This window comes from Schistocerca nitens, chromosome 1 (assembly GCF_023898315.1).
Source record: "Schistocerca nitens isolate TAMUIC-IGC-003100 chromosome 1, iqSchNite1.1, whole genome shotgun sequence".
Lineage (NCBI taxonomy): Eukaryota > Metazoa > Arthropoda > Insecta > Orthoptera > Acrididae > Schistocerca > Schistocerca nitens.
This window is the reverse complement of record NC_064614.1, coordinates 71,397,490-71,469,578: the sequence shown is the minus strand read 5'-3', so window position 1 is coordinate 71,469,578 and position 72,089 is coordinate 71,397,490.

The following is a 72,089-nucleotide window of genomic DNA, read 5'->3' as shown; positions in this document are numbered from 1 at the left end:
GTGCATTGGCGGAGCTGGCATTTCTACTCAGGTGAATCATGTGAAAAAGTTTCCGACGTGATCATGGGCGCACGACGGGAATCAAAAGATTTTGAACACTGAACGGTATTTGGAGCTAGACGCACCAGACGCTTCTTTCGCGAATTCGTTAAGGAATTCCGTACACCGTGATACAAATGGTTCAAATGGCTCTGAGCGCTACGGTATTTAACATCTGAGGTCATGACTCCTCTAGAACTTAGAACTACTTAAACCTAACTTACCTAAGGACATCACACACATCCATGCCCGAGGCAGGATTCGAACTTACGAACGTAGCAGTCGCACAGTTCCGCACTGAAGCTCCTAGAACCGCACGGCCACAACGGCCGGCCCGAGATTCACAGTGTCAAAAGTGTGAAGAGAATAACAGACTTCAGACATTACCTCTCACCACGGAGAACACAGTGACCGAAGGCCTTCACTTAACGACCCACAGCAGCGGTGTCAGCGTAGAATTGTCAGTGCTAACGAAGTAACACTGCTAGCAGCACCACATCGCCTGCCGTGCTTCTCCTGAGCTCATGACTGTATCGGTTGGACCCTAGTCTGCTGCAAAACCGTCGTCCGCTCCCCATTTCAGCTGATAAGAGCTGATGGTATGGTTCGAGTGTGGTGCAGACCCTATGAAGCTATAGACGCAAGTTGTCAACATGGCTCTGTGTAAGCTGGTGGTGGCTCCATAATGGCGTGGACTGTGTTTTCATGGGATGGACTGGGTCCTCTGGTACTGTTGAATCGTTCACTCTGTCGTCAGGCCACGAGTGGCCTACCGGGACCATCCGACCGCCGTGTCATCCTCAGAGGAGGATGCAGATAGGAGATGGCTCCATAATGGCGTGGACTGTGTTTTTATGGGATGGACTGGATCCTCTGGTACAGCTGAATCGTTCACTTCATCGTCAGGCCACGAGTGGCCTACCGGGACCATACGACCACCGTGTCATCCTCAGAGAACTATGCGCTCTCCCGGTCGTTATGATGGTATTCTTGACCGGAGCCGCTACTATTCGGTCGAGTAGCTCCTCAATTGGCATCACGAGGCTGAGTGCACCCCGAAAAATGGCAACAGCGCATGGTGGCCTAGATGGTCACCCATCCAAGTGCCGACCACGCCAGACAGTGCTGAGCTTCGGTGATCTCACGGGAACCGGTGCAACCACTGCGGCAAGGCCGTTGCTACAGCTGAATAGTTCATTGTATAAAAATTGTTATGTTCGACTACTTGGAGGCCATTTGCTGCCAAACATTGAGTTCATGCTCCCAAGCACAGGTGGAATTTCTATGGACGACAACGTGCCATGTCACCGGGGCAGAATTGATCGTAATTGGTTTGAAGAACATTCTGGATAATTTGGGCAAGTGATTTGAACTCCCAAATCACCCGACATGAATCCCAATGAACATAATCGAGAGATCAGGCAATATCTCCTCATTTGTGGACGGCTATAGAGACAGCAGCCCTCAGTATTTCTTCAGGGGATTTCGAACAATATGTTGAGACCATGACACGTCAAACTTGTAGCTCACCACTGGTTTCTTACTATTCATTGAGTGGCAGTGTACGGGGGGTTACTTACTTTCACTAGCAAGAGCTGCTTTTGATTATTATTATTCCTTTTGTTCCAGCCTGCTATGATAACATATCCTGTCCACATTCCTCTCCTATTTTTCTTTGGCGACGTAACCTTCTGGCTTCAAAAAATGGTTCAAATGGCTCTGAGCACTATGCGACTTAACTTCTGAGGTCATCAGTCGCCTAGAACTTAGAACTAATTAAACCTAACTAACCTAAGGACATCACACACATCCATGCCCGAGGCAGGATTCGAACGTAACCTTCTCTGAATAGTTTTGCCCGTTAGTTGAAATAGATTTAGGCCCATCTAAATTTTAGGGACAATTCCTTTACTGATTGAATTTATTAAGGTCGCAACGAATTACCCGCAATGGTATTCGATGGGGCAGTCAGAGAAAGCTACGTACCGTTAGCTAAACTTGAGCCAAGCACTTTGGATTTTAGGAGTGTAATCATCAATACTACAATATGTGACACTATTTTCAGATGTATTGAAAATAAGTTAACGATTACGAAAACAGCTTCAAATGATAAAATATTTATTTTTGACTAATATTTCGCATGTTAACAGTAATCTGTTTTTATTTAATAGATGGACAGAACATTCCTGGTACATTTATATACGATCCAATGGCTTTCTCATACGAGAATAACAAGCCACGTTGGCCTTAATCTGTAGAGTCCTGTGGGGTGGGAAAATGTGGGGAGCACGTGGTCACTGCTCAAGTTTGCAACACAGACATTCACATGCACTAATTCACACGGCAAACAAAATGTCGACAGCATTTATTAGTGGGAAGAACTGTATGCACCACGTGACAGGCATCGAGCAGGATTTTGGTGGCTGCATATCTTTGCGTGAAGTGCTTGGAGTCAATTCGATTCATCTTGACGAAGATACTCTCGGTACAGTTTTACTGATAATTTAAAGTGACCCGCAGAAATAAAATAAAATGGCAGATAGTAACTTTTAACGCTTGGGCTGCGCTTTGAATCGGTAGACCGCGTGGTCGCGCCCAACGGAAATCACACTATTATGACACTGATTAACCGAACCAAAAATTGTAGCCAGGACCTAAATGGTAATTCAAAAAACGGCTAGGAGAAGAAATTGTTCAGATTAACAAATTATTATTAACAGATTCAAATACCTTGTGTCTCTTGTTCGACACAGACGTTCTGAGGGAACGTCTTCAGAACAACTCAACCTGTAACCGTCGCGCGGAGCTCTCTTGAACCGCGCGAGGTTGTGGGGGAGGCCCATGACCAACCTCGGCTAGGAAAAAGTTTTCCTTTACTCATCTCTGCCCAAGCCCTCTTGTTCCTGCTCTCTGTCTTCCACTGACACCGTTTAGCTTAGTAGAAGATTAAGAAACCTACCACTTCTCTGTTTCGTCTGCTGCTGCATTCATATCATGCACACTTGACCACACACTTTCAGGAAGGGCGAAAAATGGAAACCAGAACACGGGATATGCACATAAGAATTAAAAAAAAAATCGAAATGTGTAGACCCATATTGCTTCTACAGGCATGCGGTTGTTGGGGCTGAGATTAAGTAGTTGCATCACTCATTTTCTTAGTCATATAACGACACCTACTGTGATGTTACAAACGGTTGCACTACGCCGGACAAATGTAGGTCCGACATATTGTTAGGAGGTATCCCACGACTTTTGTCTCCTTAGTGCGCATGAATTTTGTCACGTCATTCTAAACGGGGCACTGAAATGAAAACGATAGAGAGTAAGCGGACTGTTTACCATTTCAAATGTAATAGCGGTAACAGTTAACACATTTATTACATTTTGTGACTAGACGGTGGGCCCACATATTGCCGAGGGTGTTTCCATTACGCTGCAGAAGTGTCGCGACAAGCCCTTACACATCTTCCATATGGCCCCGATCTCTCACTATGAGATTTCTAATATATAAAGTCCTTAAGAAGAACTTTCTATTATTGATTTCTGACTCTGATTTTCCCTCGATTTCTAAAATGGATCCCAAATAACAAAAAGTGTTCATCTTTTTGATTTTCTTTACTTCTATGTATAGCTCATCTGAATCATTAGTCAAGAATTCTGTTTTTTGGTAATTAGTCTTCAAACTCCAAGTTTTGTATGCTACTGCTAGTTGATTGCACATATATTTAGCATCCTCCCCATCTTGTGCTACGACTACTTGATCATCAGCAAACAATAAATGATCCATCTCTTATTTCAAATCCCATACTATTACATTTACGAGACCATGTTCCAATGCTAATATCTATATAGATTTTAAATAATAATGGTGATATAGGACAGCCCTGTAAAAGGCCTTTGCTTGTCCTAAATTTCTGTGAAAGTTTATTACCAACTTTCACTTGGCAAATCTTATCTTTATACATCTGTTGTATTACTTTAATCAAAGAACGGTTTATGTTTGCCATGTGTATTGCTCTCCAAAGTAATTTCTTGGAACAGTATCATAAGCTTTTTCCACATCTATGAAAATTAATCGTATATTTTTTGATTTTTTCCTATGTTTCTCCTAAATCTGTCGTAATGTGAAAATATTGTCTACACATGATCTCCAAGCCGTGAATCCACGTAGTTCTTCTTGGGTTCTAAATTATTTTTCCAGTTTGTTTTTAATTACTTTCGCAAAAATTCTCATTAATATGTTTGTAACACAAATTCCTCGATAGTCTGAACAAATTTTGCGATCCCCTTTCTTAAATATTGTATTAATGTAACCTAGCTTCATCTCGTTGGGTATTCAATCTTAATGTATCATTTTGTTGAAGAGCTGTGTTATCAGTTTCACAATTTTGTCACCACCATATTTCAGACACTCCAGACTGATATTGCAAGGTCCCTGACGGAGGGTCATTGGGATGCTTAACTCAGTCTTATGGAGCAGGAATGTAATGAGCAGAACTAAAAAATTAATATACAAATTCATATTAGAGAGTGTGGTTCTGTATGGAACGGAGACCTGGACAATTAACATGAAGCACATTAAACAATTACAAGCTCTAGAGATGGACTTCTGGAGAAGATCGGCAAGAATCTCCAGGAAAGAAAAGTTAAGGAACACCGAAAAAATAAGGAGAATGGAAATAAAAGAAAGAATATGTGACGTAATGGATAGGAAGAAATTACAGTGGTACGGGCATGTACGACGAATGGAGAAAACCTGAATACCAAAATTGATACTGGAGTGGGAACCGGAGGGGAGAAGAAGAAGAGGACGACCTATGACCACCTGGCTCCAAAATGTACAGCACACAATGAGGAGATTGGGCGCAGAGGAAGAGGACACACAAGATCGAAACACCAGGATGAATATTTTGAAAATATAGTTTAAGAACGTTTATTGTTTATATTGTAATTTCCGAGTAAATTATTATGTTAGAGATAACATTCTGTAATGAGGAAAAGCTCCAAATAATAATAGTAATAGGACTTTCGTGGCAGTTGATCTGCTTCGGACTAATGGTGCACTCCGCGGCGCATTCACGGTTCTGTAATCACCGGGAAACATTTTTCTATGGAGACACTGACCTTGTCTCGCAGTGGGATAAATGTATTAACCGTTATGAAACAGTTATGACCCTCAGATTCGATAAAATGAATAATTAATTTACTTTTGTTTCATATTTTCCATTTTCAATTGACTGCCCCTTATTTTTGTTTAATTACAGAATTTGGCCAGTTGTTGAGCCTTGTTGACGTAGGAGTACGGTACATTAGTTTTTTTTTTATTTCGTCTTATCTTCTCAGAACTTCTACATGCATTGGCTGATGGCCTGCCTCTGTACATTTGACATTACTCTCCTGGGTTGTGGGTTTTGTTGTTGGATAGGAAATTTTATGATACTGATATGTAGCATAACATTTCTTCTGTAAAGTTGTTGTTGTTGTGGTCTTCAGTCCTGTGACTGGTTTGATGCAGCTTTCCATGCTACTCTATCCCATGCAAGGTTCTTCATCTCCCAGTACCTACTGCAACCTATATCCTTCTGAATCTGTTTAGTGTATTCATGTCTTGGTCTCTCTCTGCGATTTTTACCCTCCACGCTACCCTCCAATACTAAATTGGTGATCCCTTGATGCGTCAGAATATGCTCTACCTACCGATCCCTTCTTCTAGTCAAGTTGTGCCACAGATTTCTCTTCCCTCCAATTCTATTCAATACCTCCTCATCAGTTATGTGATCTACCCATCCAATCTTCAGCATTCTTCTGTAGCACCACATTTCGAAAGCTTCTATTCTCTTCTTGTGTAAACTATTTATCGTCCATGTGCCACTTCCATACATGGCTACACTCCATACAAATACTTTCAGAAATGACTTCCTGACTCTTAAATCTATACTCGATGCAGACAAATTTCTCTTCTTCAGAAATGCTTTCCTTGCCATTGCCAGTCTACATTTTATATCCTGTCTACTTCGACCGTCATCAGTTATTTTGGTCCCCAAATATCAATACTCATTTACTACTTTAAGCGTCTCATTTCATAATCTAATTCCCGCAGTATCAACCGATTTTATTCTACTACATTCCATTATTCTCGTTCCTCTTTTGTTGATGTTCATCTTATATCCTCCTTTCAAGACCATGTCCATTCCGTTCAGCTGCTCTTCCAGGTCCTTCGCTGTCTCTGACAGAACTACAATGTCATCGGCGAACCTGAAAATTTTTATAGACCCTGTAAAGTAAAGCTTTCTCAATTCTCTTCTTGTCTCTTTTCATTTGCTGATTAGATATTTAATTGTTTTTGTTAATTTGCCTTAACTCAGTTACACTCTACTACTATCCGCGACGTTCTGTCGTTTTCGTTGTCGCAGTCTTTGAGAAAGGTAAAAAGTTATTAGCGGTTACAGTTTGCCTGTCGCTCCAAACTGAGGACCAAAGTATAGTTTGTAGAATGAAGGCTTTCACGACCGGGTGACATGGCTGTTGATATACTTTCCGGGATATGAGGTCGTGGTCCAAAAACTTTTCTGCTCCTTACGTTTCGTCCAGGACTGCGGTGGACTTCTCAGAGGCGCTGCTCCGCTGAGGAAGTCCAGCGCAGTCCTGGACGAAACGTAAGGAGCAGAAAAGTTCTTGGACCACGACCTCACATCCCGGAAAGTATATCAACAGGCAAAGTATAGTTGTTACACGCTCTCCGTGGAACTCCGAAACTCTATGGTCTGGAGAACGGTTCCCCAGAAGCTAATGAGTTGCTCGTGACGCAGCGCTGTCTTTGTGTTTGTTTTCATAGTTCTCCGTAAAGGGAGGTATCATGTAGTTGATGCGATGAACCTGCAGGGTAAACAGTTCGAACTAATGACCGAACTCCTGCTCTAGTGTGTATCTAGTTCCGTCAGCCTGGTGTTGGCTTCCCGATAATTGGCAGCTGCGTCAGGAATAACATGGGGTGCGCGAGAAACGACGGTGCTAGGGCACGTAGAGCATAGTTTGACAGTTACAAAGAAGTTACTGGTTACAGTTTATAGAAATTATTGTTGTCATTACTGGGAATAACAGTTTTGTTGTAGATAACGAGCTTACGGGACAATTCCAATTTTTAACGATATTCTGAACACGATTGTACATCAGCAACGGTTCAGGAGTATTAGTTAATTTAGACAGGCAACCAGTTGCAATAAATAGCGGTTTGAAATTGTCGTTTACCTTGGTTTCAACTGATTTAAACCCGTCTTCCTCAGGACAAAAAACAAACTAGAGATGGCAAAAGTCGTTCATCCTTGGGAACTAGTTCACGGGTGATCGCTCTTTTTTGGGAACAGTTCATTTTTACTTGTTCACCGTTCATTGTGCTTGGAATATGGTTCTTATGAAAAACTGAAAATTAGTGACTTAAGATGCAAGGCGCCAAGAAGGGGACTTGCCTCCTCCCTGGAGTACAGAGTTTTATTTATAACAGAATTCTCACACACTTGTAATTTTCATGATTCTGCAAAACATCTCATTTAGCCAACTGTAGCGTTATCTGGCTGATCGCAGTGAAATAATATAACGTGGCGCACGAAAAACCGGCCTCGAGTACAGAGTGATCGCCAATTACACACGATTTGTTGACCGTTACGTGCTCAAGAGATAAACATGTAATAATTGAGCATTGAAGATATAAAAAGTAAGCTAATGCAAACAACTTCGAAACAATAGATGACGATTGGTAAGCGAAAATGAGCAGTCTAGTACTTGGGGCCGATTTTTCGTGCACCACACTGCTCCACTGAAGTAATACTGTTGGAGTTATCATATTCTCTTTACAAAATGGGACACCATGCACTCAATTACGAAGCGTGGGCTTCATTCGGTTGTAAGTCGGTCTACCTTCCATAAAAACTAACATGCTCTTTTACCATGGATCAAAAAATGACAGAAAATGGCCACTCGTGTTTGCCGTGCCGACGTCCTTTGGATGTGTAATAACAAAAAATCTTGCCTTTTTACAAGTATTTCTTCTGCTGTTTATCGAAATAGTGAAGTAAGCTGATACGCCGTTTTGTTACCTGAAAAGATGTATATTTTACATACCACGTAATTTTTATGTAGTTTACGTAATCACAAAATACATTTTAATTGCCGGTCGTGGACGCTGAATAGAATATGAAAAGAATCAGCAGTTCAGAGTTCAAAAAAGGTTTGAAACAGATCTAGAACTGGCGCGCGGAGCGAACGAAACGAACAACAACAACTCGATACTGAACTAACTATGAGCAGTCGGCAGTGGAATTGCGACGAGTGGCCATGCGAAGAAGGACGAGGAAGGCTGATAGAGCCTCAAGAATATTACCAAGGAAGGAGATTCTTCGAGAGATACCACAGTAAGAAATCAATATGATTCTATAAATTGTGACTCTGAGGAGACTATAGAAACTGACTATGGATAATCTCTCGTGTGTTTATAACACTATACTTTAACAGAACAAATATTCCTGCTAATGGAAAAGCCGCATATAACACTATCGGTTATTATTATATTAGTACTATTCCGATAATGTTACACCTGTGAAAAGAATTTCACTTTGTGAGAAGCTAACGAATGTCCTATCAAGGGGAACCACTTATAACGCTATTATACGGGGAATTGTGCATGTAGTACAATGTTAACCTTTTCACAGGACCTGCCCGTGATGTGTGATTAATGGATATGGAACTCAGATCGTTAGTTCCATTTCCTAAGAGTTTTCCGGGTGTTAGAAAGAAACGCAGTAAAAATGAAATAATACTGAATCTAAGACCTTTCTGTATAAAATTCATTAAGTGGTTTGTCTACTGGATTTAATGTCACCAGGTTATCTAGGCAAAGAATTGGCCAAGTTTCAGAAAAAGAGAAGAAGTAAATTTTCCTAATTTCCTGCTGTTCCATAATGCTACTTCGAACATAAATATAACTTTGAGGACATAGTTCTGAAAAAGACACAAAAACATTTTAGCCACAACACCCAAAATTTGGGAGTTGTGGCTAAAAGGTCCTTGTGTCTGTAAACATTTAGTTTTGATCTAGAAAAGCCACCAATTTTTAATCATTACTTCGTGCTAAAAAAACTTGTATAACCAAGTAATCAAATACTTAAGTAATCTAATATTATAATGCACACATTTAAATTTATTAAGACACTTCATTTATATCTTTCTCTTAATAAATGATATGTCAAAAGGCAAAGGTAGGGAGGGTGTGTTCACTCTTTACTGGCAGTCAGTGTTTTTATGCATCCCTATTTCAGTGTTACTGAGCCACATAAGCAATTTTTTTTTCATAATTCTTTGTACTTTACTGAATTTCATTTACAATGGAAACAATTTTATTTCTACTTTACTCGAAACTTACTTATTCACATTCACTTTTTAATTCAAAACAATTATTTTCAGACATTACATTTCAATGAAGAACATCAGTGCTCATAAGTACTGAATAAAGCACTTCCAATGTTTTTGTATGGGTATACTTGCAATAATCAGACACCAGGAAAGGGCTCTATATAGGTGAATGACCAGGAATAAATAACAGGACAAACGAAATTTTATGTTTCAACACAATAATTATTCAAAAAAGTGAATTAATCATTCACACTTGAACAATTCTAATAATACTGCTCGTAAACTGTTGGTTGTAGTCGTTGTGTCTGGTGAACAGTAATTGCGGCTACACTGCTCACAGTATGACATACAAGTTTCTTGAAGTATGGGCTGATTTACGTTTCACACAGTAACTTTCGTATAGTACAAGAATACTCCTTCTTTTATGTAATACATGTTCTACACATTGTTCCTAAGCGTGTACTATTTTATACAAATGACATTTTGCGCAAACATACAAAATTACACACACAAATGTTTTCATTTCATTATTCCATGAAGAAATGTAGTTTAGTAAATTATACATTTGGTTTTTTCTTTACATAAATTACAAATATACATTCTTAAAGCACTCTAACATCACATAAATCACACTTTGCAAATAATTTTTGCATATCACAGTTACATTGCGATAAAATTGAAAGACAAAAAGAAAAAAATATAAAGTTGATGAATGTTTATATAATAGAGTTATATGTTGGAATCCACCATTATATTTGCTTATTGATGTATTAATTTTGTATGCTATTTACCTGTTGTTTTTCATCTTGTAATATTAATTCCGCTTTCATTAGTTACATATCCTTGTTTTATAATAAATATGTATTGTACATGCTATATCACTCGTGATGTACCAAAAGAAATCTTCAAATCATGGCACAGTATATGAAATTTTTTTACACTAATACCTGTACTACAAAAGCAGGGTAGATAAGTATTTTTAATAAAATGTAAACAATAATACATAGGCACTACAATCTGTGACCACACAACACCTTACCATAAGCTATAAATATTTGATATTTGATAGTAATTCACATTATTATAAATATCCATGTAACTTTGGCTGTCATTTACTCAATTTTGTTGAGCAATTACGCGTAACACTTGTATTCTCAACCTCTCAGTTCCTTAGAACGCCCAATGTATTTCTATTGATCACTACGTTTTTTACTTCATTTTAAGCTTTCTTAACAAAATGTGACGATATTTGGTATTTATAGTCTGTAACGTTGCTTCTGATTCTTTTGTTGTGTGTAACAGTTGTACTAATACATTTTTATTTTTAAGAAGCTAAATTTTATTTTTTATGTTACACTATATGTGGCAGTGTGTTAGAGATTCATACATTACTTACATTTTCAGTGTTTGTTTCTTAAATAAAACGTTATTGTCATAGAATTATTATTAACTAATCATGCTTTTACCCTGTAACATATGAGAAGTTCCATGGAAGGAGGCATAATGTGTTCTCCCGGGCTACTACCAGCATGTGTCGTTCAGTTCTTCCCAAATTAGGAGAACTATGTGGTATATATCTAACTTCAGCGTCTTTGAGCAGCCAATACTTATGCCATACTAACCAGGTATGGCAGTCAAATGATGAATGAAAGGACACCAGCATTTTGTCGGAAATAACTGCTCATTCACAGCTAGGAATTCAAATGGGTTGCAGCATGCAGTGTAGTTATCTATTAATATTTACCATATATCAGGTGGCAAGCAAGGCATGTTTGCTTATTTACGTTTACTGGCTGGTAGCTGTGACATTCAAGCGAAAAGATTGCAAGATTTAAAAATGGTTACATGATTATAGATGCTTCCAGCTACACAAATTATCACCGAGTACACCAAGTGCTTCTGTTTCACTGCATTTTTTCACCAGGTGCAATATATTTTCACTTGTGAATTCGCTAATTGCACTAGATGGGTTTTCTTCCCTAAGAACATGGCCCCCCCCCCAGGGAGTGTCTTGAATAACATTTTGCTGACTCATCCTTCCTGCACAGTTTCAAATGGAATACTTACCCATACCGTTCCATTAGTCCCAAACTCAAGGCGACTACTCTCAGCTCTCCTTTATTTTGTACTGCAATATGTGCACCATTTAGATATTATGAAAAAAGCTATGAAACTAATATCAAATGAATTTTATATTTTACAATTAATTGTAACATTTTACTCATCTCTTCCTCTCCCTCTACCAAAACGGTACCAATAGTTGCAGGTGACAAACTAGTACCACATCTGTCTAAACACTCTACAGCAGCATTGTGATCTGTATATTAAGTTTATGTTTGTTGACTAACAAAAGGGACAAAAAATTTAAGGTGAACTGCATATCTGTGAGAAGTGGTCGAATTACCGCCATAGGGAGCCAAAGGTAAATGTGTAACCTTGTGACAAAATTTGCAGTAACAAAGAAAGTTATAAACCAAAAAAAACTAAAACTGTTAAAAGTCATGAAATCACTGGAATAGACCGTTAAAGACAAAGGTCCGAGTTTGAGTCTCGGTCCGGCGTACAGTTTTTATCCGCCATCAAGTTTCATATCAGCGCACACTCCGCTCCAGAGCGAAAATCTCATTCTGGGATTTAATAAAATATTTTTATTTAATTACTAAAACATGACCACTACCTAAATTTTATCTTTGAATGCAGTACTGGTCTTCTATTACGCTTCTGACCGATGATGAATGCAATGTATAATATAATGGTAAAAGTGATATAATCGTAATTACAGTTTAACAGTTTTCTGATGTTCTTATTTTACTTGTACTGTGAAATCTTGCTTCTTGGTAAATTTCATGATTCTACATCAACGGGAAGTACGCTACAGATTTTGATGAGTGAGTTTGCGAGTTTCAAAATATGTAACGTAAATGTCCGAATCATTTGATTCAACTGACTTACAAGCTTAAATGTTGTATACTGCCAAGGGCTAATAGAGTTTAGTATGTGGCATAAATCTGAACTTAATACGCCAACCTGTTCCAGAGAAAGGGGTGTTAACAGAGACAGAGAGATAGTTAAAATGATAAAGACACATTCTTTTCTTGTGGCATAATTACAAATTAGCAATATTAGGATTTTTTCATTTACTTGTGATAGGAAAATGTGCTTCTCGGCAAATTTCCTGATCCTTGGTCTACGAGAAATACCCTATAGGTTATGATGAGTGAATTTTCGAGTATCAAAATACTTGACAAAGTGGCTGTCTCTTATGATTAAATTAAACTAGAATCTTAGAATTTTCGCTGTGCCAAGGGACCATAGGCTCTAATATGTGACGTAATTCCAAATTTTCCTGTGAAAAGGGATTCTTAACAGACGGTTAAGAAAGCGATTATACAATTTTTACAGACAGACACGAAACAATAAAAATGATCGTCTTTCGGCGCTCTATCGACCCTCAGTGTTTGTCGGTGAGGTCCTGAAACACCCCGTATGGTATGACGATACCATTAGTAAATTAATCACATCTGAAGATGTCAATAGAGTGACGAAACCGTAATGTGAACACTGTAATCACAAGGCAGCCTTCATGTGATAAGTAAGTTTTATATACTGTTTCTTTGTCGATGCTTCGCACTTCTGTTACCAACACGCTGTTTTGAACGTAGAGGTGTATAACTGCAGTGGAAAGTTACGGCAGTGCCTCTTTGTCCACAGCGACACGATTCACTTTCCCTGATTACAGATCTGTTAGTTTTTTAATATCATGCCCCTGAACAGGAGCTGAGCACGTGTTACTTCATAGAAACATTTTGGGCATATGCAGATTGGGTAATATTGAGCAATCATTTCGTTAATGATTGCGTCTGTGAGTATTTTTGGCGCACACATTGAAGTTCTCCCCTACTCTTCATTAACTTCATGTTTTTTTTGTTTTTTGTTTTTTTTAACACAAAATTTTCGCTGTGGACAGAGATACATTTTTAATTAACGGTGGGTGGCGTGGCGGAGCCATCGGTCGCGTGGCACGGCCGGCCGACGCCCCCACAATGCCGCGCGCGGCTCGTGGTGGTTGAATAATTACCCGCTGATTGGTGATTGATGAAGGGCTCGAATCAAAGGCGCCGGGCGCCCGCTGCAAATTGAACGCGCCGAATTAAAGTAACAAATCAGTCGCGCTCCCGCGTATTTTTTAAGCCGCCTTTAGATCTCTCACCTGGTCCATCCTTCACTGAAGTAATAACGCTGTTTGCGGCGAAAGTGATTTGCACGGGCGTGGGACGCCTGTCATGGGCGATGGAATATTAAAAGGGAGAGAAATATGACTGACGACTGAGGTACGCCAGTCAGAATCCGGCGGGACGATTTAGACATTGATGATGTGGGTATTCGATCTTGCGGAGACGCCTGTGCTGTCGCTCTCGATACACGGTGGTGTTCTCATTGAAGTTGAACGAGGCTCCGAGTCCATGCTTCTCTCTTTTGGGATTGAATCGCTGAAAGGGCGTGTACCAGATACTTGCATATCTAGTACACGTGGGAAAGTCACCCTATCGATATAAACAGTGTTCAAGTCACTGTGTAGAATATGGTTGAGGGACTTTAGAGGTTCAGTTTGAAGTGTAAATTAGAAAACACCTTCAGCCATCTATATTTTGAATCTAATTTACTTATAAGACCAGTTTCGGTGATTTACTGCTCCCTGGTGCAAAGACAACAACGGTGATGACAATGTAAACTACATAATAACACAGCTGGTATAAAAATGTAAGAAAGCATTTGTATACGGTGGGCGTTTCTAGGCGCTACAGTCTGGAGCCCCGCGACCGCTACGGTCGCAGGTTCGAATCCTGCCTCGGGCATAGATGTGTGTGATGCCCTTAGGTTAGTTAGGTTTAAGTAGTTCTAAGTTCTAGGGGACTGATGACCTCAGAGGTTATGTCCCATAGTGCTCAGAGGAATTTGAAGCATTTGATTTTTAAGGAATAAAACGAGTAACAATTGCATACTGCGTTAGCTTCACCGTAGCTTACATTAAATAGATGGCACCTTACCAGTTCTGTGGCTGATACATTATTTTGACGTAACATGAAATTTTCGTTTTTATTAGTTTTAGTAGCGTATAGTACATGATGATACATGCAGTTAACGTGGGGGTGATTTACGATAAATGGTTCTACATTTTAGTCTTATATGACAACGTATAAATAAAAAATTTACCCTCATAGTGTGTTCATCAGTATACAGCTGTGATGGTTTTGGTTGGATTCATTAACTCGCCTTCACATCAGCGTTGCATACTAGATTTTTGTCAACATTTGACCCTGTAGTCATCTATGAATGACCTGTAATTTTAAACTCCGGTTAGAAGGATCACTTTATATATATTGTTCCCTAGTTCGTATTCTTAAAGTGAGCAACTGTACGCTCCTGTTATTCCTTAATTTATCATTTCTGATGTTACACTCTGTAGAGTTTGGTTATTGTTAAATGTTTGCTACATATTACCACTGTATTTAATTTATTTCTTTAATTTTACATCGCCGCTGTTATTATATAGTTTGCCCGTCATTATTACTGTTGTCTTTACACAAGGGCCTGCAAATGGTGTAATGAAATGCCGTAACTAGTGGCATAAATAGATTACATTGACGGCTGAAAGTATTTTTAATTTTACACTTTTTTAATAGGAAAAAGTGTGCGCTGCGGCAGTCTGCCCAGTGCAACTTAGAAAACGATTCACTGGGTGCCTCAAAAGGTATGGCACAAATTTAATGTGTATTGGCACCCGAACTAATTGAGATATTCACACCGGGTTTGGCTTATACGACACACTGTCTCAGAAAGTTGTTATGCGACTCAATCAATTTCATTATGTGCGCCTTACGTGGCACTTACATCAACATATCTGCATCAGCTATAGCAATGAAGAAGAGAATGGGCTCTTTAAATGACTGATGTTGTTGAGAGACGTTTGATAGCCTATACCTTTGACATATTCTCATAGAAAGAAACCCATATGTGTAGTGTATGGCGACCTAACTTGACCACACCTGTCAATCCAGCGATCTGGGAATACCAGGTCTAGAACATTAACGCTCCCTGTCTTCATAAAACTCCTGTAAAACCGGCATATCAAAGTACGCGAGGCTGGTTTATTCCTAAACCGTATTCGGAAGTTATTTAGGACCGTGTCCGATTTTATCCGAACAAAGTGTTCAACACACTCAGCACTTTCTTGAACCTCCGTCATTATATTTCACTCATGAGGACCTGAAACAAATACAAACAAAACTTTGATTGTCTGTCACATAAGCCAAACATGATGTGAATACCTAAATTAGTTTGTGTGCTATTACACAGTGGAGCTTTGGATGAATCTTGGATTGAATGTGGCATGAGATAAAGACAACATTCCAGCAAAATTTCTAAACCAACTGCGAGAAGTGGTAACAAAATGACTATTCACGTTAGTGATTAGAATGCATGAGACTGGCAATACATAATCAGACTTTCGAAAAATCATCATCCACAGAGTTCCGAAGATATCAAGAACAGACATGTGCGAGAAGCTGGACGATACCATGCATTATACCACCAAGATGTGATATCACAACAACCTAAGTTGTCAACCTATCCAGCAGAATGATTACTATAAGTCACATAAATTATCGCCTTCTAGAACAAACAATTCCCGAGATATCTAGTCGTAACTGAACACGTGCTCTTAGAAACTGTAGAAATTATTGTGCAGTATATTGGTAAAAGCAAATTGAAATTACTTACATGCATCCGAAATCAACGAAACGTAGCTAAAATTAAGAAGGAAACTCCAAGCAAGGGTTCTCCACAAAAAATATAAATCAGTATTTTGTACCCACACCGTCTTACGTAGTCCACTTAAAGATGGGTAACACCAAAATTCCGTTTAATTACTAATTGTTAAAAAGAACATATGCGAAGGATCCTGATGTACTGATTTATACCATCATGGTTACAATGTTTGTCTTTACAGACTGTCTGAATCTTCACATTGCGATGTCTTCAGACTTGAGCGATAGTAACCACCAATGATGTATCCAAGCTGCGACGGGCTAAAATTACGATAGAATATTAATCTCTTCCTGCGGCGGAATCACGAAATGTGCGAACCTAAGCACTGGGTAGTCTACGACATGCGGAAGTCTGGGTCGAGGCCTGGAGGGATGCTCGGACAGCCGAAATAGTTCAGGCAACCGCTCACAATAATCGGGAAATCCGGGATCGAGCCCGGGTCCAGCGCTAAGTTTCATTTGTCACAAACAGCTGACGTCTATGGGGATTCGCAAATGCGAATCCATTAGGAAGTACTGATTCATTTCGGTCTGGTAATTGCGTTCTCGAAGAAGATGAAATGGGATGGAAATGTTCCAGAAGTTAGACTACACTCCTGGAAATGGAAAAAAGAACACATTGACACCGGTGTGTCAGACCCACCATACTTGCTCCGGACACTGCAAGAGGGCTGCACAAGCAATGATCACACGCACGGCACAGCGGACGCACCAGGAACCGCGGTGTTGGCCGTCGAATGGCGCTAGCTGCGCAGCATTTGTGCACCGCCGCCGTCAGTGTCAGCCAGTTTGCCGTGGCATACGGAGCTCCATCGCAGTCTAACACTGGTAGCATGCCGCGACAGCGTGGACGTGAACCGTATGTGCATTTGACGGACTTTGAGCGAGGGCGTATAGTGGGCATGCGGGAGGCCGGGTGGACGTACCGCCGAATTGCTCAACACCTGGGGCGTGAGGTCTCCACAGTACATCGATGTTGTCGCCAGTGGTCGGCGGAAGGTGCACGTGCCCGTCGACCTGGGACCGGACCGCAGCGACGCACGGATGCACGCCAAGACCGTAGGATCCTACGCAGTGCCGTAGGGGACCGCACCGCCACTTCCCAGCAAATTAGGGACACTGTTGCTCCTGGGGTATCGGCGAGGACCATTCGCAACCGTCTCCATGAAGCTGGGCTACGGTCCCGCACACCGTTAGGCCGTATTCCGCTCACGCCCCAACATCGTGCAGCCCGCCTCCAGTGGTGTCGCGACAGGCGTGAATGGAGGGACGAATGGAGACGTGTCGTCTTCAGCGATGAGAGTTGCTTCTGCCTTGGTGCCAATGATGGTCGTATGCGTGTTTGGCGCCGTGCAGGTGAGCGCCACAATCAGGACTGCATACGACCGAGGCACACAGGGCCAACACCCGGCATCATGGTGTGGGGAGCGATCTCCTACACTGGCCGTACACCACTGGTGATCGTCGAGGGGACACTGAATAGTGCACGGTACATCCAAACCGTCATCGAACCCATCGTTCTACCATTCATAGACCGGCAAGGGAACTTGCTGTTCCAACAGGACAACGCACGTCCGCATGTATCCCGTGCCACCCAACGTGCTCTAGAAGGTGTAAGTCAACTACCCTGGCCAGCAAGATCTCCGGATCTGTCCCCCATTGAGCATGTTTGGGACTGGATGAAGCGTCGTCTCACGCGGTCTGCACGTCCAGCACGAACGCTGGTCCAACTGAGGCGCCAGGTGGAAATGGCATGGCAAGCCGTTCCACAGGACTACATCCAGCATCTCTACGATCGTCTCCATGGGAGAATAGCAGCCTGCATTGCTGCGAAAGGTGGATATACACTGTACTAGTGCCGACATTGTGCATGCTCTGTTGCCTGTGTCAATGTGCCTGTGGTTCTGTCAGTGTGATCATGTGATGTATCTGACCCCAGGAATGTGTCAATAAAGGTTCCCCTTCCTGGGACAATGAATTCACGGTGTTCTTATTTCAATCTCCAGGAGTGTATGTTATACTTCATAAATGCAGCCAAATATTTTATAGCTTCTAAGGTAATAACTTTTCTCTACATGCTGCTTTTTGTATCGTTGTACTAAAGTTTAATGTTGACAAAAAATGGTTCAAAGGGCTCTGGGCACTATGAGACTTAACTTCTTTGGTCATCAGTCCCCTAGAACTTAGAACTACTTAAACCTAACTAACCTAAAGACATCACACACATCCATGCCCGAGTAAGGATACGAACCTGCGACCATAGCGGCCGCGCGTAATGTTAACAACTAAACATACTGCACTAGAAGAAGTCTGCAAAAATCCAGAAAACAAACATTTTAAAGAAATAATATAATTTTTATGGCGCTGTCCGTCTAAACTGATAACTTATAATATTTACCTCATTTCTAAATCACGCGAATTCTATTTGATTTGCGTTAAATTGAAGGTTTTCGCCTTACTGTACGACAGAGACGTGGCCCATATTTGAGCCTTGTGGAAGGCTGTTGGCGATTTTTCCCAAGTTAAACATATTGTCAACGTATTTGAATTACGTAACACAGTGTTTTGATAGTAACACATTCGATACTGTGTGACCTTCTTACAATCTGAAACCTTACTGCCATTTAACCTCCATTTTTTAAAGGAAGGTAACTAGATTCCACTTAACTTGGAATTTTTTGAGGCTGAGACGACGTCTTCTTCAAAATAATGTGCACATTGTTATTTATTGCTGTTTTTAATGACAGTGTCCTGGTGTTGTGCCTTTTCACTGTAGCAAGGTTGCAGGTACTCATCTGTATAATAAACAGATATTTTCAGCAATGGGTATTACTTATTTAGCATATGGCTACTAAAGACATATCATAAAATTAAATTACATATACATATGTACATACTGACACACAAGAAACTTAAGTTTGTCTTTACAACTGACTATCCAGTCCTTCAATCCAACGCACTGCATCTGTAGTTGTTAGCAGGAAGTCCTGTTTAACGCCGTGATAGGCTCGAATCCCGCATTCACTGACAATGTGGTGAACAGTCTGGTATGGAGCCCAGCAGTCACAGGCTGGATTAGGCAGCTTCTTCCACTTAAAGAGAGCATCCCTGCATCGGCCATGGCCGGTACGGATTCTGGTTCAAATGGCTCTGAGCACCATGGGACTTAACATCTATGGTCATCAGTCCCCTAGAACTTAGAACTACTTAAACCTAACTAACCTAAGGACATCACACAACACCCAGTCATCACAAGGCAGAGAAAATCCGTGACCCCGCCTGGATTCTGTTGAGGGTAGTCCAGGTCTTGCGTGGTAGGTCGAATCTACTTGGAAGTTTAGCACCTGAGAAGATGTTATGCAGGCGCACATCTGTCACTTCTACCCAACCGACCCTTCCTTTCTTCGAGAGGTTTGAAAACCTTAGCAACCATGTGAGCAGCATCGCACAGAGTTGGATGGCGTGATTTCAGTCTCTTACGATTTAAAAGTGGCAGGTCGCTATGCACGGGTAGGCTAGAATTCCTGGAGATCTTGTGGAATTCTCTCATAAAGGCAGTACATCTGCGTAGATCAGGAGGCATTATATCGGTTAACAGTGGAAACCAATAAACTGAAGTAGATCTGATGGCTCCAGATATTACGGGCGTTCACCTGTGCGTCAACAAGCCTTGTATGATGACTGTTTCTCCAAACAGGTGCACAATACTCAGCACTTGAGTACACCAAGCCCAGAGCTCAAGATCGCAGAGTGGTTGCTGAAGATCCACAGGTAGTTCTGCATACCTTATGGAGGATGTTGTTTCGAGTCCTCAACTTTCGAGCTAAGTTAAGAAGGTGTTGTTTGAAGCATAGTGTACGGTCCAGGATGACACCAAGATAATTTGGGTCCCAATTATGACGAAGAATTCTGCCTCTGAAACTTAATTCCAGTTTTACGTTCGCCAACCGATTATTTAAATGGAAGCAACACATTCTGTTTTACTCACACTGGTTTGGAGGCCCCAGATTTTGAAGTAATTATCTACTGCAGACAGGTCGTTGGTTTGAATCTCTCCTGCTGTCTTCGTTTCCTGGTGTCGTACGGATAGAGCCAGGTCATCGGCATAGCAGTATTATCTGGACGAAGTGTCAAGTATATCAGATAGATATAGGTTGAACAGTAATGGTGAGAGAACTGATCCTTGAGGCAATCCGTTATTCAGCTTCCTCTCCTTACTTATGTTGCTTCCAGTGATTACCTGGAACTTCCGATCGCTTAGCATGCTGTTAATCGTCAGTACGGTAACGACAGTGGCACTCATATTTGTCCGGCTGGGTTCTTTGAACTCTAGGAAAACCAGCAATATTTGCCTACGAATTACAATAAACATTAAATACCATTACTAAATTGTCAGAGCACACAGAGCCACCAAACACTGTCGCACTCCACTTACAAACAATAGTAGCGAAACCAGACGACAAGCACCACGTAACGTTTTTGCTTGCCCAGTCAGGCAACGAGCATATTTGTTTGTCATTTCACGTCGCGCGAGAACGAAAAACAGAGCAGAGCGGAACGCCACGCGCTGTGCTGCGGAATACACCCAAATCGACAAACACTGTGCGGCCGCTGGGAGGTTTTCCAGGGCGGCGCATACAGAGGTCGGCTGTGCGCCTGTGAAAGGCCGCGCCACTGCAGCCGCAGGAGCACTCACGAGTTCCGCGGCGCACTTTGAACACCGGGCACCTAATATTCCCGGCCTTAACGCTCCTTCTCGGATTCCGTGAGGCTTGGTTTTCAATTACATAAGTTTACGAGGAAAATTAAATGGAGTTCGGGAACGTTCCACAGGCGAACGCAGCCAGGCGATCAAAGAGCTTAAACGAAACTGCAGCCGCGACTTCTGAGCCTCTCCCTAGAGGGCAAAGTCGAACTGCCTCATAGCAACGCGCCAGCACCCAGACGTTCCCCCTTTATGTACACTTAAACTTTATGTGGCTGACGCGGAAACTAGACTGTACTAAACTAGAAAATTATGCGACTATAAAGAGGCACAGCTCAATGGATAGTTAGAATACTCGGCGATTTCCATAAACCGAAAAACTGACACAAAATTCTCACCCTGTATTCAAGAAGAGGGCGCTGATGAAGGTAAATATAATGAACCTTTACGGTCGTGACTTACGTGTGAATTCTGTGCTTTCTTTTGAGCTGGCAGTTTCGTGTGCATACATAAATAAAGCAGATTCGCCCTGATACTGCTAAGTCTGTATTGAATGGATACAGATGTTGCATTTCAAACGTTGGTTGACAACAACGTCGTTAGAGAAGAAACACACCTGATCAAGAGAGAGAAATATAAAATTCCGCCTTAGACATAGTGATTTCCACCAATAATATTACCAGATTAACATCAACACAGAGTGCAATCAAAAAGGGAGTTATTCAAAGCTCTGGGGGCGTGCAGTATTTCTTGTGGCAGCTACCCTTAAAAATAGATAGACCAGACGGGAAGAAGTTTTTATGTAAGCTTTAGGGAGCATACTGCTATCTCCAGTACAAAGTAAGCTTTGAGTGCACACTTTCAGGAGAGGGGAAGATGGGACACAAAGTTTCTGATGTTGCCACCAGTCTTCAAATACTTCATCACGATAAAAAGTGTAATGTTCTAAACATTTGTGAAGAATCCGAGATTTTTTTGAGAACTGAAAAGAGCCCCAGAAAGTAACCTCAATTTCCAGACAGATTTACGTCGCAGAAACGACCTAGCCAATCTTGATTGTCTAAGTGTATGATGTTTTCGAGCTCCACCATTGTCTTTTATTTATTTAAAAGGTTTTTCAGTTGTGAAAAGACTTTTATTAATTCTAAGGAGACTACATTGGATAGTGCCGACATGTAGGACCATAGACATTTTCAGGAAGTCTTTCGAAATTACTTCTGCCTTATGCGACTCACAAACAGAGTGTATTACTCCTTTTTATTGCAGTTTGGTAATTTAAAATGTGCAGCTAGTCCCCAACATTTCAGTTAAGGTAACTGGTTACTTAATATTTGTGTCACTGCGCACCATCGGCTTTCCACGTAGGCCTCGCTAAAGATAGCGGTTAGTTGGCACCGACAACAGCAACGCTTCATCTCAAGGCTGTGTACAAGCGGAGGTAAAGTGTGCCACTAGTGACAGCTGTGTCTCTTTTAATGTTACAAACGCGGCGTTTTTGCTTAGTATTTTAATTATTTTTTATTATAAGTTACATTAATAGTTACTAGTTCGTACTTCGGTGTTATTACTGGGTTCTTTTGTAGGTATGCGATGGCCTTAGCCCCCAATACGTTTTATCATAGACGGCTGCACATTCGTGAGGCAGAAGTTTTAAATACCTGGATAAAATTGTTGGGAATGGCTTTATCCGGTTTAAGCGGAATCTTTAATATTTTAACTGTAAGTAGACGCAGACCTTATCGCTTTTAATTGTCCGTTTCTTGACGTGGCTAAATTTCTGATACGTTCTTTTATTCTTTTGTATACAGTGACGCACCTGAAGATGCAAATTTATTTCGCGAAACCGATCGTGTTCTCCAAAAAAGAATTCTAACGGTCGCAGCGGTCTTGTTTATTCAAATCATTAACATCAAGAGCCGATACAGCATCATTACAGCACAACATTTACCCCGGCTCACGTTAGAGTGTATGAAGACGGTTAATCCTCAGAAACTGGTATGACAGATAAAGAACACTGTGATAGAGATGTAATTATATTTACAAAGTTTAATAACTGACACTGACACGTTACCAGACGGATATGTTTATGAAAAATTTTCTACTGATAGCTAACATACTGTTCTCAAATCACACGAGGGAGAGATGTACTTGTACCACGGCGGGTGACGCTGAAGGATACCAACTGCATTACATTATGACCAGACAGATATTCCAGTATCAGATATTTCGTTGCAAGATGTACCCTGGAGCAGATTACATTTTGTTAATAACGAAGACTAGACTGAAAGTCAATATATTCGCTCCGAAGAATCTGTGTGAGAACAAACAGAGGCAATAAACGAGTACCACATTAGGCAGTACCGTTGAAGAGGAATGGACATCTCTCGAAAGGGCAGGTGGACAGAGAAACACAGCTGCATGAAAGGTAACGGCGAAGAAACCTTGGATAACGAAATGCTTCCACTGGTCGATGAAAGAAGAAAATGGTAAGGGAATGATAGGAATACAGAAATATACACTGTCGACCCCAAAAGGTACGAGACAGATATTGCTGCTGGTTGTAACCAATGTCAGCGCTGTGACTACGGTATCCGCTTGAACTAACAACAGTGAACAACAGATGTGAATTCGACTAGTCAGTTGTGAGCAGGCAGTGTTAAATAGTCGACGTATGACTCCGTGTCTCAACGTTGTTATACCACAAAGTCTCAAATCTCAATGCAGCAAAAGCTTCAAATCACATATTCAAGATATTGTCATCTATATTTGAAGAAGAGATAAGTGTGTGGGAAGTCTATCCTGCACGCCTTGACTCTCGAACAAAAACAACTATGTGCGAACACCAGCTGCGACTTGACTGAAATGCCGATGCCAAGCTGAACAACATCCCACAGAAGGAATTTTCGGTCGGTTATTCACGGATGTATTAACATATTTTGTCTTGTAGATCACCTGAAGCATTAAGACCGTCTTCTTTAATCTTTTTTTTTTCTTTTCTTTTTTTTTTTACTCGGTCTCGAAACTGGTTGGGGTGACGGGATAAGTCACTTAGAAACGACATAAACAGAAAAACCCAAGACAAAAAATGGCAGGGAAACGTGAAGAAATCTAAAAGAAATGGTTATCGTGAGAACTGATTCAGAATATCAATAAGTCATATAAAGTTCGGTGAAATTGAAACCAAAACATTATGAGCGAAATTTGAATTCGACGGTTAAACGCGAAAGCGACCGTGGATAGGTGGGAAGAGCAGGTTGAGCGTGTCTACGAGAGTCAAGACATGTCTGATGACATAAGAGTCGACATGGAAGACATAGGCCATCTAGTATTAGTCACAGTTACCAGAGCTGTGCAAGATTTGGGATTAAATAAAGCTGAAGAGATAGATAAAATTCCTTCGCAATTTTTTAAATAAATGGATAGCGGGGCAATCCAAACGACTTTAAATTTGATGTGTAGATTCTTTCAGACTGGAGACATTTCATCAGACTTTGGGAAAAATATTCTCTACAGAATCCAGAAGACAGAAAGGGCAGATTAATCAGCATAATCAGCATAACTTCTCATACACCCAAGCTGCTGATGAAAGTAACACAGAAGAGAGTGGAAAAGGGAACAGAAGATATGTTAAATGATGAGCAGTCTCCCTGTCGGAAAGTTAAAGGCACTAGAGAGAGAGTCCGGACATTGTACATGATAATGGAAACAAGAGTTAACGAAAATCAGGTCAAACTAAATAGGATAGGGAGAAATAGAAAAATCATTCGCCAGTAAAAAATAGTACAAGACGTTCAAAACTCTGAGAAAAATAGGAATAAGCTTTAGGTAAACATGGGTTATATAAAGTATGTAAAAGAATCAAGAGGGAACAGTAAGTATGGAAGACCAAGAACGAAGTGCTCGGATTAAAAAAGTGTAAGGCATGGATGCAGTCTTTCTCCCCTGCCGTTCAGTCTGTACATCGAAGAAGCGATGACGGAATCAATTGGAAGTTTTAAGAGTGGAATTAAAGATTAATGCGAAAGAATATCAACGATACAATTCCATGACGACATTGCTGTCCTTAGCTGAAGCGTAGAAAAATTTGCAGGACCTGTTGAATGGAATGAACACACTAGTTAGCCGGCCGCTGTGGTCGAGCAGTCCTAGGCCCTTCAGTCCGGAACCACGCTGCTGCTACGGTCGCAGGTTCGAATCCTGTCTCGGGCATGGATGTGTGTGATGTCCTTAGGTTAGTTAGGTTTAAGTAGTTCTAAGTCTAGGGGACTGATGACCTCAGATGTTAAGTCCCATAGTGCTTAGAGCTATTTGAATCATTTGAACAGACTAGTTATTACAAAATATGGATTGCGAGTAATCCGAATAGACGAAAGATATGCGTAATACTAGGAATGTGATTAGTAACAAACATTGAAAATTGCGTCCACGATGAAGATGAAATTAAGGAATTCTGCTGTCATGACAACACATGGTGCGCGAAACGAGGACATGAAAAGCAGACTAACACGGATATAGTGAACATTCCTGGCCAAAAGCAGTATACTACTATCCAACATTGGACTTAATTTGAGGAAGAAATACCGGAAAAAGCACGCTTTCGGTACAAGGTTTTACAGTAGTAAATCGTGGACGGTGGAAAGGGTGGAAAAGAAGAGAATCTAGGCGTTTCTGATGTGTTGTGGGGGATGTTGGAAATGGGATGGAATGCTACTGTAAGGAAAGAGGAGGTGAAGAAGGTAACATAATGGAAAACACTGACAACAAGAGCCGGCCGTTGGTGGCCGAGCGGTTCTGGCGCTACAGTCTGGAACCGCGCGACCGCTACGGTCACAGGTTCGAATCCTGCCTCGGACATGGATATGTGTGTTGTCCTTAGGTTAGTTAAGTTTAAGTAGTTCTAAGTTCTAGGGGACTTATGACCACAGCACTTGAGTCCCATAGTGCTCAGAGCCATTTGAACCATTTGACAACAAGAAGGAGCAGGATGGTAGGACATGTGTAAAACATCTGGGAATAACTTCCACGTTAGTAGGGGATAAAATCTAGCGGAAGATAGAGATTGGTATACATCCAACAAATCATTGAGTGTGTAGGGGCAAATGCTACCATGAAATGAAGAGGTTGGCACAGAGTTGCAGACCTCATGAAAGCTGTCAGAAGGCTGATGACTAACAATTAAACTAAATGACAATTTTGTGACCGGCTGTGAGTACTTTTAGTAATCACTTTCAAAATGTACCGCCAAAAACAGGATTAAATTGTTGAGTTGAAGAAGCAAGAGAATATATCAAGAACAGCGTTCTGTGAACCTTCAAGCACCAACATCCTTCAGTGGAATTAATAGAACTATAAAAATTCTAAAAACAGAAAGCTCATGTAATGGCGACGGAATTTCAGACATAATTTAGAAAAGTTGTTCTAAGCAAATAAGTGACATATATAATGGCACGCTGTTGGAAAAACTAAGTTTTATAGCATTGATGGTTTTATGCACAGCCGATTTGTGTCATATTCAACAAGCAGAATGGGAAAAGTTGTGCTGGGTGATTCAAACAATGTGGGAAGGGTAGAAAATTTAAGTGAATTGGGAGAAATCAGAAACGGAATCTCACAGGGTTCGACCTTGGCTTCATTCCTATTCCTTAAATATGTGAAAGACCTACCGCTTAAAATTTTATACGCAGAATTAGTACGATCTGCAGTGATACTAGTATCAAAATCCCGTTAGAAAGAAAGCAACAGAAGAGATTGCAAATTATGTTTTCTAAAGAATTATTATTAGCAAGTGGTTCTGAAACAGCAGAGATTGCAAATTACTTTCTCAAAATGGCTCTGAGCACTATGGGACTCAACTGCTGAGGTCATTAGTCCCCTAGAACTTAGAACTACTGAAACCTAACTAACCTAAGGACATCACAAACATCCATGCCCGAGGCAGGATTCGAACCTGCGACCGCAGCGGTCTTGCGGTTCCAGACTGCAGCGCCTTTAACCGCACGGCCACTTCGGCCGGCGTGACTTTCTCCAAAGAATCATTATTAGTAAGTGGTTCTCAGAAAATGGACTCTCCCTAAACTTTTTCGGTGTTCGTCTTGACGAAAACTTGAATTTGAATGTGTATGTTACTGCGGTTCTCAACCAATTAAGTTTAGCTACTTTTGCTGTTCGTGTAATTGATAATATTAGAAACAAAGGAATCAGCCTCCTGGTATATTTTCATATTTCCCCTCAATAATGTCTTACGGAAGAATGTTCTGCGGTAACTCATCAATTAGAAAGAAAATACTGATCGCAAAAAGGCGAGCAGTAAGAGTAACATGTAGGGTTCACCCACAGACGTTAGTTGGATGTTTCTTCAAGTAGATAGGCATTTAACTACGCCATCACAATATATAAATTCACAAATTAAATTCCTTGTAAGTAATAGCTCACAGTTTGAAAAGAACAGTGATGTCCACACCTACAACACTAGAGGGAGATGACCTTTACTATTCATTGTTAAAGCTGTCAGTGGTTCACAAAAGAGTTCAATACCTAGCAATCATTGCTAATTTGTGCAACAGCATAAAATGTCTAGTAGGTAGAAAAGCAAGTTCTAAATCAAAGTTAAATCCGTTTCTCCTGAACAACTCCTTCCATTCCATTGACGAATTTCTATTTAAAAGTAGTTGAATGTTGCATACATATATGCATCCTGCACACTGACTCGTTGAACAACATTTCAAGAATAGCATAATTCAGATGATCTACGTGCATGTGCCTAACTAACCAAAAAAAAGAAAAATAGAAAAAAAAGAAAAGAGGAGAACAAGTTACTTACTGGCTTTCACACACGAACTGCGAGATGCCAGTCAGCTAAACGTGCTCGTTGTCATACTGGTAACGGTACCGAAACTAGGACGAGCCTTGTTGCCACCTTACGAGGCTATCTAGGGGTCCAAAACAGAGCGTTAGTGAATCGACCAAACATAAAAGTCGTGTTTAATCAGGTGGATGAAAGTAGGCAGAGAAATAATTCAGCACAGCTCACACACGTTGAACTCGGAAGTAGCCGTAAGTAACTTCATTTAATCGCGAAAAATGTATTGCGAAGTAATGATCGAATGATAGCTTAGTGGTGAAAACTGTTTCTCCTGCTAAGCATCTATGCACTGTCTATCTTTGCAACTATACATCGGCAAGGAGGAGGACGCAATTCAGATTCAGGTTGACTTCTCTGATATCTTTGCAGTTAAACCTCATGGCTTTAGCATGTTGATCTTTGGTTTTATTAACACAGTTATTCTATTAACCGCTCTATCAATTAATCTGCTCAAGAGCATTTCCTACGCCACCAGTGATGCCAAAATACTAAATATCTTCTTCCAAATGTGTTTCACAGAGGAATATCGCACATCAGCTCCTCCTCTAAATCGTCGCACGACCTAAAAAGAGACAGATATCGAAATAAGTGACCATGAGACAGAAAAGCAACTGAAATCGAAAAACAGAGGACACGCCACTGGACCTGATGGTATACCAACACGATTCTGTACGGAGCATGTGAAAGAATTGGCCCCCATTCTAGCAGCAGAGAAAAGTAGGTCTCTGGAGGAGTGAATGTTTATAATGATTAGGGGAGAAACATAGGTCATTACCGTTTCCAAGAAATTTCTTCCAACAGACGCACAAAACCGTAAGCCTGTACCTCTGACCTCGGTCTGTTGTAGAATTTTGGAACTTATTTTATGCTGGTGTGTTATGACATTCCTGGAGACTGGAAAAATGAAATGATTGTATAACATTGATGACCTGGAGTCTTCACCTGGAGAAATTCGATAACCGAGTTATAAGTCTTTCCAACTGACGCCACGTTGGGTCACTTGCATTTCGATGAGGCTGAAATAATGATAAGCACAACATAAAACTCAGTTTCCCAGCGGAGAAGATCACCTACCCGTCCGAGAATCGAACCCGGGCCCACTGCATAACAGTGAGACGTGCTGACAATTCAGCTTAGGAGACACTTCTGGAGACCGACGTTCTCCTCTGTAAGAAACATGAATATCGAAAACAAAGATCGTGTGAAACCAAGCCCACTCTCTTCGTCCATGAGACCCAGAAAACACATAGGAACAAGCGGTCGGGTAGATGGCGTCTTTCTTGCTTTTGGAAGGCGCTCAATACAGCTCCGCATTGTCACCTAGTAAACTAGATACGATCGTGTGGAATATCTCACCGTGTGACTGCATAGAATAGAATGTGATTCTTAGCGGGGAGAATTGTTCACATGTAAAAATAAGCAAACCCCAAGAGCCGGCCGATGTGACCGAGCGGTTCTAGGCGCTTCAGTCTGGAACCGCGTGACCGCTACGGTCGCAGGTTCGAATCCTGCCTCGGGCATGGATGTGTGTGATGTCCTTAGGTTAATTAGGTTTAAGTAGTTTTAAGTTCTAGGGGACTGATGACCTCCGCCGGCCGAAGTGGCCGTGCGGTTAAAGGCGCTGCAGTCTGGAACCGCAAGACCGCTACGGTCGCAGGTTCGAATCCTGCCTCGGGCATGGATGTTTGTGATGTCCTTAGGTTAGTTAGGTTTAACTAGTTCTAAGTTCTAGGGGACTAATGACCTCAGCAGTTGAGTCCCATAGTGCTCAGAGCCATTTTGAACTGATGACCTCCGATGTTAAGTCCCATAGTGCTCAGAGCCTTATGAACCATTTTGAACCCCAAGAGAGTGTTATAGCACTATTACTTCTCACAATGTAAATGAACAACCCAGTAGATAACCTTGAAACTTACATGAAGTTTTCTACAGCTACATCTACATCACACTCCGAAAGCCACCTAATGGGGTATGACGGAGGGTACTTTTGGTACCACAATCTGATCCCTGTAACCCGGTTCCATTCGCGAATATTGCGTGGGAAGAAGGATTGTCGGTAATCCTCTGTACTGGCAGTAATTTCTCGAATTTTCTCCTTGTGGGCAATACGCGAGATGTATGTGGGGGGAAGTAATATGTTGTCCGACTCATCCTGAAAGGGGCTGTCCCGAAATTTCAATAGTAGATCACTCCTTGGTGCACAACACCTCTCTTGTAACGTCTGTCAGTGGAGTTTGTTTAGCATCTCCGCAACGCTCTCTCGCCAGCTAAACGATCCCGTGACGAAACGCCCCGCTTTTCGTTGGATCTTCTCTGTCTCTTCTATCACTCCTACCTTATAGGGATCCGAGATAATGAACAATACTCAAGAATTGGGGGAACAAGCGTCTTATAAGCCACTTCTTTTGTGGATGAGTTACATCTCCTCAAGATTGTTGCGATGAATGTGAGCTGCTTTCTCACTGTCTGTTTTATCTGGTCATTGCACTAAAGGTCGCTCTGGATAGTTACGACTAGATATTTTAGGGCAGACGCTGTCTCCAGTTGTCATCAATAGTGTAGCTGTACAGCTGTCGATCTCTTTTCCTATATATGAGCAACATATTACATTTATTTACTTTCAGGGTCAACTACCAGAGTTTCGTTCTGCAAATTCTTACTAGTTTCTGGTGTTGCTACTTTAGCATGGACAACTGCATCACCTGCGAATAGCCTTAAAGAGCATCCGATGCTTTCTACTAGATCATTTACATATATTGTAGACAGCATCGGTCCTATCACACTTCCCTGTGGTACTGCGGATGCTACCTTTACATCTCTCGTTTTTGTTCCATTAAGAGTGACGTGTTCAGTTCGATCTGCAAGAAAGTCTAGATTCCAATCGCAAATCTGCTCCGATACTCCGTAAGCTCGTATTTTTTTCATTACGTGGCAGTGAGTGACGGTGACAAATGCCTTGCTGAAGTCAAGGAACACGGCATCAACCTGAAGGCCGTTGTCCACTGCGCTGTGGATCTCATGGATGAACAGAGCGAACTGAGTTTCGGAGGATCTCTGTTTCCGAAGTCCATATTGATTTTGATATAGAATATGTTCATTTTCCAAATACGTCATAATTCTTGAGCATAACACATGTTCCATAATTCTACAACAGATTGATGTCAACGATATAGGTGTTTAACTGTGTGGATCTGTCTCACGGTCTTTCTAAAAAACGGGAATGACATGCGCTTTTTCCAGTCGTTAGGTACCTTTCGTTGCTCAAGCGATCTACGATAAATTATTGCTAGAAGGGGAGCAAGTTGTTTCGCATAATCTTTATAGAACCTTACAAGTATCTCATCAGGTCCTGCCGCCTTTCACTCCTAAGCGATTGTACCTGATTTTCAATTCCGCGATCCGGTATCTCAATATCTGCCATTTCGACGTTTCCACGAATGATACTGCTATTTACACAGAAAACATAACGTTATAAGATTTTAGCGACGTACATCAATACTTTCAGCGGATCGACCCTTGGTGCAGTGAGTGGCAATTGACCCTTAACAGTAAAAAACTTAACGTATTGCGTGTACATAGACAGAAAGACCCATTATCATATGAGTACACGATTACAGAAAATTCACTGGAAGTAGGTATATCGATAAAATATCTAGGAGTCTGCGTAAGGAGCGATATGAAGTGGCGCGACTACATAAAATTAATTGCTGATAAGGCAGATTCCAGACAGATTCATAGGAAGCATCGTCATGAAATATAGTCCGTCAACGGAAAGAGGTACCTTGCAAAACCCTCTTTCGACCAACGCATGAATATTGGTCGGTAGTCTGGGAGCTGTACAAGATATGATTCATAGAAAAGATCCAAAGAAGACCAGCACGTTCCATAACATGTTCTCTTAGTAAGTGCGAAAGCGTCACGTAATGTTCACCCAGCTCCAGTGGCAGATGCTACATGAGAGTCGCTCTGCATCACGGCGTGATCTCGCGAAAACTCGATGAACGTAAAATCAAAGAGATTCGGGCCCACACCGAGACATACCGCCAATCGCTCCTCCCGTTAACCATTCAGCACTGGAACAAGAAAAGAGGGAGTGACAATGGTACATATAGTACCCTTTACTTGCAGTGTATAGTCTTAGATGTAGACGTAGACGGTTTATTTTATTGCAGCATCGATTTAAAAAAAAACCTAATTTTATTAATAGAATATATCGTACTCTACATCTACATCCATACGCCGCAAGCCAACCGACGGTGTGTGGCGGAGGATACTTTGAGTACCTCTATCGGTTCTCCCTTCCATTCCAGTCTCGTTTTGTTCGTGGAAAGAAAGATTGTCGGTATGCCTCTGTGTGGGCTCTAATCTCTCTGATTTTATCCTCATGGTCTCTTCGCGAGATATACGTAGGAGGGAGCAATGTACTGCTTGACTCCTCGGTGAAGGTATGTTCTCGAAACTTGAACAAAAGCCCGTACCGAGCTACTGAGCGTCTCTCCTGCTGAGTCCTCCACTGGAGTTTATCTATCATCTCCGTCACGCTTTCGCGATTACTAAATGATCCTGTAACGAAGCGCGCTGCTCTCCGTTGCATCTTCTCTATCTCTTCTATCAACGCTATCTGGTACGGATCCCACGCTGGTGAGCAATATTCAAGCAGAGTGCGAACGGATGTACGTAACCTACTTCCTTTGTTTTCGGATTGCATTTCCTTAGGATTCTTCCAATGAATCTCAGTCTGGCATCTGCTTTACCGACGATCAACTTTATATGATAGTTCCATTTTAAATCACTCCAAGATAATTTATGGAATTAACTGCTTCCAGTTGCTGACCTGCTATATTGTAGCTAAATGATAAAGGATCTTTCTTTCTATGTATTCGCAGCACATTACACATGTCTGCATTGAGATTTAATTGCCATTCCCTGCACCATGCGTCAATTTGTTGCAGATCCTCCTGCATTTCAGTACAATTTTCCGTTGTTACAATCTCTCGATATACTTCAGCATCATCCGCAAAAAGCCTCAGTGAACTTCTGATGTTATCCACAAGGTCATTTATGTATATTGTGAATAGCAACGGTCCTACGACACTCCCCTACGGCACACCCGAAATCACTCTTACTTCGGAAGACTTCTCTCCATTGAGTATGACATATTGCGTTCTGACGTGTAACCCAACAGCGAGCATGTAAGGAAGTTAATAAGAATATCTGATCTGTCTTAATCGCACTTCCCACAGTCAGTCTGCACTACTTGATGTCCTCATAAGATGTCTACATGGAATTTAAGCCCCTGTTTATGACGGCCATCTGTCTTTTGACATCACTCTCATGGTAACGGGAGCATTACACTGAGGTGACAAAAGTCATGGTGTAAACATAGATTTGTATCGTTGACTATCGGTAGTCGCCTCTCTGCGGAGCCCAGAGCAACAGTGGGGAGTCGTGGCGTAGCTTTCGTGGAGCGTGGGTGGAGTGTTGTATTGACGCCGTGGCTGCAGCACGTATCTTGCAACTTGAGGTGAGGTAATTGAAAAAGCTTGCCACACAAGTTTTTCGTTGAATGTCAGTGTTCACGACTTAGTATCAATGTTTATGCAAAAGGTGATGTTGCTCGGTCTCGTGTGTCGTGTTAGGAGAACAACAATCAACCGCTTCGCGACGGTTACGGAAAAATATTGTGCACTGGTATTATCCTAATTGCAAGTTCTAAGTGAAAAGAAAACACATATCGTTTTGACTGGCGGAATATCACGAACGCAGGTACTTTCTCGTTTGTATATCTTACCCGATATTTTATGGAGGATCCGTGTCGCGATTCGGTCCCGCGCACGCCCTTGTTATAAGCTATTGAATCGATTAGTATTGTTGGAAGAACTGTGCCAATCGTCGACTGATAAAACATCTGTTGAACAGTGACTATGCACCGTGTTTTTCCATAGGATGCCATAATTTAGACAGCAACCATATACGTCACAACGGACACGTACTTGCAGTACAAATACTGATCACGTCCGTTGTGGAACTGTGTACAGTGCAGCCCAAACCTGTGCGAATGTTTAACAGGATACAGTGATTTCTATCAGATCAACTTGGTATTTTTGGTGTGAGTCGCTCCTCTCCCTGCTAGACAACAGTTACTACAGGACACATCGTAGCAGGCAGTGCAGATCAACCGCTGAGGGAAGAAAGGGGTGCGTGGGTTTACGCACACGGTCGTTAAATATCCAGCCCCCTTCCCGTGTCTAGGGAGTGTTGTACAGTCTCGAGTGCTAAGGCCTAGCTTTTATTACTACTGAATATCTACCTCATATCCACCCGGGCGTGTTACAATTGGATACTTCTTATGATCTTTTTGGACCTTCTTTTGCCCGGCGAGTGCAGCAACTCGATCTGGTATGGACTCAACAAGTCGTTGGAACTTCCCTGCAGAAATATTGAGACATGCTGCTGCTGTAACCCTATAGCCATCCATAACTGCGAAAATGTTAACAGTACAGATGGTTAAAATGGCTCTAAGCACTATGGGACTTAATATCTGAGGTCATCAGTCCCCTAGAACTTAGAACTACTAAAGCCTAACTAACCAAAGGATACCACACACATCCATGCCCGAGGCAGGATTCGAACCTGCGACCGTAGCGGTCGTGCGGTTCCACACTGTAGCGCCTAGAACCGCTCGGCAACGCCGGCCGGCTAACGGTACACGATTTTGTACACAAACTGAGCTCTCAATTTTATCCCATAAGTGGTCGATGGTAATCATGTTGGGCGATCTCGGTGGCCAGATCATTCGCTCGAACTGTCCAGAATATTCGTCAACCATTAGCGAACAATTGTCGCCCAATGGTAAGGTGCATTGTCATCCATAAAAATTCCATCAGTGTTTGGGAGCATGACGTTCAAGAACGGGTACAACTGGTCTTCAAGTAGCTGAGCATAACAGCTGTCAGTCAATGATCGGTTCAGTTGGACCACAGGACGAAGTCCATTCCATGTAAACACGTTGTTGTTGTGGTCTTCAGTCCTGAGACTGCTTTGATGCAGCTCTCCATGCTACTCTATCCTGTGCAAGATTCTTCATCTCCCAGTACCTACTGCAACCTGCATCCTTCTGAATATGTTTAGCGTATTCATCTCTTCGTCTCCCTCTACGATTTTTACCCTCCATGCTGCCCTCCAATACTAAATAGGTGATCCCTTGATGCGTCAGAACATGTCCTACCAACCGATCCCTTCCTCTAGTCAAGTTGTGCCACAAATTTCTCTTCTCCCCAATCCTATTCAATACCCCCTCATAAGTTATGTGATCTACCTATCTAATCATCAGCATTCTTCTGTAGCACCACATTTCGAAAGCTTCTATTCTCTTCTTGTCTAACTATTTATCGTCCATGTTTCACTTCCATACATGGCTACACTCCATACAAATACTTTCAGAAACGACTTCCTGACACTTAAATCTATACTCGATGTTAACAAATTTCTCATCTTCAGAAACGCTTTCCTATCCAGTGCCAGTCTACATTTTATATCCTCTCTACTTCGACCATCATCAGTTATTTTGCTCCCTAAATAGCAAAACTCCTTTACTACTTTAAGTGTCTCACTTCTAATCTAATTCCCTCAGCATCACCCGACGTAATTCGACTACATTCCATTATCCTGGTTTTGCTTTTGTTGATGTTCATCTTATATCCTCCTTTCAAAATACTATCCATTCCGTTCACCTGCTCTTCCATGTCCTTGGCTGTCTCTGATAGAATTACAATGTCATTGGCGAACCTCAAAGTTTTTATTTCTTCTCCATGGATTTTAATACCTACTCTGAATTTATGTTTTGTTTCCTTCATTGCTTGCTCAATATACAGATTGAATAACATCGGGCAGAGTCTACGACCCTGTCTCACTCCCTTACCAACCGCTGCTTCCCTTTCATGTCCCTCGACTCTTATAACTGCCATCTGGTTTCTGTACAAATTGTAAATAGCCTTTCGCTCCCTGTATTTTACCCCTGTCACCTTCAGAATTTGAAAGAGAGTATTCCAGTCAACATTGTCAAAAGCTTTCTCTAAGTCTACAAATGCTAGAAAGGTGGGTTTGCCTTTCCTTAATCTAGCTTCTAAGATAAGTCGTAGGGTCCGTATTCCCTCACGTGTTCAAATATTTCTACGGAATAAAAAATGATCTTCCCCGAGGTCGGCTTGTACTAGTTTTTCCATTCGTCTGTAAAGAATTCGCGTTGTTATTTTGCAGCTGTGACTTATTAAACTGATAGTTCGGTAGTTTCCACATCTGTCAACACCTGCTTACTTTGGGATTGGAATTGTTATATTCTTCTTGACGTCTGAGGGTATTTCGCCTGTCTCATACATCTTGCTCACCAGATGGTAGAGTTTTGTCAGTACTAGCTCTCCCATGGCTGTCAGTAGTTCTAATGGCATGTTGTCTATTCCCGGCGGCCTTGTTTCGAAAAATGGTTCAAATGGCTCTGAGCACTATGGGACTCAACTGCTGAGGTCATTAGTCCCCTAGAACTTAGAACTAGTTAAACCTAACTAACCTAAGGACATCACAAACATCCATGCCCGAGGCAGGATTCGAACCTGCGACCGTAGCGGTCTTGCGGTTCCAGACTGCAGCGCCTTTAACCGCACGGCCACTTCGGCCGGCGCCTTGTTTCGACTCAGGTCTTTCAGTGCTCTGTCAAACTCTTCACGCAGTACCATATCTATCATTACATCGTCATCTACATCCTCTTCTATTTCCATAATATTGTCTTCAAGTACATTACCGTTGTATAAACCGTCTATATACTCCTTCCACCTTTCTGCTTTCCCTTCTTTGTTTAGAACTGGGTTTCCATCTGAGCTCTCGATATTCATACAAGTGGTTCTCTTTTCTCCAAAGGTCTCTTTAATTGTCCTGTAAGCAGTATCTACCTTACCCCTAGTGAGATAAGCCTCTACATCCTTACATTTGTCCTCTAGCCATCGCTGGTTAGCCATTTTGCACTTCCTGTTGATCTCATTTTTGAGACGTTTGTATTCCATTTTGCCTGCTTCATTTACTGCATTTTTATATTTTCTCCTTTCATCAATTAAATTCAATATATCTTCTGTTACCCAAGGATTTCTAGTAGCCCTCGTTTTTTTACCTACTTGATCCTCTGCTGCCTCCACTACTTCATTCCTCAAAGCTACCCATTTTTCTTCTACTGTATTTCTTTCCCCCATTCCTATCCATTTTTCCCTTATCCTCTCCATGAATCTCTGTACAACCTCTGGTTTAGTCAGTTTAAATAGGTCCCATCTCCTTAAATTCCCTCCTTTTTGCTGTTTCTTCAGTTTTAATCTACAGTTTATAACCAATAGATTGTGGTCAGAGACCACATCTGCCCCTGGAAATGTCTTACAATTTAAAACCTGGTTCCTAAATCTCTGTCTTATGTAATCTATCTGAAACCTGTCAGTCTCTTCAGCCTTCTTCCATGTATACAACCTTCTTTTATGATTCTTGAACCAAGTGTTAGCTACGATTAAGTTACACTCTGTGCAAAATTCTACCAGGCGGTGTCCACTTTCATTTCTTACTCCCAATCCATATTCACCCACTATTTTCCCTTCTCTCCCTTTGCCTACTACCGAATTACAGTCACCCATGACTATTAAATTTTCATCTCCCTTATTTTATTTCATCATACATTTCTTCAATTTCTTCGTCATCTGCAGAGCAAGTTGGCATATAACTTGTACTACTGTAGTAGGCGTGGGCTTCGTGTCTATCTTGGCCACAATAATGCGTTCACTATGCTGTTTGTAGTAGCTAACCCACACTCCTATTTTTTTATTCATTATTAAACCTACTCCTGCATAACTCCTATTTGATTTTGTATTTATAACCCTGTATTCACATGACCAAAAATCTTGTTCCTCCTGCCAACGAACTTCGCCAATTCCCCCTATATCTAACTTTAACCTATCCATTTCCCTTTCTAAATTTTCTAATCTACCTGCCCGATTAAGGGATCTGACATTCCACGCTCCGATCCGTAGAACGCCAGTTTTCTTTCTCCCGATAACGACGCCCTCCTGAGTATTCCCCGCTCGGAGATCCGAATGGGGGACTATTTTACCTCCGGAATATTTTACCCATGAGGATGCCATCATCGTTTAACCATACAGTAAAGCTGCGTGCCCTCGGGAAAAATTACGGCTGTAGTTTCCCCTCGCTTTCAGCCGTTCGCAGTACCATCACAGCAAGGCCGTTTTGGTTAGTGTTACAAGGCCAGATCAGTGAATCATCCAGACTACTGAAAATGCTGCTGCCCCTCTTCAGGAACCACACGTTTGTCTGGCCTCTCAACAGATACCCCTCCGTTGTGGTTGCACCTACAGTATGGCTATCTGTATCGCTGAAGCATGCAAGTCTCCCCCCCCCCCCGCCCCCAACGGCAAGGTCCATGGTTCATGGCCATTAAGGAGCCACCAACGCTTTCACAGTACCTTGTTGACAGCCTCGGTCCATGGTTCCGCGAGGTTTTCGCCACTATCAAATCGGCTCATACCAACTGAAATCGGGACTCTTTCGACGGCGCCACGGTTTTACGATCGTCTAGGTTCCAACCGATATGGTCACGAGCCCACGAGGGGCGCTGCTGGCGATATTGTGCTGTTAGCAAAGGCTCTTGCGTCGGTCGTCTGCTGCCATAGCCACGTTTCGCAGCACTCTCCCGACGTCAAGGTTCGTCATGTGTCTCCTGTTGATATGCAGTCATTTAACGTAGTGTTGCTTGTCTGTTAGCACTGGAAACTCTACGTGAACGCCGCTGCTCTCGGTCGTTAAGTGAAAATCGTCAGTCACTGCTTTGTCCGTTGTGAAGTCTGGTATTCCCGGCGCACTCTCGACACTATGGATTTCGGAATATTGACTTCCTATGCAATTTCCGAAAAGGAGTGTCTCATGTATCTATCAACTACCATTCCGTGTTCAAAGGCTTTTACTTACCATCGTGCGGTCGTAATCACGCTTCATCAAAATTGATCATACAGTATCTGAAGGCCCATATCGCTCAGAGTCAGCGCACAGGTAAGAGTGGTAGACCTACCCATCCCAAAGTTGGTCACGAAGCATGGAAAGGGTGGTGTGTACGGCAGCAGTGGAGCGCTAGAGCGTATAAAGAGGGCGGTGAATCGCCTCCTAGGCTCGGCCCGAAGCGCGTAACATTAATTGTACATATGAGCTGTTTAAATGTTTAAGCAGAGTTCCAACTACGCTGATGTCGTTATCCACTCTGACGGATTTCTAATTATGATTTCAATTAACTCTAGATTCAAGTTCAAAGCTCAAAACCTGATTAAAGATTAAATCATTTGCTGACTGCACCAACCAGTCACAAGCGCGTCCGGAGTGGATACTCCCGAAAGAGGCTAGCTCATTACTCATTCTCTAACGCACTATATGGCGGACCCCATATTGTTGTTACGAGTCCCTATTTCACGTTATCAAGAGATCTAAAGCTCAATCCTGCCTCGGTACATGTTTCTGTTCGAACTTCAGATATAAAGTTATGAAGTGGCACTTTCTGGAGTTTTCATCGTACTGCCATCAAAATCGTATAGGTGTGTTCGAGGGAACTTTCATGGTGCTACACAAATGACAATTACAGTTCAAGGATCTGGAGGCTGAAATTTATGAGCGTATGATTCCCAAATCGTTTTTTATTGTGAATATTCGTTATTCTAATTGTTGAAGTAAGATAATTCAGTCAGATGGAATACTGTCATTTCGAGTGACTCTTGCAGCAGCAATGGGGGGAAGATGGTGGGCGGGGGGGGGGGGGGAAGAGGTGCGTGGTATTACTTCTGTACTCTTGAAAGCATTGTAATCTAGTTAGGTAGTTTATATTTTAAAATTTTGAAAAAAAAAGCTTGCTTTTAACTTTCTACCAGATTCCACAACTGTTTTAAATTTTTCTGTTAAACACAAATTTAGTCTTGGTAGTTGAAGTCACTTTTCACAATGAATGTCATATTCATTATTTTCAAGTTAGGATCGTACTTAGTTGAGGACTCCACTCATACATCGACGTCTCTTTAAAAAGTGTGGTTGAGTGAAAGCCAACATTAATTAACTAATTTCCAGTTAAAATTTTTCCTTATAGTCACATAGTATCCTCTCCCAAGGTAATACACTTTACTGACAGTGCGTTGGTATTGTTAAAAAATGCTTAAGTATGTTTCCGAGTTCAGAACGCGCCTAGCACATCAGTAACTCTTCAGAAAGTATGTGGTTAATATAGGACAACAACAGTTAACAACTTTTAATTTCTTTCGTTTCTTAAGGTTGGTATTACACTTTATTGAAAATGAGAAAATTCAATTTACTGAAAATCAATTGGTTTGCGAGGGTCAGAAGACGTGAAATAACGAAACCTCCCATTTTATGCAGCCTGGAAAGGACGAAGCTTACTTTGTGAATTAATCAGTGTGACCTTCCACATGCAACCGTTCGGAGAGAACAACCTGAGCTATTAGCGTGTCCGACATAGTAATGTGTAATGCAGAAACATTCGTATCTCACCCAGGTCAGTTGATTAGGTAGGCCACTGTAATATGAAGGAAAGGCGCACTCTCCGGATAGAGGACAAACCAGTTTGTGACGTACATGGGAGACAGATTTCTGTATTATTACACTGACGGAATAAGCGTATTTCCTGTTGGTTTAGGCTTCAGGGCGTTATCATAGAACTACCACGTTTCATCTGAACCTGTTATCAGATTTTATTCCATATGCCTTGTCTTCCAAAAACGTATTTGGCCATAATGTTGGATATTCATACTGTCACTGACTTCCGACAATACCGAAAAATACCGGGTAATTACAGGGTAGCTGTGGATGTGCTTCAGACGGAGACAGAAGACAACCAAGTGATAAATAAAACCATCGCATCTGAGAGTCGTTCACTGCAACCTGCTCAGCGAAGTTAGAGGCACTCGATATCGTGTTTGGTATGGAAATATTTGAGCTTTAGTTGTTAGGCCATAAGCTGATAATGTATAGTGATCACAAGGCACTTACGCTTTTAAAAACTTGCAAATTGAGACATCCAAGGCTAACAAGGGGCTATGTATCTTCAGCAGTTCTATCTTGAGATTGAATACATGCAAGGGAAGAACAATCTGGTAGCTATCAAGAGGTGTTAAGGAGGGAATTAGAGCAGACAGGAATGAGATATGCACTTTGGCCATACATGAGTCAAGGAGGAAAGTCCCTTAAAGAAAGTATGTAAAAATTCAAGAAGGGAGCAAAATGATGATGATCATTTCAGATTATTTTAAAGCAATTTATGAGTCACTAATCAGTCGAAAATAGCGCAGTACCATTGCCTCCATAATGGAATTCTATTCGCAAGAAGGAAATTAGATTCAGTAGAATGGAAGATACGATTTCCATGACAAAATGTGGCTCTGGTGATTACGTGCATCTGCGATGCGGCTATTGTACTGCTAAATTAAGTGAAAAGATGATTTTGGACCGTATGCATCGCAGATCAGCAAGGAACCTAGCATTCTACGTTGTATGTGCAGCAAAAAGTACAGTGCAGAGATATATTCCATATGTAAAACTAATTGAACCGTTGGAATTATGTGTAACCGATCTTTTGGGCCCCCTCCCGTAATCCAAAGGAGAACGTACTCATGCTTTTGCGTTGAGTGGCGGTTTTAGGAACTACGTCGTACGATTTCCAGTAACGAAAGCTAATGGCAAAACGCTGTTACATAAGCTGTAAAAGGACTGATTCATAAATGTTAGCAAACCTAAGAGTCTGTTATCGGATAATAGTCCGCAATTTGTATCTGAAAAATTTAAAGAATGTCTAGAAAAGTCCGAATTTGTCATATGAAGGTTTCGGCGTATTTTCCGCAGGGAAATGTGAGTGAGATGGCGCAGAGATAAACAGACTGTGTTGAAATTATTGTGCCAGAAAGCATGAAACTTGGGCCGATCATATCAAAAACATTGAAGAAATCATTAACTGCCGTAAACATGATGCAACAGGTTTTTCTCTTTGTGAACTAACGTTTAACCAGGAACCCAATTTTCCAGTAGTACTTTCAGAGCCCTGTAGATAAAAAGAAAGTACAGGCTGGGGCAAACATACTTAAAAGAGCCGAGGACAGAAAAAGACAGGAAGACGCAAAATCTCCTCACACTAGTTTTAACAGTGGTGAACTAGTGTTAGTCAAAACGAAAGAAAAATCTAAAAAAATTTCTGCGGAATAAAAGAAATTTATGCATGTTCATCAATGACCATTAAGGATAATAGAAACCTCTTGCAAATGCATACCGATTTGAATACCCGAAATTTAAGACAGAAATATTGTAGATTCGAAGCCTTTCAAAATCAACAGTAATCAGATTTTGTAGTGAGTTTCCGCTTTTTGGTAAATACTCGGTTTGGCGTACTGTGCAGTTCCAGCTGGATGAAATTCCATTCTCTTCTTCTGTTCTATCTATAGAAAGTAAGGTACATAAGCCTTCATAATATACATACACTATTAGTTTGTAATATGTTCCTCGTAAATAAGAATCATTCCCGATAATAATTACACCCAAAAGATGAATTGTAAGTGAATATCAGAGGTAGTTTGCACTAGTTAATTGTACATGTTAAGAGAACAATATCTAGCTTATGACCACCAAAGATAGAAAAATATGGCTAAAGTAAACAAATAATAAACGAGATCCACCAAAAATGATTAGTGACATCAAAATGCAGATACCTATAATCGAAGCTGAAAATTCCTAAAATCTGAAAGAATAAACTCTCTATTAATTACTAATTTTCATGTTGAAAGTAAGGTTGTCTGTAGGTTAAGAGAATGTGATACCATGGTGACAATAGAGAGAAGCACAAGTGTTTTGATATTAATTAAAGGATATATGTGAAAGTAGTGTGAGGATCACACCAAAAATAGTTGTAAGTAAGGAAGTTAGTAGGCTGACGAAGGTAAATGGGAGAAAGAAGCATCAAAGCATTTACGAAAGTGAAATATATGGATAAATGAAAATAGGGAGAAATGGGAGTAATGTATTCAGTAGGCTGATATATAAGGTAAAATAGTGGAAAATTGATGTGTAATTCCTTCATGTCTCGCAAAAAGGATTGAGAAACGAGCAATCTTGCTTAAGACAGACGGCCAATTAGTAGATAAATATTGACACATACAGACAACAAAACAAATAAACGAATGTTTTAAAAATGTAGATTATAAGATTATAGAGTGCTGGTCTGTTATGATAAAAACAGCTTTTAATTATGTGTGTAACGATGCAAAGTAAGTCCTGACGAGCAAAAGAACTTCTATATCATACTAATCTGTAAAATAATTCAGTCATATGAAGATAAAGCTTAAAAGGATTACTCTATTTTATAAGTAAAGCTATATGTACGACAATGAAATAAATTGTTAACTAGCCCAAAATGTGCGTATTTTAAAAAAAATATGTATATTCTCAGAGCATAATAATGTAAAAGTAATGTCCCAAATAAGAAATTTTTACAAAGAAAATTCTGTTTGATAAATTCTCAAATTATTTCTTAAATTATACGTGAAAACAGAGTACATAATATGTTTTGTCCTCCCTTAGATATAAACTGAGAGCAGAAGCTTAGTCAACGTTATCTGTTTCTCAGGGGTATTGAGGTTTCATGAAAGCTGAATGTAGAAGGAAGCGAAAAGGACACGAACCATAGCGACTTCTCACCTTCACCTCTTTGTAACAGTCTCTCGATAAGGACATCAACCATAGCGACAGTCCATCCCCTACCTTAAATATTTTAGTGACACACACCACGGCATGTACAGTTGGGATTAAATGAGAGGGTGCTGAAAAGCTATAAAAAAGCGAAATATTTTTTTGCGTTTCTCTTTCGGGCAAAGAGTGAAAAATTCTAAATCACAAAATTAATTCTGTAGCAGTCGAAGTAAAAACCAGTATATTATATTTATCTGTGTATAGATATGTAAGGTTAATGTCGTAGGTGTAGTGTCAAGGAAAATTTAACTTATGTCAGTTGCATTTAAAAGAAGTCGGCTATAGTAACATCGCTTCCTTATAACACTTGATTTTGTTCAAAGACAATTTATTTAAAAGAAATGGATGGGTGGAAATGAGGCGAAACAAGCGCTGTATCATTGAAGAGGTACAAAGGAAAGTAAGTGTGCTAGGACTTATCCCAGATCGCTGCTACCAGCTCCACATCATCAAAAAGCGCCGGTGCTTAACATAAAAAGGATTGCAGTATACCTTAATAGCGAAATTAAGAATTAAAATAACTTTTCCAATCTTCGTCAGTATATGCTTAAGTGTATTAATGTTAACACTGAAAAATCTCAGAATGATCAAATAAACCTGATGGGCGAAGTATATGATGATAAGAAAAAATAACAAGAGGTGAATAATAAAACTAGAAAGCTAGAAATCGCTCAGAATATGCTGACGTCGGTAACAGATAAAAGTTACAACTCTCGACTTGATCAGAGCAATATTTGGTTGAAATCGGCGTTTTTGCTAATAATTAATGCCACAAAATATTAGACTCAGAAAGCTGAAAATTTGTATGTAGCCTCAGTTTCATGTAAAAGTATTAAATACATGACACCAATAAGCTACCTCTATTAGTTTACGAGTTATTTAAGAAAAACCAAATTTGGAAAGAAAACGTCCTTATTCATGGTAGATTAAATGTCATTTGTATTTGTTATTGAAAGTTCTAATTACATTACTCGATAACATATACGAAATAATACAACTGTACAAAGTTTCAAGACTGTATTGTAAATAACAAACGTTACAACAAATCTTAAGGAAGCAGTCCAGAGGTCATGTCCCACTGTCAGTTCCATCAGAAAATTTCTAGCCGGCAAATTTTCAATGCAATCGAGCAAAAACTTTTTCATTAACTAAAGCAAACTTAACTCTATTCATGTAAAAGAAGAAGATTGTGAAACTACAGAGCTGTTAATTAATACATCTTCGAGAAAGGAACCATTTAGATACTGATACCTGTGCGTAGAGTGGTTGATAAAAGATTTTCCGGTTGCTGGTCCACTGTACCCCTATGTAAATACAGCGGGACAGGAAGTGGTAGGACACATCTCTCAGATGTCAACCTGTTCGCGTCAGTCAGACGCTTCCATGCACTGTGCCTCGGATGACGTCAGAGCTGGGCAGACTTAATGTGTTTTCGGTAAAAGTAAGAAGTGAGCTCGCAAGGACTATAAGCTGTGGGGGATCGCCTTGGTTTCACAGAAGTAACTGTTCGTGTGCCGCTCATATTGTTGACGAAACCGTGTGGCAAGTGGCAATATTATTTTCCACTTTTAAGGCGAGTAATTAACTTTTGGTGACTAGAAGTCGGTGCGATAGACCATTTAACTTGGAACTTCCGATAGAGGTCGCCTCTGAACTGTTAATGGTGCTGTTTCCAATAGGGATATTAGTTACAATAAAAATAATTATATTTTGTGAATGAGACTTACAGAATATATCATTCAGTAAAAACTCAAAACTTTTGTTTGTAGTCTCATACTTGCTGATCACACCGGATAACTAAAGAAGAACATTGTCTTTCAGAGAGCAAAGATAGTAATGTGGACTTGTAAACTGGAGATTATGTTCATTGCGTTTTACATCACTTTCTGGATAAGAGCAAAAATATGATTCTTGAGTTTCTCTCGGCGTATTTGATAATCAAAATATCCACGGGTACTCAGAGTGGCAGATTCAACGTGCTCTCCGCGCAACCACTACAGCACAACCTGTGGAGATGATGAAATAACGAGGGAGGAGGTAGGCACTGCGTTTATTCCATATACAGGCGCACTCTAGGGGAAAATCGCCCTCTTTTGAAGAAACACCCGGTCGGAACTGTGTTTTGTCCTCCGAATAAAACTCGTGCACTGGTGGGGAGCGCCAAAGATGACCTCGGTTTGAAGAAGGCCGGCGTGTACCAGATTCCGTGTCAATGTGGCAAGTCGTATATTGGTCAGACGATGCGTACCGTCGAGGATCGATGCCGTGAAGACCAGAGGCACACTCGACTGATGTATCCGAGCAAGTCGGCGGTCGCTGAACATTGTTTGTCGGAAAATCACGCTATGCGCACGAGGATTCTGGTACAGACGTCGAGATACTCGGACAGGGTTGTTAGAGAGGCCATCGAAATTCGCACCAATGACGACCTCATAAATGGTGACTGTGGCTATAATCTCAGCAAGGCTTGGGAACCAGCGATTGGGTTAATCAAGAATAAATCGAACAAACGTATAGTTGTGACGACCACGGCGGACAGAGCCATCACACCGACGTCATCTCAGACGCCGTCGCAATCTGTTCCACCGCGCGACCGTGGCGCGGGGCGCGGACGGCGGAAGGAGTGTGCCGCGGGTGGAGGGTATTTAAATCGGCCGCCGCCGCGATCGAACCCAGTTCCCCTTGAGCAGCCATAGCGTATGGATCTCCGTACCGGCACGTTCATAGGAGCTCAGTCCGTCAGTTCATCTGATGATGGCGACATGTATGATCGCCGAAATATTGTGCCCGGTGGACACTGTAGACCGGCAGTACACCCGTGGATATTTTGATTAGAGCAAAAATAGTTTTCAGGTTTTTGTAAACGGTGGATGTAGGTGGAAATCACGCACAGACAGTTTAAAAGAATTTTCATAATGACATAACGGAGTAATGACCATTTGATTATTACGTGCCGGCTCCACAATATTAGCACTTCATCGCATCAGAGATTAGTGTCTTCTGATTCTACTTCAACACTTTAACTTTCATCAAGAACCCAATTTCTTACAAACAATGACTTCCTACCATTTAATGCTAACTAATTTACTTCTAATTGCTCTCTCTGAATACACATTTTTGCAAGTATCTTTACAATCATACAAACATATTTTGAAGCTAGCAAACTAGACAAATATGTTTAAGGGCACATTCGTTAATACATCGTGGTGATTTTAATTGGTGACTCTGCTAGACAAATAAGATTACTAATAACCGCTAGCGCCGAATGGCAGTGGTGAGTGATTTTAAAAGGTTCAAGCAAATGAAAACGAAGTAGATGGAAAAAATAAGTAACTATTATTTCAAAGTAATCGCCATACCAGTTAATAAATTTATCCCACTTTGAAACTAGATGGTCAACGCCATCATGAAACAATGTTTACCTATGAAACCATGATTGCACCCAGTTATCGTCCACGGCAAATCGACGAGCATACGTCTTTCTTCAGGGCTCCAAAAAAATATGGAAATCGCATCGGGGGACATCGAGACTGTCTGGAGGATCAAAAAGGCTCCCACGAGAAATATCTGCAGCTTACTCGAATCTTGATAACCCTTGGACACGCCCCCATGTTGTCATAGTTGTTTCTGAGCTAACCTAATTAAACAGTATGATTCTTTCGAGTATGCTGCGAAATTTTCGCTGGAAAGCCCTTATCGCATAACATCCTCCATACGGTACAGACTCCTGCCCATGCGATTTTCTTAGTTTTGGAACCCCGTAGAAAGATATTTGTGGTCATCGATTTTCTTTGAACGAATAGGAGTACAGTAAATAATGGTCCCGTAGGCCACCACAGACTTTTTTCCATGAAGGCGTCGACCGTCGTGTCGATGCTTTGTTCTTGAACGTTACTTAAATTAACTTGTCCTGGAGTTCATTTGATGAAACTTCACAAAATGTATTGACAACTGAACTGCATACTCGTCACGTTAACAAAACACTGACTGACCTGAAACTTGCTGGCAGATTAATACCGTGTGCCGGACCGAGACTCGAACTCGGGACCTTTACCTTTCGCGGGCATGTGCTCTACCAACTGAGCTACCCAAGCATGACTCACGCCCCGTCCTCATAGCTTTAGTTCTCCGTCAGGCAGATTGTTTTAATCTGCCAGGAAGTCTCATATCAGCGCACACTCCGCTGCAGAGTAGATATCTCATACTGACTGACATACTTCACAGACCTCTTTGACTGACTGACAGAACAACAACTCAACAACCAACTTTCAGCCCCGCTGCTTCGATTTATTTAGAATTTTAACAATAAATTTCAAAATAGCCCATTATTAATTATGTACAATTTTGATGTTACAATTAAAACTTACAAAAAGTAAAGAAACTGATGTTACAGCCGAATAAGGTATAAAATACAATATCGTATTACATAAATTTTTAGTATTATCTGTAGTTTTAAATATAAAAAATTCAATCTGAACTTTAATTACAATAATGTCTCTTATATTATTTTAGTTATGTAAGTAATTACATTCAATGACACTACAAATCTCGTCTTTTATCCGTAAAAGTTCTGAAAATCGGAAAGTTATGTGGTGTAAACAATTGGAGAGTTAATTTGAAATGTAATTACAAAGGATATTAATTACAGTGGAGGACATAAAAATAGATAACAAATGAAAATACATCACTTGGTAAAAATTTTTAAGCCGTTTCTCAAGATAATGAGGTTCTCTCTATCAACCCACCAATCAACTGCAATTAAGGTAATTACAGGCACCAGCCAACATTTCCACAGCCCCTTTTGTTACTAAATATCTCTTACTTAAACTTCTCAACTAGGTTTTTGATTTATAACCTGTACATAATTTTGTTAATGACAACAATCGATACACAATTACCATAATATATTTCCTTCCAGAATATTCTACACGTGTTTACAAATAATAAATTGTATTTTGACAAACTGAACTGAATAATGCATCCAAACACACACGAAAGTCTCCAGGAAGCTCTGATTCGTCCCAAAACCACCCGGATGCTTAAAAAAGTTGTATCAGACGTTTCAAATGGATCTAGGGTGAGGCTCTACCGTTATAGTGTCTCGCAGTGGCATAAATGGACCAATAGTTATGGCGACTACTTTCGAAATAATAAACAGTTTATTTACTTTTGTCGACGTGTTCCTTTTTTCATTTGACTACGTTAAAGTACGCACCAATGGCGATAAGAAGATCAGAACATGGCGATATTTTTCGATCTTCTACAAATGTATGTTAGTGATTACTTTTATCAACGTAATCAAGCTTAGCTATAAAGGGCCTGAAGTTGGTGTATTGTAACACCGAAACCGGCTGCACATGAATAAAACCAATGAATACAGTTTGCTGTGTTACCGTTATTACATGTAACATGCTTTTTTGTATTCCTGTGTCTATTTATTAAGTTGGTGCATAAGTACGTAGCGTTTTTCAGTTAGTTTAATAAACACAATAGACACATATAACGGAGACTTAAGTTATCAATGTATTTTCTCTTTTAGTATTTACAAAACTCTGCCAACAATGGGGTAACTTTTCGATAACACGATGGTAGAAATCACCTGGATTCGAGGCGAAAACCTCGTCTCGTTATGTTCGGAGATCATTTTCACTCGGAAAGGCAATTTTTTGAAGAATATTGGACAGAGAGCGTAGAAGGTGAAAATCTGAGAGCGCAACATGAGATGAGTAAGGCTGAAGCGAAATGACTTCCCAATCCAACTTTGTGTGGCGTTTTCTATTATCCTAGCAGAATGTGGGCCGGCGTTATCGTGGACTAACATTATTTCATCCAGTCTTCATGGTCGTTGTTCTTGGACTGAGTCTGCAAGACGCCTCAGTTCTTGGCAATAATGTCAGCTGTGATGGTTACATCTTTTTGGAAGCAATCCGTAGTACATCACACTGTCGCTGTTCCACCAGCGCATAACATTATCTTTTGAGGACGCACGCACGTCTCGTGCGTGGAGTCGCTGCTTTGTTTTGGCTCAACCATTCCTATCATTTCCTTACGTTAACATAAAGACACCATGACCCGTCATTAGTAACGATACACGATATTAAAATGGTTGAAAAAGCTCTTAGCAGTATGGGACCTAACGTCTGATGTCATCAGTCCAATAGAACTTAGAACTACTTAAATCTAACTAATCTAAGGACTTCCCACACATCTGTGCCCGAGGTAGTATTCGAACGTAGCAGTCGCGCGGTTCCGGACTGAAGCGCCTAGAATCGCTCGGCCACCGCAGCCGGCTCAAGATACGAATGGTCGGTGTTGTTCACGAGCCAATTCATGACGATGAAGCAGATATTTTTGTGGTTTCGGCTTAGAGCGTACAGTACCCACACATCCGATTTTAGAACCTTCCCCATTGTATTCAGACGTCGTACGATGGTGGAATCACGACAGATCATCACACTTGCCAGTTCTCGAGTACACTAAGGTGGAACATTGTTAATTAATGCGCTTAAACTATCTTCATCAAAGACTGAACGTCTTCCTGAACGTAGAGATGGCCATCTTCTTGCCGTGCTCTATCCAGTGGTATTATCCCCATTCATGGCGCACGCGTTGCTGGCTACCTCCCCTGCTGTCACCCCCCCCCCCCCCCTCCTACTGAATTCAGCCAGAAAAAACACGTCGGAAATGTTTCGATTACTCCACTTGGTATTCCATTTTCTAGTGCCCACAGCTCCCCTCACCAAATCCAAACAAAGAAATACAACAATATGTACACTCAAACAGTGTAAACTCAAACAGTAAACTACAAATTAAAAAAAATGTTAAAAAATGACGAAATTACTCCAGTTGTATTAAGGTGTTGGTTTTATTGGCAACTAGTTTCGATATTGTAACAACACCATCTTCAGGTCCATATTTGTTGACAGCAACCGTATGCGTCTAACACTAGTAGTAAGTGGTGAGATTGGCGTGTTGCATGCGGAAGGCAAGTAGTAACTCACCTGCCTTTCGTATGGACTACTGGTGTTAGACACACACGGTTGCTGTCAACAAGTTTGGGCCTGAAGATGGTGCTGTAACATCGAAACTAGTAGCCAATAACACCAACACCTTAATACAGCTAGAGGCATTTCGTCATTTTTTAACATATATTATACTAGCTTACGTCCCAAGTCGTCCGTTTCAATTATGGATATACGAAGAACAAATTTAAAATGACAACCGATCAATAAACACATATCAGCCGGAATATCAACATGCAGCCAAAAACGCTAAAGCACCAGCCTAATATTTATGGCAAACGCTGTACTTTTCTCGCCGTCTACGGAACTCTCGGCATCACGGCGTGACGAAGCTGTGCGGCAGCGGCATCGGCAGCCGACGACCTGGAAACATCGCGAGAAACATTAGCGGGCGCTGTGAGGCACCGCGGGGACCTGAGTGGCGGAGCGAGAGAGTGCGCAGGCGCAGTGGGTGGAGGCGGCGCCGGCGTCTCCAGCGACACTCTGCTGTCATCAGCACGAACGCCGCGACGAGACGCCGCCTGCCGCGAAGCGTCCCACGGCGGTAAACAACATGAAAGCCTCCGCCCAATGCTAACGGAAAAGCGTTCTCTCGTCAATCAACCCTCCACAAAGCTGTGCGGCCCGCACGCTACAAGAGAAATCTTTTAGCGGAAACTGGCCTGGTACGAACGGGTAGCACCCACACCGGAACATCGTTACTTCTGTGCTAGCGAAGGGCAACGTCGGCCCAAGGAAGCGCTTCGAGGCCTCTAGTGGGCTGTCCTTGGTTGAGTGTAAGCAGTGCTTTTTTTTCTAAAAAAAAGTTTTAGGGTACTCCAACATTGGACATAATGCAGCGAAAATTACTTATAACTGGAGCATGGGATACCACCCGTCTGTTTTTAGGCATGACGTCATAAACATGTCGAACTAAAAAAAAAAGTTATCGGACTCTTCAGCTTACTTAGCTCAAATGAAGCAGGCGATACCGAGAAACATCCAAACATACAAGAGAATGTGGTATGGAATACCTCAAATGAAGCACAGTTTGTTAGTTTTATGCTCATCTCTCACGTCCAACTTGACTTAAAAGTTGCAAAGAAGGACAGCACACACTGTAAAACTTCGCCGGCCGCGGTGGTCTTGCGGTTCTGGCGCTGCAGTCCGGAACCGCGGGACTGCTACGGTCGCAGGTTCGAATCCTGCCTCGGGCATGGGTGTGTGTGATGTCCTTAGGTTAGTTATGTTTAAGTAGTTCTAAGTTCTAGGGGACTTATGACCTAAGATGTTGAGTCCCATAGTGCTCAGAGCCATTTGAAACATTTTTTGTAAAACTTCGCACAACCGACAAGAACGTAACAGCAAGCGCAAACGAATAAAGAACAACAAAACAAAGACAGCAATGAATCGCGAAGGATCATGGTAGCGGGACCGTAGAGACATCTATCGGTAGCTCGGCGTTTGAGCGTACGTATATCCGTTTAGCACTACCATCGCCCACTATTTAGCGGGCGAGGGAACTACACGCTTGTCGGTTGCCGCAGCTTCGAAATGATTGAAACAGTCAATGACATCATTTTTCCCACCAAAAAATGGACTGGTATCGTTCCGTGTTGCAATTACCAACACGAAAAAATGAAACAAAAAATTTACGTTCGTGAAATACATCTTTGGCACTCTCCCAAGTTCTCAACATCGTAAAAAAATTACTTTGTAGACGAAAAAGTTTAGGGGTACGCATCCCCCAGAATTCTCCCAGAAAAACAGCACTGAGTGTAAGTAAGGGAACGACTTTCAGTGGGCTTCTGCACGCCACGTGACTTCAGATACCAGCAGTCTAGATCCATAAACACCCAGTGTTGTTGTTAGTTAGTTACCGGCGTCTTCCAAGGGCATATCTGTCTGCAATGACGATGTATGACTCATTGGAGAGGACACACTATGTGACCAACTTCTCCATAAACTTATTAGTGCACTTTAACATGGGGTGTCACCTTCGTGACCGTTGATCTCTGCTGGCGGATAGTTTCTATGAGGAGTCTGAAAGTCTGTGGAGAAATGACAAACCGGTCTTCCTCTAGATCCGAAACCAGAGAATACGAAAATCATATTCGCATTTTGCGAATATGACTAATATGAAGAGCTCAGATGGAAACCCAGTTCTAAGCAAAGAAGGGAATGCAGAAAGGTGGAAGGAGTATATAGAGGGTCTATACAAGGGCGATGTACTTGAGGACAATATTATGGAAATGGAAGAGGATGTAGATGAAGATGAAATGGGAGATATGATATTGCGTTAAGAGTTTGACAGAGCACTGAAAGACCTGAGTTGAGACAAGGCCCCCGGAGTAGACAACATTCCATTGGAACTACTGACGGCCTTGGGAGAGCCAGTCCTGACAAAACTCTACCATCTGGTGAGCAAGATGTATGAGACAGGCGAAATACCCTCAGACTTCAAGAAGAATGTAATAATCCCAATCCCAAAGAAAGCAGGTGTTCACAGATGTGAAAATTACCGAACTATCAGTTTAATACGTCACAGCTGCAAAATAGCAACGCGAATTCTTTACAGACGAGTGGAAAAACTGATAGAAGCCGACCTCGGGGAAGATCAGTTTGGATTCCGTAGAAATGTTGGAACACGTGAAGCAATACTGACCCTACGACTTATCTTAGAAGAAAGATTAAGGAAAGGCAAACCTACATTTCTAGGATTTGTAGATTTAGAGAAAGCTTTTGGCAATGTTGATTGGAATACTCTCTTTCGAATCCGGAAGGTGACAGGGGTAAAATACAGAGATCGAAAGACTATTTACAATTTGTACAGAAAGCAGATGGCAGTTATAAGAGTATAGGGGTATGAAAGGGAAGCAGTGGTTGGGAAGGGAGTGAGACAGGGTTGTAGCCTATCCCCGATGTTATTCAATCTGTATATTGCGCAAGCAATAAAGGAAACAAAAGAAAAGTTCGGAGTAGGTATTAAAATCCATGGAGAAGGAATAAAAACTTTGAGGTTCGCCGATGACATTGTAATTCTATCAGAGACAGCAAAGGACTTCGAAGAGCAGTTGAATGGAATGGACAGTGTCTTGAAAGGAGGTATAAGATGAACATCAACAAAAGCAAAACCAGGATAATGGGATGTAGTCGAATTAAGTCGGGTGATGCTGAGGGAATGAGATTAGGAAATGAGACACTTAAAGTAGTAAAGGAGTTTTGCTATTTGGGGAGCAAAATAACTGATGATGGTCGAAGTAGAGAGGATATAAATGTAGACTGGCAATGGCAAGGAAAGCGTTTCTTATGAAGAGAAATTTGTTAACATCGAGTTTTGATTTAAGCGTCAGGAAGTCGTTTCTCAAAGTATTTGTATGGAGTGTAGCCATGTATGGAAGTAAAACGTGGACGATAAATAGCTTAGACAAGAAGAGAATAGAAGCTTTCTAAATGTGGTGCTACAGGAGAATGCTGAAGATTAGATGGGTAGAGCACATAACTAATAGGGAGGTATTGAATAGAATTGGGGAGAGGAGGAGCTTGTGGCACAACTTGACTAGAAGAAGGGATCGGTTGGTAGGACATGTTCTGAGACATCGAGGGATCACCAATTTAATATTGGAGGGCAGCGTGGAGGGTAAAACTCGTAGAGGGAGACCAAGAGGTGAATACACTAAGCAGATTCAGAGGGATGTAGGTTGCAGTAGGTACTAGGAGATGAAGAAGCTTGCACAGGATAGAGTAGCATGGAGAGCTGCATCAAACCAGTCTCAGGACTGAAGACCACAACAACAACAACAACGGCTAAACTTTGTCTGCGTTCTGAATTGAGGGCAGTGAAAATTCGTGCCGGGCTTGGACTCGAACCTGGATCTTGTACTTGACGTGAGCTGTCGCCTTCTCTCTCGGCTACCCGAGCATACTGAAATCGGTGGCTCATTTTCTTTTGCAAGTTACTGTCCGTTGCTGTAGGTGCTGTAATTTTGATATTTTTTTCTAAATCAGCCAATACTTCCACCACATCAAGAGGATTTAGTGCTCAGGTAATCACACTGAGCCGTGAACACTTCCCAGTTTATCAATGGGGGATAATTGAAAATTATTATTCTATTATCGGCACCACGCGGGCAAAGATCGTTCCAGATGAGAGATCTTGAATCTTTATCCTATCGTTAAGGGCGTGAGACCTGCACGGCATTATAAGCAACCGATATTCTACCGCTTGAGCCTTGTGCCGCAGTTACGCAGGGTCAGGCATCGTTAATAGGATTTGGCATGTTAATGGTTAAGGGGTGGCCGGATGCCCTTCCTGCTGCCACCCCGTACCCCCTGGGCCGGATTTACTGTACCCCAACTGTCTGCATCGAGTGTACTCCATGGAATAGTGCGAAAGTGTTCAGATGTCTGCGAGCCGTGTAACTGAGGCGGAACATGGGGACCAGCCCTGTATTCACCTAGCGGGATGTGGAAAACCGCCTAGAAACTACACCCAGGCTGGCCGGCACATCGGGCATCGTCGTTAATCCGTCGAGCGGATTCGATCCGGGGCCGGCGCGCCTACCCGAGTCCACAAAGCAGCGCGTTAGCGCTCTCGGCTATCCTGGCCGGTCTTACAGCAACCGATATAGTTCTGCATTATTCTACTGTCACACTAAGGGTGATTTCACGTAATGAAAGGGAGAATGTAAAAATTAAACGACTCATTTACTTAACCTTCACACGCTCGCGCGGGCGGTGAAGTGTCCGCCTTTTTGCAATTTCGCACCATACTTACTCCACAAAGGTAACGAGGTGGCGGCAGGGACATGTATTCTCTAGTTGCACCTTTTTCCGACAGATGCTGCTCAAAGTTCGTCCAAGTCGCACCTCTCTGCCTCTCGGGACAAGTTCAAATAGGCCCGAACACGTTCGGCGGTCAGATTACCGCCTTGCGAGCGCTTACGAGACTTTGTTCTACTCTTCTACTTCGGAATGTAAGTATTTCTTTTTGTAATTCCCCTATATTTCCTCAATTTTATAGACTCTTCCAATTCTCTAGTGAATATGCATTACTTTCTATAAATTTTGCCATTCACAAATTTTGTTTTTCTTTCTACTTTAGCACTTCGTCATTCTAAGAAATTTCTGTTGGCAAAAGTAACAATTATTTTTATTTTTTAAAGGGAACGACGAAACCGTACGTCTGATGACATACATAGAATCTTGGCTGAAATGGAGAGAGAGGAAGCAGAGGGGAAAGGCCGTGAGGAATCCCTAGAAGATGACGTTTCCGATGACCCAGATTATGAACAAGAAGGGATTGAAGGTGATATACATCAAAGTGAGTCGGAAACTAATTTGGTAAACGAGGGAGAAAATGACATAGATCAACAGAAGCTACCAACAAATTACATCAGATTTTATATAGGTAAGGACATGGAAACTATTTGGGCCATAGTGCCAATATTACCAGCACAAAATCAAAGTCAAAAAATGTAATCAAAACTCTACCAGGTCCTAGAGGACAAGCCAGACAATGTGAAACTCGACTGGAAAGTTTTCAGTGTCTAATAACTGGTAGAAGGGATCGTAAGGTACACGAATATTTGTATTGAAAGGAAAAAATTGGCACGTCAAGCTCTGGCAGAAGGAAGCAGTAACTCTGAAGTACGTGAAAGGGATTATAAGCCGACAACAACGGCTGAAATGCTAGTATTGTTTGGTGCTCTGTTTTTGATTGCGGTCAAAAGAGGAAACCGTGCAAATTTCTTTGAATATTTCAATACCAATGGAACAGGTCTGACAATTTTGCGAGCCAATTTCAGCCTAAATAGATTTAGATTTTTGCTACGAGCTATAAGATTTGATGACCTAAACACGAGATTGGAACGTCAAGCAACGGACAAACTTGCTCCTATACGAGAAATTTTGTCTTCTTTCATTGCTAACAGCCAAAAATAATTCTGTTTAGTGGAATTTGTCACTGTTGATGAGATGTTGATTGCGTTTAGAGAACGATGTTCATTCATCCAGTACATGTCTCAAAAACCAGCCAAATACGGGTTAAAAATGCATGCATTGTGTGATGCACGCACTTTTTATACATACAATTTAGAAGTGTACTGCGCAAAACAAGCGCCAGGCCCTAACGTACTCTCCAACAAACCATACGACTTGGTCGCTAGATTGGTTGAATGTATAGAAGGAACAAATAGAAATGTAACAACTGATAATTATTTTTCAAGTTACCCGTTGGCTGAATACCTCCTCAGCAAAGGCCTCACTTTTTTACGTACAATGAGAAAAAATAAAAAAGAAATTCCCCAGAATTTGTGACAGTAAATGGAAATGCATTGGCAGGAGACTACATGTTCGGTTGTCAAGATGACAATACTTTAATTTCTATGATTACAAAAAAAAAAATGAAAGCTGTAGTAGTGCTCTCCACAATGCATGATGCCAACAGCACTGATGAAGATACAAAAAAAAAAAAAAAAAAGAAAAACTGTACAAATCACACACTATAATCCAACCAAACGTGGAGTTCATACTGTCGACTTCACGTGCTCCAGAATTTCAACATCAATAAGAACACAAAGATGGCCTGCATGTATATTTTTCCGATTACTTGACTTGACAGGAATAAATTCGTTGCGCATTTTTCAATTCAACACAGGTAAAATGAAAGAAAAAACGAGAAGACAATTCTTACCTGAGTTATCTTTGGAACTGATGAGCGAAAACCTGAAAGAAAGAGCTAAATTGAAGCATTAACCAAAAGATTTGTTAGGATTTTTGGAAAATTACAGAGAGAGTGACATAGTTTATCCAGCTGTATCAACCCCTACAAGGAGAGGAATATGTTAATTGTGTGGCTCAAAAAAGAATATAAAAGCAAAGAGAGAATGCGGTGAATGTGGAAGAAACGTCTGTCCACGACATTCAACCAAAACAGTTACGTGCAATAATTGTTGTCGGCCTCAAAACGAAAATGAAATCGATACAGACTGTTCAGCATTTTTCACCTAAAAGAGATGTTTGTGACGTTTTCAATCAAAAATTCTTTTTTCAAAGCAAAATTTGCTTTTCTTTTGACGAGTTAAGACAGTGAATAATTCTAGTCTTAAGTATTACATTATATAGTCCCAAAACATTGCAATTAAAAAAATGTTCTTATATTTCATTCGGGTATTTGGCTTCCTTTTTGTATTCCATTCTATATTTTATTGTTAAATAATTAATTTTGATTACAAATGTGTATGCAATATTGTGTGAGATATCCTATGTCGATATTTTATGGAAATATGGCATTCAAACACGGAAAACCTCAAGAGATTGAAGGAAACTCTCGGACGGTCGGTCGACCGCCTGCGCGAGCGCTCGCGTGACTATATCTAGCGCGAGCGCATGAAGGTTAACAGTTGAAAATTGAACAATAATACAATCAAATGGGGGTGGGGGAGGAAAGAATTGAGTTCAGCAGCCTGCCCCAACGTTTTTTTTTTTGTTTTTTGTTTTTTGTCATCAGTCTACTGACTGGTTTGATGCGGCCCGCCACGAATTCCTTTCCTGTGCTAACGTCTTCATCTCAGAGTAGCACTTGCAACCTACGTCCTCAATTATTTGCTTGACGTATTCCAATATCTGTCTTCCTCTACAGTTTTTGCCCTCTACAGCTCCCTCTAGTACCATGGAAGTCATTCCCTCATGTCTTGGCAGATGTCCTATCATCCTGTCCCTTCTCCTTATTAGTGTTTTCCACATATTCCTTTCCTCTCCGATTCTGCATAGAACCTCCTCATTCCTTACCTTATCAGTCCACCTAATTTTCAACATTCGTCTATAGCACCACATCTCATATGCTTCGATTCTCTTCTGTTCCGGTTTTCCCACAGTCCATGTTTCACTACCATACAATGCTGTACTCCAGACGTACATCCTCAGAAATTTCTTCCTCAAATTAAGGCCGGTATTTGATATTAGTAGTCTTCTCTTGGCCAGAAATGCCTTTTTTTCCATAGCGAGTCTGCTCTTTATGTCCTCCTTGCTCCGTCCGTCATTGGTTATTTTACTGCCTATGTAGCAGAATTCCTTAACTTCATTGACTTCGTGACCATCAATCCTGATGTTAAGTTTCTCGCTGTTCTCATTTCTACTACCTCTCATTACCTTCGTCTTTCTCCGATTTACTCTCAAACCATACTGTGTACTCATTAGACTGTTCATTCCGTTCAGCAGAATATTTAATTCTTCTTCACGTACGTTCATAATAAGCCACGATAGCAGGAGAAAAGGAAGGAACGATCGCCCTATTATCAAATGGAGTTCGATTTACTAAAGGAAGGGGTTGCAGGCATTCAACGACCACCACCACCATGAATCAGCCTAAGACTAAGAAAGATGCTGCTGGCGGTGAATCGCTAGATAGCCTCCTGTACTAGAGGAGTAAAACCAACAAGACGCGAAACTATTCATACAGGCGATAGTAGATAACTTTGGCTCGCGGTCCGACCACGTTAAAGAAACATGAAGGGGCGCCAGACACTCACCACGTGGCGTAGGACAAGGGGCACAAGTTTTGAAGCTATGAAAACCTAAATTCTAAGTCAAATCTTGCACGGGAGAACTGAAAGAGCTACTGCCAGACGAAGCGGAAAAGTGAGCATGAAAGTATACACTTTACTGCCGAACTGCAAGCTACCGTGACTAACCAACACATCGCGCACATTATGCCCAACTGTACAAGGAAAACCTGTTGTCTTATAACCCGCAAAATGGCGTAAACCGTAATTTAAGGAACGCACAACAGTTCAAATGGTTCAAATGGCTCTGAGCACTATGGGACTTAACTTCTGAGGTCATCAGTCCCCTAGAACTTAGAACTACTTAAACCTAACTAACCTAAGGACATCACACACAACACCCAGCCATCACGAGGCAGAGAAAATCCCTGACCCCGCCGGGAATCGAACCCGGGAACCCGGGCGTGGGAAGCGAGAACGCTACCGCACGACCACGAGATGCGGGCAAAAAATGGCTCTGAGCACTATGGGACTCCACTGCTGTGGTCATAAGTCCCCTAGAACTTAGAACTACTTAAACCTAACTAACCTAAGGACAGCACACAACACCCAGCCATCACGAGGCAGAGAAAATCCCTGACCCCGCCGGGAATCGAACCCGGGAACCCGGGCGTGGGAAGCGAGAACGCTACCGCACGACCACGAGATGCGGGCCGCACAACAGTAAAATGACCTATAAGCCTCCCTCTGACGTCGGCGCTCATGCTTACCCACACTCCATCTTCCGGAAGCAGCACCTCCAGTCTCAGGCCGGTCACACTAGAACTGCTCTACTGCCCCTTTGTCCACTATCCACCCGCGGAGGGCGGTTGGCGCCCACCCGCGAAAAACGGGCGCGCACCTGAACTGGCCAATCAGAGGACCGGAATCTGACAGGGAGGCGACCTCGCGGCGTTAAAATGGAGCAGAAATAACAGTTACAAGGTTGGTAAGACAGGAGAAACTTTGGCCACTACTGAACGTTCAAACGACACCACGTGCTACCCTGGGGATCGGAAAAAGGATGGGAAGCCATCATAGCTGCTAGGAAGACTGCTGCCCTGGCCCATAAATAAAGAAAATTCCTAGCGACGAGCTGCTCTCACAGATCACTGTGTGACAAACATCGTCAGATAAATTAGGCAACCCATAGAGACTATTAATATGGCCTGAATTATTATATTACCGAGCACCAGAATGCTGGGATTAGAAATATGAAATGCGAGCTCTGAATGTTGAACGAAGTGCACGTCTTTCAACACTCCTTCTTTCGTACACAGCCTACTCTCGTACAGATACTGCGAGTCCCGAACGGGAGGAGACGCATGGTTTAAGTCGAAGCCAAGTTATTAGGCATCCAACACTAGACTGTAGTGCTTGTACTGTTGTAATGTACGAGATCTGTTCAAGAAATTCCGGAACTTTCGTAATGTCGCGCCAATGATCTGTTGGAACGAAATAAGTTTGGCATCCTTGCACGCGCCTGTGTCTATTGTATAACTGCCTGTCTCTCAGTTATTATTCAGTTCTGTATTAAGTAGAACGTTGAGTCGCACAGTTAGAGAATTTCGAGATGGCAGACTTATTTTTTGCGTAAAACTCAAAAAAACATTTTCAGAGACACACCAAATGATGCAAAAAGTATACGTCAACGACATTGAGTGTACCACTTGAAAACTGAGAGACTGAGAGATTGCAGAAGAATGTAATATTTCGGTTGGATTATGTCATGAAATCCTGACACAGCATCGTGTTCTCGCCAAGTTCGTCCGAAGGCTCATGGGTCAAGACCAGATACAGCTTCCCTTCGCAATCTCTGAAGCGCTTTTTGATAGCTCAAATGAATACGAAATGTTCGTTAAGAGAATCGTAATTGGTGACAAAACGTGGATCTACGGTTTTGATGTTGATATAAAGGTTCAGTGTTCACAATGTGTCGGGGAAGGTTCTCCAAGACCAAAAATAGCTTTTCAGGTCAGGCCAAAAAATGTTTAAATGTGTGTGAATTGCTAAGGTGCCAAACTGCTTAGGTCATCGGTCCCTAGACTTACACACTACTTAAAATAACCTATTCTAAGAACAATACACACACCCATGCACGAGGGAGGACTCGAACCTCCGGCGAGAGGAGGTCAGGTCAAATATCAAAGCCATGCTGCTGGTTTTCTTTGACTTTGAAGGATTAGTTCATCTTGAATTCGTGCCACAGAGACAAACAGTTAATTGATGGTGCTATCGAGACGTGTTGCGACGCCTGCGAGCAAATATGAGAAGGAAATGCCCTGAAATATGGCGAGACAATTCATGGCTCTTGCATCTCGATAATGCACCCGCATTGGTTCGTGACTATTACACAAAAAACGAAATCACTGTGCTCCCTCATCCTCCGAACTTTCCGGACGTGGCTCCTATGGACTTTTTTATTTCCAAAGTTCACAATCCCATTGAAAGGATGAAAATTTGCAACGATAGATGAGAAAAAATCCGCAGACTGCGCTTCGTGGCATCCACCAAGAGGTGTCCCAAGACTGCTTCCGGAAGCGGAAACGGCGTTGGGAGCGGTGTAATAATTATAGAAAGAGTATTTTGAAGGCATGCATGTCTGAAGAACATTGCAACGTACTCTAGAATAACACAGCCACAGCAGTTTAGTATGAGGGCTATTAGGAAACTGAAGTCCGATAGTCGACAGTGGAAATCTGATGAAGCTTTACACAGATGGATGTGTCGGACAGTGTCTGTAGTATGCCTGTCGATCACATCAATTCACTCTTTTCAGTTCTAAGTACACATTGAACAAGTAAATATTTCTAGAACTATATTGTGTACCACAAATTGTGAGTACTCATTGTGAAGTTTCGCCTGATTTCATGCAACTCCGCACAACGTGCCTGCAACACGTTTCTTTCTTCACGAAAATTCTCTGCCGCACAGTACAGGAGCAATGTAGCGTTTTCGATGTGAAGCGTTCGATCACTCACCACAAAGCCCGGACTTGGCTGCTACCGTCAACTGCTGACTATGAAGACAACATTTTGGCACAGACAACAAGCTGCAGACCATCGTAGAAATGCGGAATGCACAGGCGCCGCCCTCTGTGACGAGGTTATTGGACAGTCGGTAGAACGCTGCGACAAATATTTAAGTCGGAGCGCCGACTTTGTAGAGAAGCACCTGGAAACTTTAGTACGCTGTTGCAAATAAAAACACTTTCGATTTTTTAAATTTAGGCTTTAGTATCCATTTCGCTACCGATCGGACCTTACTCTCCGTATAGCCCTCGCGTTAGTTCAAATCAGAGAAGGCAGGATGCTGCGTTTGGAGCGAGGTCGACGTTCTAACGTATGACAGAAATATTCCATTTAAAGTCGGCCCTCTGAGCAGGCCAGTACATTTCAGGAGTCTTATTGTCCACAAAACATAGCTTCCCGGATACTGCCTTATGACATGGCTCATTGTCATGCTGATACAATCATCGTATCTGAACTATTGCTCTGTTGTACACAATGTGTTCATTTCCTTCTACTTTTAGCGCCTTCTTAATCGCGGTATAAGTATCACACCCTAATCACGAGAAACACCGTCTCTTGCCTGCTTCAGTGCTGGCACTAAACGTGAACGAAAGAAACGTTCCATAGGCCAAACCCAAAGGGTAAAGCGTGAGTCATCACTTAAAATGACCCGTTTCGCGTCATCCACTGTTTAGTCATGTCGCTTTTAGTAATGTCGCTCTTTACGCAGTTTAAAGTACTGCTTAGCACTGACTAAAATGTGTTGATCATGAGGAGTTGCTCGACCATTGCACCTCCACTCTTCATAACTTCCTACGCACAGATAATGTGGTACCTGAAGTAGCAGTAGCACTCCGAAACTAACGAGTGATTCCTATTGCTGATTTATTTGATTTTTTTTAAACAACCTTCCGCAATGGTCGATGGCAGATGTCCGTCAGTGAATAGGGTCTGCAATGTCTTGGTTTAGCTTTGGTTCTTCCATAACGTTTCCACTTCGCGGTCACATCACTAGCAGTCAACTTGGGCCACTTTAGAAGGCTGAAATGTCCCAGATAGACGTGTTACTCAGGCAACATCCGATGACTGTTATAACCAGGAATAACACAATAACCTCTTCAGTCTGGTTTATAAAATCACAAATCACTTTTTAACAATTATGTTAGCCAAGCGTCTACCCAGGCTCACACTCAGAAGTAATGCATAATTAAATTTTGGTTATACCAATGTCCAAATGTGCATGGTGGGGTGCACGTTCCGTAATTATTCCCAAGTCCAGTGAAGTTCAGTCACTCCGAGTGAAGTCGCAAGATTTCCGCCGAGCAGCCAGGTAACCTCGAGTGGGCGGCGAGTCATCCACAAGCAGCTGGAACACGGCGTACTGCACTTCCCGATGAGAACTGTCGTTTGCAGCGGCGGCCGGGTTTATATAAGGCTTGCTAGTTAATGGAGCCGTCGGCTGGGGTCGCTGTTTTCCGGGGAAAACCAATCGCAATGTTTCCTGGCGTAGCCAATTGCTGTGTGCTGACAAACGCGCGCGCGCGAAGGCGGCCAGCGATGGTAGCCGCGAGCCGCCCGGAGAAGTGCGACCAGCGATGTATTTCTCGGCCACGTAAGGAAGCGTGCGTGTGAAGACGGCCAGCGAAGGAAGCAGCGGGCCGCCCAGAGAAGTGCGGCCAGCGATGTATTTGGCGGCCGCGTACTGGAGCGCGTTGTTCGGTGTTTGTTAGAAATGGTGTATACCACACCCCTTCCCCCGTGGGGAAGCGTGGAAACATTGGCTGCGAATGAACGCCACGTCCATGGCGTCCTCCTCCTCCGAAACCTCGGCGTCGGCGGTGAGACTGGGAACAGGAGCATACGGGCGAAAACGCCCCGGCCGGGGGCGAAGGTTGTAGCGTGCGGACCGCGGCAGCAGAGGAGGCAGTGTAGGAGGAACCAGTGGCATGTCTTCATCGGCATCCGGAGTGACCTGGGGGTGGCGATCAGGGGAGACCTCGCAGTCCCCGGCTGGCTGTGGCTGGGTCTGGTCCACGTCCGGGGAAAGTAGCCCTGGCTTGGAGACGTCGTCCGTGAGCCGACCGGGGGCCATCTGCGAGGACCACCCTGGCGTGTCCTCCTCTGGTTGGCGTGGGGAATCAGGGGAAGCAGGGGACGGGAGGAGAATATGCCGGGAGGGGGGGTGGAGGAGGAAAACGATGGGGAAGGCAGGCGAGGGCGAAGCTGAGTGGCATGTCGAAGAACCTCCCGGTCGGGAAGTTGAACCCGGAAGACTTTCCTGCCCCTGCCCTGGATTATGGTGGCCGGAATCCAGGCTGGTTGTCGGGCGAATCCCTTCGCCCACACCAGAATACCTGGGCGGAAACGAGAAGCAGACAGCGACGGAGCCAACCGAGGTGTCGGCAGAAGCTGATTCAAGAGGGTGCGGGGCTGCCGTCCGTGAAGAAGTTCCGCCGAGTTTTTATCTCCGATGGGCGTGGACCTGTAACTGCTCAAGAAAAAAGTAAGAGATGCGTCGGGGGAGTGATCCTGGAGGTATTTCTTAATCTGCGTTTTGAAGGTGCGGACCATCCTCTCTGCCTCGCCATTAGATTGAGGATGGAAGGGGGCGTCGGAATGTGGCGAATGCCATGCCGGGCACAGAAAACCCGAAAATCTTCACTGCGGAACTGCGGACCGTTATCCGAGAGGAGAACCTCCGGCAGACCTTCAATGGCAAATATTTTTTCTAAGGCGGCAATAGTGGTGGAGGTGGAAACGGAGCTGCAGCGGACAATATATGGAAACCTGGAATATGCGTCGACGGCAATAAAAATCATGGCATTAAACACTGGCCCAGCAAAATTAACGTGCACCCGTTCCCAAGGGCTAGCACATGGTGGCCAAGAGGCAAAGGAATGTCGTGGAGCTGCCTGCTGGCGTTGGCAGGAGGGACACGTCTGCTTGAGGCGTTCAATCTCCTGAGTCATAGAGGGCCAGTATGTGAACCGGTGAGCCAAAAGCCCCCAATGACCTTGGTGTAACAGGTGCAGAACGTGCTGACGTAAAGACTGTGGAATGACGACCCGTGGATGTCCGTCGTCCGAAAGAAGTAGAAGGACCCCGTCAACCAACTGAAGCTGATGGCGGACAGTAAAGAACTGACGAAACGCCGCAGAAGCCGTGGGAGGCGGTTGTTCGGGCCATCCATTACGCACGTGACGACAGACTTGTCGGAGCACCTCGTCGTTACTGGTTGCGTCCGCTACCCGAGAGCTGGTAATGGGAAACGCCTCTACTGCGGCCTGTGCTTCTTCGTCTACGTGAAAACACAGAATTTTCTCTTTGTCGAAATCCAAATCCGGTCCCCATGGAAGGCGGGAGAGGGCATCATCGTTGGCATGCTCGGTTGTGTTGCGAAAATGGATTTCATACTGGTATCGTGCCAAAAACAAAGCCCAGTGCTGAAGACGGTGAGCAGTCCGGTCAGGGGTCTTTGCTGCATAATTGAATAATGATATGAGGGGTTTATGATCGGTAATGAGGTGAAACTTGGTACCACACACAAAAACATGGAACTCCTTTAAGGCGAAGATGATGGCCAGTGCCTCTTTTTCAATTTGGGAATACCGGCGTTGCGTATCGGTTAATGTTTTCGATGCATAGGCCACAGGGTGCTCCGACCCATCTGCCTCCCTGTGAGCCAGGACCGCCCCGATGCCTGTATCCGAGGCATCCGTTGCAATGACGATTTGCTTAGTAGGGTCAAAAAGTGCGAGGCACGGGGCCTGCAGTAATTGGGACTTCAACCTGTGAAAGGCGCGGTCGCATGCCGGCGTCCACTCGAAAGGAAACCCATTTTTGCATATCTGTGACAAGTGGGCAGTTTGCACAAGAGCCGATAAATCTCAGGTTTAGACCAAGACAAAAACAAAGATTTCATGAGGCCAACGTCAGTTACCTTGAAAGCACGGAAACGTTCCAGCAATCGGGATTCGCAGGCTCCCCAGTTCTCTAACGTTTCTTCAAAAGACGGAAACGGCGGTACTTGCTGCGTGGCCTGCGTCTGCATGAACCCTTGTATAAGTGGCTGGAAGGTGGTCAGTAGCAGCCTGTGGTTCTCGTCCTGCTGCTGGAGAAGTTTCTTGAGGAGATCTTCCAACGTCTCCTGGTGCGTGCTCGTCGCCATTTTTATTGTGTTATAACCAGGAATAACACAATAACCTCTTCAGTCTGGTTTATAAAATCACAAATCACTTTTTAACAATTATGTTAGCCAAGAGTCTACCCAGGCTCACACTCAGAAGTAATGCATAATTATATTTTGGTTATACCAATGTCCAAATGTGCATGGTGGGGTGCACGTTCCGTAATTATTCCCAAGTCCAGTGAAGTTCAGTCTCTCCGAGTGATGTCGCAAGGTTTCCGCCGAGCAGCCAGGTAACCTCGAGTGGTGCGGCGAGTCATCCACAAGCAGCTGGAACACGGCGTACTGCACTTCTCGATGAGAACTGTCGTTTGCGGCGGCGGCCGGGTTTATTAAAGGCTTGCTAGTTAATGGAGCCGTAGGCTGGGATCGCTGTTTTCCTGGGAAAACCAATCGCAATGTTTCCTGGCGTAGCCAATTGCTGTGTGCTGACAAACGCGTGCGGTGTTAGAAGTGGTGTATACCAATGACTAGTCCACGTTCTAAATCACTGAGCTCCCCTGACGGTCCCATTCTGTTGTTTGCTGCGTCTCTACTGGCAACACAGTAATCCTCCTCCACCTCCTTATGCTGGCGGGTCCCCCTCTCGTGATATTTAATGGCCATTTCGGCATTGCGTAGGGGCATCGGGATATGTTTGATCAGATAGTGCTTTTAACTGGTATCTAAATTTGACCACATGTTGACCATTTACAGATAATGATTCTCATTCTCTTTCATCCCGGTGCTTGAACGCAAACGTGCGTATTGGTTTCATTCTGTGACCCTCTGTATATCGGAATGTCAGTAAGTAAACTCACCATAGAATAAAAACAATTAAAGTAGCAAGGTGTAATACATCGATCATGTCCAGAGATACAGTGTGACATGTTAAGTATTTACTTCTGTCTATGCTCGATGTATTGCATATTTGATTTTAGCTGACGTCGTCCTGCTGGCGTAATTGATTTCATTTCATGGGCTTTTCATGCAGTGACACTGAAATCTGAACACTGTCCTAACAGTTACAATTGATAATGAAATCATATTCTCTAATGACCACTGGGATAAAATAAAATGGAAAAAAAAGCTCTACCCGAATCGTTGTTTCTCTTGATTACGACGATGACACTAACGAGGTTGTATAAACGAAAACAGTTAGTTTTAATAGAATAGTACGTAACACTGTGAAAATAAAGAAGCTACATGTCTCCACGTAAAAATTCTTCGATTTAATAGAATGAGTTGCCCAGATGGAACTTTACTTGTCAACCAATCCATGTCATTGGATAAGTAATCACATATTTTGGTAGCTGAAATATTTACGTCATTCTCAACTAAAACAAATTATAACATTAGTCATTTTTCCTCCTATTACTGTAATTATGGCTGTCATAATTCCTTCTGAATTCTAATCGACTAATAACAATTTTCACGATGTGATGCTGTAATTAAAATTCTTTAATTCTTATTTGCCTGTCTACAAGGTGACCGAAAGTGTTCTTACGATACGGTGTTACGCAATGCAGTCTTCCTACCTAGAAGATGACTCACTCACGAGTACAATTTTGTATGGAATTACTGAAAAAAAGCGAAGTGTATCAACCTGTATGGTTCCTGCGGAAAAATGACAAGGCCAAAGCCTCTGCTTACAGTAGTTGATGTCAGAGTTCGACCTGAAATAGTCCAGATTAATGATGCCCTCTTTGTAAGAGAATAAAACCCCAAACAAAAGAATTTCATTGTGCAGTCTGACTTCTCTCAGGCGTAATTCTTCACAGACACACGTACTTCACGCAACGGTTAAGGTTTGGAATTAGAAATGATTGGGTATTGGTCGTTGAGTACCTTCTCGCATCTGAACGTAATTTTGAATTCTATGGTGAACCCTTAGTTTTCATCTAATCTGCAGGAAATAAATATTAAATCTACAACTATTACATCTGTGGCACTTTGTTGTTGTGAGATAGTAAGATAATATTATCATAAAGCATATTACCAGGATGAATTAGCCGCTGGCATGACGTTCTAGAGACAAACTTACCTTTCGTTATTTGAAAATAACTTACCAATAGCAAAGAATCTCTTCTTTTTTCCAACTAAATAATTTGTGTCAGACACATTGAATTGTTGATTGTTAAAAGCACGACATCACCTCTTATGTTTGAGGCACTGGAGCTAGGCACTTGAATGGTCAGTGCCATCATGACAACAAAATATATACATATCAAAAAAAGTTTTGCATCACCTCGGTTTGTAACACTTATATCGATTAGAAGTAGGTTTATATTATATAACTGTGTATCTGTAATTAAGAAGTGTATGTCCTTTGTTCATTAAGGGCATTGATTTGTGACAGGAAATTTAAAGTATTGTAATGTATATATGGAAAAAGCTAAATTATGTTTAACACTTTCAACACTGCCCTCTTTACACCAGGCACTTGGCTGTGAACCGGCATATTTAATGAATGTTGGAAATTAGATTGCAAAGAGCAGGAAAATGATAGGAATATAGTTCTTGCATCATCTAAAAGGAAAAAGTAAGAGCTTTACATGATAGTGAGTTTATTTTACAATATAAAATACAAATGGGTGTTATAATTAAAAAAAGAAAATACAAAAATATCGTGGATAAAAAAGTTTTACATGATCTCTCTCCTGAGTAATGCCATTATTACTGGATCTAAATTTAAAACAAAATATCACTTGACTGTCTAACCGCCGGTACCTGTAAACTAGAGTATTTTAATAGTTCAGATGTAGTTAGCCTTCGTGTGAAAATTCTGGAAACACTGTGGGACGCAAAGGCCAACGCCACAGTCCTTGCACCACCATCTACTTCCTTCCTGATGCGCTTACCCGTCTCTTCCTACCCTCTGTCTGAACATACTTTGCAATACCTAGTAGCATTCACCTTGTTTGCAGTGGGTGGGACCTTCTCTGGAGAGTGCCTTGCAAATGTCCTCTCAAATTGTGAGGATGAAGCGGCTTGTTGCTGAAAAATATTTCCGCTCTTCTCAGCCAATTTCTTCCCCACTCTGTGAATGAAGTCTACGAGGAACACATTCTACCTAGTGTTCTCTATATATAAAATAAAACTATTGACAGTTGACACTATAAACAATTGTAAAAACAGCTTTTACCACCACTCAAAGTTTTTCGGGCAAACGGGCTCTTTGTGAAAAATTGAGTCATACACATACCTGAATCGTCACTTGTACTTTCGGCTGGAGAGTACGAATCCTCTTTGTCAGAATCACCAACTTCAGATCCTTCATCTCCATAAAGAATATCTAAGATCTCTGCCTCCGTCAACACGCTGCGCGATATTTTCACGATCGTAAACACCAGTGAATGAACTGCACGTAACTTCGACTTTGCAGTGCTCACAGCCGCTCCCAGGATGAGATAGCCAATAAGTGCTTGCCTCTTGCGGAAGAAGAATGAAATACGTCCACATTAGTTGACGAAACTGATTCGGAGACCCGCTAAACGCGCTTACGTAGCCAAATAAAGGCTCGCCCGTACGGTATACGGGCACCGTCGCCAACGTCAGGACGGCCGCGCCCGTATGGCGTACGGGCACCGTGCTGTAAGTGTTAAAATAATGAAATTTTATAATACGTGTATATTTAGAAGAAAAACTTATATATTGGAAGGTGATTCATGCAATGGGAGTTTGTGTTTATAATAGGTAAAAGACGTAGGGAAGTCCCTTCGCAACGGAAGTGGCTGGACGCGAAGTAAAAGGTGGTATCGGCGGTCGAAATGGGCGGCTACTTGGTGGAAACGATACGTAGTCGGTGGCTAGCCGTTGCACGGTAAACATCGACGGTGCCAAGGGAGGCAATTGGAAGCGGCTTTACAAGGAATTTTGCCTCGGATGTGGATTTGGCTGTTGCATGGTACTCTCGACAATAAGGAATGGCTCTAACACATTAAAAATCCGTCGCCAAGAAGAAATTGTAAAGAGTAGTCAAACATCAAGGGCCGTGAGTACAGTTAACCGCCACGTCGCTCCCACAACTACTACGCCACTGCTCTACCAACTTCATGCATACACACATATATTAGAGCACGGACCAGTGAATTTGTGTGAGTGGTTTTAATAACAATCCAAGTGCTATAAACACATGTTTAGAACCATATCTTTTATCCTGATAATGAACCTATGCAGGATCCCCTCCTAAGTGTTTATAAAGCCGAGTATCCTATTTAAAATCCGCTATTATTGTTTATTTATGTTTGTCAGATGTGCAAGGATTACTAAAAGTGAAGCTAGTCAGAATTTTGCTAAAATAGTCCCAACTTATTGCAAAGTATCGTTTTACAAACATTCAGTGCCTGACTGTGTAAATGTTACTATCTCAGATACCTGCTTCACGGGTGATGAAAAAAGGCAAATAAGTTATACTCATTTGAAACTTAATTTAGCTTTGATAACTATCGTGAACGAATTTTTGAAGTTAATTGAGCTCAGTGTTGAATAATTTGCCTTGAAAAGTAAAAACAAACTATTCCAAATGAAGCTAAGAATTAAATTTAGTTCAGTTGAATTCTGCTAATAAAATAATCACAGAGTTTACTAGTGATACAATATCAGTTTGTGGATCCCCACCATATTCTCCTGATATTAGAAAGGTAATTGGAATATTATTGCTGCTAAGGAAATCTGATTCATTTCTACAAATGGGAGAATAAACAGTGTAGTTGTGGTATTACTTATTTTTTGATGTGGTATTTATATGTCAGTTAAGTCAGAACCCCTCCTGGCCAAATTTAGTTCTACACTTCTTGCAGTAACATTTCAGTACTGATTCATGTAACCATCTTGAGTGTAACTCTTATTAGTGTGAGTTGATTACTATGTTTACTAGTACGTGCAGTATCCACTTGTATCCTGTGTACTATTCAAAGGGAAATATTAATGAAAGTAACTTCATTAACCAGTCTTTAATTTTTTAAACATACATTTCCACATTCATGTGCCTAATTGGCTGGCGACCGTTCATTTTTTCATTCGTATACGAAATTTACTCCTTTCATTAAACACCAAAAATTAAAGGCTGTTTTTCTATTAATTGCAATATCTTCAATATTACAGTCCGATACCTTTATTCATTAAATATGCATGCGGTCAAAATTCCCAAATCCTCTCAGAGGTTCACATTAGCTTATTTCACGGTAGGCTAGTGTTATAGGTTCCGAGAGTTCCAGAACTGTACAGAAAATTGGAATATAAATCAACATAAACATCATTTCCATCGTTTTTCTTGCTCAATAAAACCACACATTACATGTTGTACAACCATACAGCGAGACCTTCAGAGGTGGTGGTCCAGATTGCTGTACACACCGGTACCTCTAATACACTCTCCTGTTTCATTGATACATGCCTGTATTCGTCATGGCATACTATCCACTAGCTCAACTTGGCACTGTTGGTCCAGATTGTCCCACTCCTCAATGGCGATTCGTGGTAGATCCCTCAGTGCTTGGTGGGTCGCATGTTCGATACGGTTCATGTCTGGAGAACATGCTGGCCACTCTACTCGAGCGATGTCGTTATCCTGAAAGAAGTCATTCACAAGATGTGCACGATGGATGCGCGAATTGTCGTCCATGAAGACGAATGCCTCGCCAATATGCTGCTGATATGGCTGCACTATCGAGCGGAGGGTGACATTCACGTATCGCACAG